The sequence below is a fragment of the Thamnophis elegans genome, chromosome 1, assembly GCF_009769535.1.
Source record: "Thamnophis elegans isolate rThaEle1 chromosome 1, rThaEle1.pri, whole genome shotgun sequence".
Classification (NCBI taxonomy): Eukaryota; Metazoa; Chordata; class Lepidosauria; order Squamata; family Colubridae; genus Thamnophis; species Thamnophis elegans.
The window spans coordinates 13,968,876-14,040,964 of NC_045541.1; the positions used below are offsets into that span (position 1 = coordinate 13,968,876).

At 41.9% G+C, this 72,089-nt stretch overlaps 1 protein-coding gene across 1 annotated transcript; it reads left to right on the forward strand.

Moving 5' to 3' along the window:
• Positions 1 to 29,771: 29,771 nt before the first annotated feature.
• On the forward strand, positions 29,772 to 59,500 carry CAVIN2 (caveolae associated protein 2). Its single transcript, XM_032226204.1, has 2 exons — positions 29,772 to 30,669; positions 57,035 to 59,500. The coding sequence occupies exons 1-2, from the start codon at positions 30,181 to 30,183 to the stop codon at positions 57,794 to 57,796; spliced, it is 1,251 nt and encodes a 416-aa protein (XP_032082095.1). The 5' UTR covers positions 29,772 to 30,180; the 3' UTR covers positions 57,797 to 59,500.
• The last annotated feature ends 12,589 nt before the right edge of the window (positions 59,501 to 72,089 follow it).

Here is a 72,089-nt window from a genome sequence, read left to right on the forward strand (position 1 = left end):
GGTCCAGAATGCAGCCGCGCAAGCGATATCGGGTGTACCTAGATACACCCCTGTTACACCTATCCTCCGCAAGCTGCACTGGCTTCCTATCAGTCTCCGGACGCGCTTCAAGATGCTGGTTATTACTTTTAAAGCCCTACAAGGCCTAGGACCTGGCTATCTGTGGGACCGCCTCCTGCCACATACCTCCCAACGGCCGATAAGATCTTATAGGCTGGGCTTCCTCCGGGTACCGTTGACCAGGCAATGCCTCCGGGTACCGTCGACCCCCCAGGGGAGGGCCTTCTCTGTAGCTGCTCCGGCCCTGTGGAACGATCTACCCGCAGAGATCTGGACCCTTCCCACTCTCTCGGCCTTCCAAAAAGCCACTAAAATCTGGCTGTTCCAGAAGGCCTGGGGCTGTTGACCTCATAAATGAGGTCCAGCCCCATCGAGGTTTGAGTGCATTGTGTGTTGTTTTTAAATCTGTTTTTCTTTCTCCTTCCCTATATTTTAGTTTTTTATTTTATTCTTGTATTTGTAAGCCTCCCGGAGTCCTACGGGATTGGGCAGCATATAAATTTATTAAATTACAATTACATTACATTACACTGATTTTGTTGTTGTCTTGGGTGACATCTGTGAAAAAAATTCAGGTGCTCAGGCATGAAAATGTGTTGCTCAAACACTATACTTTTCTGCGCACACTGAAAAAAAAAATTAGAGGGAACATTGCTGCTGACCTCCTTGTTTTGCCTTCATTTCAACCACTACCCCCCCCCCCACACACACACACAAACACACCCATGTTACACCCATCCTCCGCAAGCTGCACTGACTCCCGATCGGTCTCCGGATGTGCTTCAAGGTGCTGCTTATCACCTTTAAAGCCCTACATGGCTTAGGACCTGGATATCTACGGGACCGTCTTCTGCCACATACCTCCCAGCGTCCGATAAGATCTCACAGGGTGGGCCTTCTCCGGGTGCCGTCAACTAGACAATGTCGTTTGGTGGCTCCTCGGGGGAGGGCCTTCTCTGTAGCTGTTCCGGCCCTATGGAACGATCTACCCCCAGAGATCTGGACCCTCCCCACTCTTGCAGCCTTCAAAAAGTCTATTAAGACCTGGCTTTTCCAGCAGGCCTGGGGCTGTTGACCTCTTGAAAGCCCCACTAAGGTTGAGTGTATGTTGTGTCTTTTAATGTGGCTTTTTCTTCTATTTTTCAAACTTTTTAGCATTCTTTTAAATTGTTTTTATGTAAGCCGCCTGGAGTCCTTCGGGATTGGGCGGCATATAAATTTATTAAACTGAATTTATTAAACTGAAACTTTCTTTTTGCACTCCTGATAAAGGATCAGCCGAGTTATCCCCTTCCCTCCATGGTCCTACTTGCCTCAAGAGCAGAAATCAGCTTTTGCTCACTCTTTAATCTATGCAAGGGCATGTTCACCTTGACCTCTCTAACATATATCTGAGCAACAGGTTACACAGGGGAAATCTTTGCAAGTCTTAAGATTTGGAATTGCCACAAGCAAAGTAGGATGAGCGAGAGAGAAGATATTCCAAAAGTAGACAGCCAAGAGAAGAATTTATGAATGCCCTCCTGTACTCAAAAAGGGAAAGATAAGGAATGTTCGCTATGTAAAATATGAATGTTTAGGTCCATTAACTTGAAGTTTGGGAACATTCTTTAACTGGGCCAAGAAGAGAACTGGAATTATTTGGGCTTCCTCCCCTTTTCTTTTAAAAAAATGCCCATGGGTTTTGTTCTGAAAATCTCAGCATATTTTCCGTAAGTTTATAAAGTTTGGCAGACTCGGAGAATTCCTACCTTGACAAACAGTTTCCTAACCTCTTTTTATTGGGTTGCTGTATCTGAAAATTGTGCTTCAAGAATGCTCTAAGACAGAAATAGTTGTGTGTTTGTTTGTATCACTGAGCCTGCATATACATTAGTATATTGGTATATTTTTACTTAACAATGGAGGCAGTTACCTGAAAAAAGAATTAAGTTTTTTAAAGGCAAGGTACTTCCATTTAAATTTTTATAATATATTTTTGTCCTATTGGTCTATAATAGCATATCTTATCAGCTGCAGCTAGAATTTTAGTCTTAGTCTTATTTTAGAACAGTGTTAAACGCTGAGATGTTGGAATGGATTAACTACAATGAAGTAGTTATCTATAATGGATAACAGCAAGTAAAAAGTTTCCAAGCTGTATCTTTAAAATACAGTTATTTATTCAGTTATAGATGAACAGCTAACTCAGCTTAGAGGGGGGGAAAAACTAGTTCATCTCGTTACTATTTTTTCTCCTCTAGTTACACCACAAAAATAAGGCACAGTTTTCCTTTTTTGAAGGTCTGTAGAATTCATTTAAAACAATCTATGATGCCGTATTAATTTTCATGACATGAGCAACTAATCAGAGCACCAGATATTCTAACCCAGAACAGAGAGTCATTCCAATATTGTTTTAATATTTCCCTGAACCTCTCTAGATTAGGCAGGGGACTTCACAGTGGAAAGTTTAACACAGATCCATACTCATAAATAATTTTCCCCGGGCATCAACAAGAAGATATGATGCTCTGTGAATCATACTTTCCTAAAACAGCAGAAAGAGAGGTCCAGAGCTGGTTTGCAATTTCTAGCTGGATTCAGTGGTATCTCCTGCCATCTACTGAAAAATGCAAGAGCAAGCATATAAGCTACTTTTTAAAAAAACACATTTTTTTAAATCAGGCCAAGCAAGCAGAAAGCCACTTTTCTGCTATAAATAAGCTAGTTTTACATTATACATATTATATTGATTCATATGGATATTATTTTCATATCCTAGTAGTTCAGATGTTCGTAAGAATGGCAAACATCATGTTTTAACATTCAGAAGACTTAGTGCAAAAGCCAATCCTAAAATCTCTTTGTGTGGAATAAGTAGAGGTGAGAAGAAGAAGAAGAAGAAGAAGAAGAAGAAGAAGAAGAAGAGGAGGAGGAGGAGGAGGAGGAGGAGGAGGAGGAGGAGGAGGAGGAGGAGGAAAAGGAGGAGGACGAGGATGAGGACGAGAACGAGGAGGACGAGGACGAGAACGAGGAAGAGGAGGAAGACGAAGAGGAGGAGGAGGAAAAGACGGCAATTTTGTACTTTGCATCTGTTCTTCTCACTAAGAAGCTAATAAAACGTTCCAATCTAAATTGGACATCAGGAGTTCAGTTAAAAATGAACAGCCCCAACATGTTGCAAATGACTTTGGAGTTCCTGGTTTCCAGTCAGAGGTTCTTTAAATACAGTTGAAAAATTGTACTGACCTGGCTGATTTACACATTATGCTTAGCCAGCAAGATGGCAGCCGCATGTAATTGCCATATTAACCATGGTTTCATTTTAGCTATGTTTCTTTTTAATTCAGATAAAATTTGGGCAAATTCATTTTTGGCCAGGCCTCACCCACAGCCCCTTCATGCCATTTCAAGGTCAACTGCAAAGAACCCAGGAAAGTAGTGTATCACTAAAACTTATTTAACAACTCACAATGATTTGTTAAGTTCACCCAATATGCTATGATAAAAAAATATAAGACATGACTATTTATCCTTTGGAATGATCTTTTATCTTTAGCCCAGCTATTATGTTTATCATAACATGTTAGTCAGATTAAAAAAAATCTTTTTATGCTGAAGAAATGTCATTGGAGATCATAGTGTATAAGACACACTGCCTATTCCATCACTCAGTGGGAATGATTGCAATGTCTCTATGCTCATACATGCAGTGGTGGGTTTCAAAAATTGTTCGAACCTACTCTGTGGGTGTGGCCTCCTTTGTGGGAGTGGCTTGCCACCCATGTGACCGGATGGGAGTGGCTTGCCGCCCATGTGACCGGATATAAAGATCCGAGGTGGCACAGTGGTTAGGGTGCAGTACTGCAGGCCACTTCAGCTGACTGTTATCTGCAGTTCAGCGGTTCTAATCTCACCGGCTCAAGGTTAACTCAGCCTTCCATCCTTCCGAGGTGGGTGAAATGAGGACCCAGACTGTGGGGGCAATATGCTGACTCTGTAAATCGCTTAGAGAGGGCTGAAAGCCCTATGAAGCGGTATGTAAGTCTAACTGCTATTGCTATTGCTAAGATGCCGACGACACTTGTCAGAACCACCTTAAATTACCTCACACACAACACTGGCATGCATAAGAATATGATGTAAACTCGTTTTTTAAAAGGCATCTTTGGTTTGCGTTAAAACAACTTCAACACACGCAATGTTCTGATTGCACCACAAACGCAGTAGTCATCCTTACCTTTCACAGAGGCACTGAGTTTTATAAATAGGAGCATGATAGTGTAGAATAATCATATCCAAGGACCAGTGGTGGGTTTCAAAAAATTTTGGAACCTCTTCTGTAGGTGTGGCCTGCTTTCCGGGTCCACTGGTGGAACTTCTTCTAACCGGTTCGGTAGATTTGACGAACTGGTTCTACCAAATAGGTGCGAACTGGTAGGAACCCACCTCTGCATACATGCATGTATGCACCAAAATGGTATCCACAACAAAAACAGTCTACTTGTAAAAGACTTTAGCTGAACTTTACTAAAAGTGCCTTCATTTGGATTCCGTGTTCCGAAAAAGGGAGTGACAATTCTGAATAACTTGAACCTACATACAGTAGTATTCATCATTGTTTAGTTTTGGTTTTGTTTGGTTTGTGGCTTGGTCCAGGTGCTTTAATTTATTTTTGTTTTGCTACTGGCTTCTTTCAATGTTATCCCCTTTACCTACTTCCATTTCGAAAAGATGCTTCCCAAATCCCAATTATGATCCCAGATCATAAATGGCAAAAGGGCTCATGGAAAGCATTGTGAATACCACATTTTGATGGGAGTTGGAATAGTGACTTATCCAAAGCTGCAACTATAACTTCACTAAGAACAGCATTTAGGTTTACCGTGAAGGGCTATTTTGTACAATGGAGACAAAATATATGAAAGTGGGACTCTGCTTCCCACCTGCTCTGAAGATAGGCTCAGAATATTGCAGATTGTATCTGTCTGCCCCGTGCCAACTCAGCGAAGCAGTAGAAGTGATGTGCCAGTGCCTGGAGGCTGTTAGGGTCTGGATGGGAGCAAACAAGTTGGCACTCAATCTAGACAAGACCGAGTGGCTTCTGATGTTCCCTCCCAAAGATTGGCTAACTATTCCATCTCTCAGGCTGGGAGGTGAGATTATACGCCCCTCAGAGAGGGTTCGCAATTTGGGAGTCCTCCTGGACCCACAGCTGACTTTAGAACACCATCTGTCGGCTGTGACCAGGGGACCTTTGCCCAGGTTCGCCTGGTGCACCAATTGCGACCCTACCTGGATTGGGAGGCCCTTCAGACAGTCACTTATGCCCTTGTGACCTCAAGACTGGATTATTGTAATGCGCTCTACATGGGGCTGCCCTTGAAGAGTTTTCGAAGACTCCAGTTAGTCCAGAATGCAGCCGCGCGAGCAATTTGGGTGCACCAAGGTACACCCACGTTACACCTATCCTCCGCGAGCTGCACTGGCTACCCATTAGTCTCCGAATCCGCTTCAAGGTGCTGGTCGCTACCTATAAAGCCCTACATGGCATCGGACCTGGGTACCTGAGAGACCGCCTCCTGCCGATTACCTCTCTCAGACCAATTAGATCTCACAGGTTAGGTCTCCTCCGGATTCCATCTGCCAGCCAATGTCGGCTGGCGACTCCCCAGGGGAGAGCCTTCTCTGTTGCAGCTCCGGCCCTCTGGAACGAGCTCCCTGTCGAGATCCGGACCCTTACTACCCTCCCGGCCTAGCCACCAAGTGCTGGCTGTTCCAGCAGGCCGGGGGGTCTGAGAAACATCTACCCCCACGGAAATTGTGAATGTTGGCTTTGTTTTTAATATGTTGTCTTTGTCCAGTTTCCCCCTTTCCCTTGTCTTTTGTGAGCCGCCCGGAGTCCTCCGGGAGCGGGCGGCATACAAGACAAATAAATAAATAAATAAATAAATAAATAAATAAATAAATAAATAAATAAATAAATAAATAAATAAATAGATTGGGAAAAGAGCTCAGAGAAGAAACTACTGGGAAAAGGCAGGTATATATAGGAGAAGGAAAGGACAAATGACTGGAGATATTGATGAGTCCCAAGATGCTCCCCCCCCTCCATTTCTGATGCTTCTCTTGTTTTCACGGTATAAAAGGACCTTCACGGTAACTCAAATTCTGCCGTTTTCTTCCAGCAGAGGCAGGACATCTGAAATGAGGAGATATCAGCACTGTCCCTAAAGGCATGATCTTGTATCAGAGAGGACTTTAGTGCTTCTGGAAATAATATTCTGTAGCTGTCTCTTCATAAAGGACATTTTGGCTCAGGCATAAGGGTTTAGCTTGTAATGTCTAACAAATGAGGACATGTGGCAGCCCTACAAAAGTCTTGTCAGGGAGAGTTATTGTCAAAGGCAGCCAAGGTGGGTATGCTTTTAATGTAGTTGTCTACAGTTCCCTGTGGATGGGCTTATTTTGTGTCTTCTAGGCTGCTGTGATGTGTGCCTTAATCCATCTGGAAATCATGATCAGCGAGGTCTTGTGAACATGGTTAAATTGCAAAATAATAATAATAATAATAATAATAATATACAAACATATACAAATGGACAAAATACTGGCGCATAATACACCAGACATCACACTGGTTGAGAAAAATAAGGTCACAATCATAGACATCGCAATACCAGGTGATAGCAGGGTCGCCGAGAAGGAACATGAAAAAATCGCAAAATACCAGGACTTAAAAATCGAAATTCAACTACTATGTCACATACCAGCAGTGGTAATTCCAGTGGTAATTGGCACACTGGGTGCTATTCCAAAAGCACTGGAATTACATTTAAAACAGTTAAAAATTGACAAAATTACCATCAGTCAAATGCAAAAAGCCGCACTGCTTGGATCTGCACGCATATTACGAAAATACGTTACGACCTCCTAGGCCCCTGGGTGGGGCCCGACTAGTAACCAATGCCAAATCCGGCGAAACAACTGGCCGCTGTGATACAATTGTATAATAATAATACTAATATATCCTCTGACATTACCTTAACAGTTTCTAGGTCCTTGGTTAGGACTCAAGCTGTTGAGCTACCAACCAGCCCCAAAGGCAGTGAATCTCACCAAAGATTAACCACGCAATAATAATATGAACCAGCTTGATGTCATCTGTTCTACTCAGATAGACTATGATGGATGACATCTAATCCATGCTATTCTTTTTCTAGTTGATTTTAGATCTTGGGCAGAAAGAAAGAAGGAAGTTTCGCCTCCTGGCCAAAATGGAAAATTAGTTGGATGATATAAAACTCTTTCCTGGCAAAGAATATTATTTTTGACATTTGCCTGGCCAATATTTAGAATTTTAGGAATGTTACTTTCCATGTAGGGTGTTCCACAGATGAGTCATGCAAGAACTCACACAGGAAATTAGATTAAGGATTTGGGCAGGAGCAGAATATGTCCCACAATTGATACTGGTATATGGCAGACAGTCTCATTAGAGAAACCCACTCAGTAATCTGTTAATGTGAGAGGATCAATGTTCACTAATGTTAGGAGTGATGATAGGGCAGATGCTGGTCTTCAGCAGGTACTTAGTTGCAATCTATTGACTAGGTCAACCTGTAGAAAAGCAGGAATTGAGGGCTTCAGAAATTCCCTTCTTTTTACTACACAAAATTCATTTATGCAAACAGTGGAGACTCTGCAAAAAGCTAAGACGAACTGTATGGATTTGTTGTCCTATCCTGAGTAGCAAACTGATCCTGTTCAAAAGCCAGGTGTGGAGTTGTTAGCAGCTGACGTAAGGACTGCTGAATCCCCTTGGTACTGAAACCTGGCTATGCCGGCAGGCCTGGGGTTGATGAGCTCCCTTCCCCTTTCGACAGGTGTGGTTGTTGGCTATCTTAAATGCTTGTCTTGTATTTGTGTGTTCCCTTTCCCGCTTGAGTTGTTCGCCGCCCTGAGTCCCTGCAGGGAATAGGGCGGCATATAAATAAAACAAACCTCAACCTCAACCTGATGTCTGGTAAAGATAGGAAGCTCCATGATCAGCCTGCTTCCCAGTCCTGCACTAGCTGCCGGAGCTTGGAGATCACTAGAAATGGATAGGAAGGCTTGTAGTAGTGCTTTAGTCCCAAAGGTGCTTTTATAGGAGGCAATTAGACTTTCTGGTTTTTTCTTTGAAGTTGTTTCGCTTCTCATCCAAGAAGCTTCTTCAGCTCTGACAGGATAGTGGGGAATGGAAGGATTTATATTCCTTGCAGACAGCTGGTCATTTGCATTCTTTTAGAGTGTCTTTGAAGCACTTGGAGGTTTATCTGTTTCCTCAGGGTCACCTGGACAGTGCTCCTGGTTTCTGTGGTCTGTTTTCCCCCCCCTGGAAATCCATTCCTACTCCCACACCATTCAAAGGGTATACATCCCCAATTATATAGCTAAAAGTCTGTAGAGATTCTCAGCCATCCAGGTCGTGGTCAATTCTCAGTCATCCAGATTTTAAAAATGCAGACTACAGGAACCATTTGCACTACTCAGGTGACCCTGAGGACACAGATAAACCTCCAAGTGCTTCAACAACCCTTTAAAAAAAATGCAGATACATGTGAGTGTGTGTTATGAAAATGAAAATGGAAATAAAAAATTTAAATCAGGGGGGAAAAAATGCAGGTTTCCAGCTGTATGCAAAGAATGTAAATCCTTCCATTCCCCACTATCCTGTCAGAGCTGAAGAAGCTTCTTGGATGAGAAGCAAAATGTCTTCAAAGAAAAAAAACAAGAAAGTCCAATTGCATCCAGAAAAATCACCTTTGGGACAACCATGACCTGGATGACTGAGAACCTCTACAGATTTTTAGTAGTGCTTTAGGTGAGTTGGTGCTGAAAGCATTCCTTGTCTCTTTCCTTTTTGCTGGGACTTACGAGATAAAACATCCTGCTTGGCAAAAGGGTCTATTACCAGCTCTTTTTTCTCTCTAAAAAGGCAGGGCGGGGGTTATCATCAGGTTATTGGGTTGGTTTGAACTTAATTCAAAACAGTCAATTTTTTTTATCAGGTCAATCTGTACAATCCTGAATTTGACCAATGAAAATTCTCAGAACAATAATGGCCTTTCAGCACTTGATCCTTTTTGGAAACAGCCTCTCCCTGGCAATAACATGTAGCATTGTTATTCTAAGCGCGTGCACACACACACACACACACACACACACACACATATACACGAAGTTTCCTCCTTCAATCATTTCCAATCCCGTGGGCTGTGCATGCTTAGGAACAGGCAACTTCAGAGCACGATTTTGGCACAGCAGCAATTAAGAGACATGGACATAACACAGGAAGAAAAGTGGGGGGGGGGTGAAGGAAAGATGGGTAGGATCAATGTGTTAGGCAAGGCTTCTAATGACAGGCCCAGAGATAAACACCTACCCTGGAGGGATGGGTTTGGGGATTAGCCACTGCTCTTTAGGACCTGTAAGGACCTGTAAGCTCTTGTGGTTACAGAGCAAAATGACCTTCAAGGCATTTGTAAGATACAAGAGACATTCTTCGGTGTCAAAGGAGCTAACCAAGCCAAAGAAGATGGATAACGCACGCCTGTGAAACAGGTGAGATCAACCTGAAATCCCAGGGTCTCATCAGCCTCTCTCAAAGTTTTCAATGTGGTCACAGAAGGCTCCAAAAGTTACATGTTAATGCTTAGTGCAACAGGTGGAAATTACTAAATACATGGGGAATTTATCACTGCACTTTACTTTATTAAAAATCGTTACATTTAAATTAATTGGAGCTACTGCCGTAACCCTAGTGCTTTTTGCCATGTGGCTGTCAGCATGAAAGAAAGGCTGCATTCTCCATTCCCTAGGGAATGAAAAGCCAGAATATAGTGAGAAAAAGCAAGTTTCACCTGCTTTGGAATCACAGTGCCTGCACTATGGCTGCCATGAGCATTTGTTTGATTTCAGTTTGGCACATCAACGCTTATTTTCTGCCAATAAAGAAACAAGTGTAATCAAAACCTGTTGAGGACACACATTGCAATAGAGAGTGTAGCTATAAACACCAATGGGTGGGGCGGATGGTCAAAAAAAATGGGCAGAGTCTCAGGTTCGACTCTTACCATTGGTTCACTAGATGACCAAAAGGAAGTTTGCAATTAGGTATTTCCCTTCCCTAACAGTTGTAAAGTTCCCTCCAACAGCTTTATATTTAAGGAAAGAAGATCAAACATGATGGAGTTGCCACTTCCAATGCAGCTATGGAGTTCTGGGAGATGCAATCACTACATCACTACAAACCCAGAAGATTTCATGTTGGGCAGGATTGAAGTATACGGGAAGCCTTGCTAGCTGTTTTATTTTCTTAAAAATCATGGAAGAGATAAGAGTGGGCTCGGATTAGCCCAGCAACATTTGGCAGATGACCTGCTTATAAATTTCCCTGCTGTGATGAAATGATGAGGTCACTACAATTCTACAATTCTAGTTAATAGCAATAGCAGTTAGACTTATATACCGCTTCATGGGGCTTTCAGCCCTCTCTAAGCGGTTTACAGAGTCAGCATATTTCCCCCAACAACAATCCGGGTCCTCATTTCACCCACCTCGGAAGGATGGAAGGCTGAGTCAACCTTGAGCTGGTGAGATTTGAACCACCGAACTGTAACTAACAGTCAGCTGAAGTAGCCTGCAGTGCTGCACTCTAACCACTGTTATAGCTAGTTAAGCTATAACAAATCTATATCCAGGGGTGTCAAACTGGCGGCTCGCAGTCTGGATGCATCAAATGCAGGCCACGCCCACCACAGCTCCATGAATGGGGGGGGGGGGGGGAATCACAAAATGTTACATAACAGCAATGCGGAATTTGACACCTGTGCAAATCTATACAGTATAAATGTGCTGTATGTAGAAATGATCATGCATGGATTTTACGCAAAAAAAAATTCCCTTTTATCATTTCTGGGGGATGAAGTTCCTTTCTCTTGTTAATGTGCAGCTGGCCATCCTTGATGCCATAATGCTGATCTACCCATGGAGAAAGTTGAAGGCCAAAGGAATGTCTCCAGCAGTGGTGGGATTCAAAATATTTTACTACTGGTTCTGTGGGCATGGCTTGATGGGTGTGACATGGCTTGGTGGGTGTGTGTTGTTAGGCGTGGCAGCTGAAGGATACTGTAAAATCTCCATTCCCTCCCCACTCCAGGGGAAGGTTACTACAAAATCCCCATTCCCTCTGATCAACTGGGACTCGGGAGGCAGAGAATAGATGGGGGCGAGGCCAGCCAGAGGTGGCATTTACCGGTTCTCTGAACTACTAAAAATTTCCGCTGCTGGTTCTCCAGAACTGCAGAACCTGCTGAATACCACCTGTGGTCTCCAGGTTTATTCCTTTTTCTGCTCGTTCCTGTCTTCTCATTACTCTGACCTAATACTACCCTATACTTCCTTTGTTTAGCTGAATTCATTGCATGCTTACCTCTGTATTAAATGAAGCTTACACTAAAATACGCAACTTTGTAACCTCTCCCCAAAAACGCCTGCAACTGTATAAATAAGAGTAATATTTAAATAACAATTTAAAGACTGAAAATATTCAATTCTAGCAAGAATCTCATGTGAAGCTGTCACTATCCTATCTGAAACTTCCCAGAACCTTGGAGTCTGACCACCAATATCCTGTGAGATTTGCTAGCTTCCCATGCAAAATTGGAGGGGAGCTCAAGAAAACACAGTGGCGACCTGAACTGATAAATGTTATCGACCTATTCTTGCTAATGACTCTATAACAGCAGCTAAATCATGTAGATAATCCCCGTTACCAATATCGTCTGGATAATAAGGGATGTTGTTGTCTTTTAAAACACCAGCTTGATTGCTGGGATCATGTTAGGAACAAGGCAGCAAGTAAAGCATACCTATCTCTGTTGCAAAGGACAAAAACATCCCTTCCATGAGCCACTGTTTAGAAAGCAGAGGAAGTTACAGCAAATTCCATCACAATGCATACTTTCCAGGGCTGGTCTTCAAGAAGGCCTAACGCCCTTTCTAGGTTGGACGAAGCCCAAACAAATTAATTCCCATTACGCAGGATCTTGATTTTGCGATACCATTCTTCTAAGCAAAACACTCATCCTGAAAAGAGTTCAGGAAAAAGAAATGTATTCCCCCTGAGAGGAGAACACTCTCAAAGAGGTATGCAGGAACAATGAGGGAAGAGGTCAAGGAGAAGGTTCAGATTCTAGGAATTTATCAGGAATCTAGGGTATGCAAGTAGAAAAATAGGGACCACCTTTGGTGGGAAGGTAACAGTGTTCCATGCACCTTTTGAATGTAGTCATTGAATTGAATTGAATTGAATTTATTAGGTTTCTATGCCGCCCAATCCCAAAGGACTCCGGGCGGCTTACAGAATAAAAAGAAATTAAAAGAACTTAAAAACAATAGGACACACAAAGTTAAAAAAGAACACAACAAACACCAATCAGAAGGCCTGCTGGAAAAGCCAGGTTTTAATGGCTTTGCGAAAGGCCATGAGAGTGGGGATGGCCCGGATCTCTGGGGGCAGCTCATTCCATATGGCTGGAGCGGCAACAGAGAAGGCCCTACTCCTAGGCACCGCCAGCCAGCATTGTCCTGCTGAAGGCACCCGGAGAAGGCCCATCCTGTGTGATCTTATTGGTCTAAGGGAGGTATGTGGCAGGAGACGGTCCCGTAGGTACCCAGGTCCTAGGCCATGTAGGGCTTTAAAGGTAATAACCAACACCTTGAATCGTGTTCAGAGACCAATGGGCAGCCAGTGCAGCTCGCGGAGGATAGGTATGACGTGGGTGTACCTTGGCACACCCAGTATCGCTCGCGCGGCTGCATTCTGGACTAGTTGCAGTCTCTGAACACTTTTCAGGGTCAGCCCCAAGTAGAGTGTGTCATTCCGGCCACATGACCACAGAGACATCTTCGGACAGTGCTGGCTTTTGAAATGGAGATGAGCACCGCCCCCTAGAGTTGGGAACGACTAGCACATATGTGCAAGGGCAACCTTTACCTTTTAGGAGTGTTTTGTGCAACAGTTGGAAGGTGAATGAATCCCCAATCCATGATTGTTGAGGTAAGGGATGCAGTTGGGATTGGATGTACCTAGAATACAAACCAGTTCTACACAACGAACTAAGCTGCATGCACAGAGCGAGTTGAAAGAAGCCATTGTAAATTTAACCAGTACACAACTAATCTGGAGAACAGAACCGATGTTGCTTGGAGACCAATCCATCTGCAGTCTTATAAAGTGACTCCAGTGTGTTCATTTGAAGGTAATTTTTCTTCTCCCTTTGTTGCCTCACATACAATGAAGACTGTCATGTCTTCGGAGCAAACCCAACCAAATTTGGGCGTTTTTCCCCCCCCCCAGGTCCTTTAGAAAAGAGCCATGTATACTAATCACATGGTGTGAATCAACAAATTCTTAACACTAAGTATAAACAACAAGGAAAGTACTGGCATTTGTGGACAAGAGTGAGGTTGTCAGACACGTGCGAGAAAGGCTTCCCTGCAACGGGGGAGGAAGGGGCAAGAAACATGAACTACTGTGGAGATCCAACTATCCTCCTCTTCCTCGCATGCTGGTGATGATGGCGATTCTGTTGCTTCAAGACCTTGTTCCTACAAGATTAATGACCTGCAGTCCTGAGCTTCTCTCCACTTTCTCAGGTCATGAAGGGAAATGGCACAAGACCAACAGGAGTTCTGCCAAGGACGGCAGGACTTGGCCTGCGCTATGGAATCTTCCAAGGCAACATTTTCTGACCTCCTCTTCTCCCTCCCTGGACTAGCATGCGCTACACTCAGATCGGATGGTGGTATTGTTTCTGGGCTTGAAACAAATCCAATATTTGACCTTCATTTCCCAACAGCTCAGGAAACATTCTGTTCTCACACTCTAATGGCTTTCCTCTAATGAGCACATAAAAACAACAAGAGGGCTACGATCTTAAAACAATTCGAGGAGAGGGGATTTGTGCAGACAGGATGATTAAAAATGAAGGCCTCTATTCTCTGATCCCGCTTTTAAAAACTGTGGGGATTTTATTGTTGCTTTATTATTGTTTTTATTTTATTTTTAAAAAGAGCTCACCTTCTAAAAGGGCAACTGCTGCCGTCTGGTTCGGCAGGATAGTGATTTGCTTTTAATTAGATCCTTGTGGCACAGCTCACAGAATACAGGAGATGTACAGACCTGCTCTGGGAGGCAGATGTAGAGAAAGTGACAAGGGGCATGTGGAGCATCTCTCTGTTCCCAAAGAACGCTTCTGCTAAAATCTAGCTGCAGCTGGGGCTACTGCCCTTTTAAATTCACCTTTGCTTCGTCTTTCAACAGCAGCTAGTGATCTGTCTCCTCTATGCTAGATGAGCTTTCCCAGCTGATTTCTGGAGATGCAGCTAGAGTTAAAAACAGCCATCTTCTTTTGTTTCATTTCACAATCCATTGGCAACGTTGGTTAACTGCTTGTGTCAACCCCAAGTCTTCTTGTTGTAGCCTGACTGCCTTGAGATGAAGCCAATCTGTAAAGGCCCACAAAACAGAAGACAACAAGGAAAAGCCAAATCAGGATTCCAACACAGCCAGTATCATTATTGTGGGATCCTTAGGCAAACGGCCTCCAGATCTTGAGAGGACCCAAAATTACAACTAAGCTCTTTCTCTGGTCTATCAAGAATGTAAGTAAGAATGTAAGTAAAGTTCTGGTTCCACCACAAAACCGCGATCGACTAAACCGCGCTCGACTAAACCGCGTAGCTGACGTCAACAGGGCAACAACAGCGCGGAGACAGAAGCACGCTGTAAACGCTAAACCTAAAATTAACCCCTGAACCTAAACCTAACCCCCCTAAACCTAATCCTAAACCTAACCGTAAACCTAACCCTTAACCTAACCCTAACCCTAACCCTAACCCTTAACCTAACCCTAACCCTAACCCTAACCCTTAACCTAACCCTAACCCTAACCCTTAACCTAACCCTAAACCTAACCCTAAACCTAACCCTAAACCTAACCCTTACCTTAAGTTGAATCGGCTTGCTTTCAAAGCGCTATTTAAAGCGCCCTTCTTTCTCCGCGCTCGCTGTTGTCGCCCTGTTGATGACGTCAGCGACGCGGTTTAATCGGGCGCGGCTTAGTCGAGCATGGTTTTGTCGTGCCATGAAAGTTCTAAGTGTCTCACTAAAGGGAACATTCTGTCCCCATTGTTCCTAACCAGAACCCCAAGAGAAGTCTACTATCAGGACATGAGAAGAAATAGTGGTTTCTCCTCCATGTTACTATACATTGGGTGGGGAAAACTCAACCAGAGCTGCGTTTACTTTGTCTGTTCTGGAATAACCAGACATGTATCTGTTGCCTATAGGATAAATCACAGGAGTTCTAGCAGGAGTTCTCAATCAACAGGTCATTAATGTCCCTGTGGGTCATGATTAACGGTGGATCATCCAAATTACTCAGGATGCACAAACAAGTTTTTCTCTTTGTGTCAATCTGCTGACAAATTGTTGTTATGGATCCCAGTAGCTCTTCCAGGTTCCAAATCATGAATATTATACAGAGAGCACAGCGGGAATAATCCATGAAGGATTATTCTAGGATTGCCAGTTTAATATTTCAAACGCAGAAGGATATCATGACTCGAATTAAATGATCTCCCTACTGGATGACATGGTAAGGTTCTTAAACTAAGTGCATCTCATTAATTAGCAACCTGTGGCCACTGTGTTACAGAATTCTAGAAAAATCTGTGTGCTCAAAGAGATAAAGATTTTAATATAACCAAAATACAAATAAATATAAGGTCAGCTGGCTAGCATCCTTGATTAACCTTCATATGTTACACTGGAAAAATATGGAAGTTTTCATTTCTCTTCCTAGAACGATGCAATAAACATGTCAAACTGAATGGCCAAGTGCCAAATTTCCAGTGTTTCATAATTAAATAAGCTTTCATGTCAGGTATTTCATGTCAGAATCATATTTTTTTATAGTCAAAGATCTAACCTATAACACATTTTGAGGGTTATAAAGTATGGCCCTTAACTTAGCATGCTCGAGATTGAGTCAGTGTATACCAAGATTCAATGAAAGACTGAAGTTTCTTTAAGATTGGCTTTTACATCGGTTCAAACTCTTAATAGGTTAATTGTACAGATTCAGAACAGGATATTTACACAATTGAAAATTGTTGGGAGCATATGAGTTTAATAGATGATGATGATGATGATGATGATGATGATGATGATGATGATGATGATGATGATTTGGACAAAAACTTTGATAAAGAGAGGAAGTGTATATTTTTTTTAGACTGGGAAAAATACTTCCCTTGGGGGAAAGACAGTCTGTAATGTCCAAAAGTTACAGAAAAATGTATTCATTAAACATTTGGACAAATATGATTTCACAAGAGAAACAGTAACCTAAAGTAGATAGCAATCTCTTCTTGAAAATTTAAGCAGACGATGAACATACTTGTGTAGAAATATTGCAAGTGTAAATTTCTTGCACAGACCATGAACTTTTTTTAGATGGTTTACAAGTCCCTCTCCTCTCTGATAAAGGCTATCAGCTAATCCAGGGGTAGGTTTCAAAACTTTTTAGAACCTCTTCTGTAGGTATGGCCTGCTTTTTGGGAGTGGCTTGCCGGCCCTGTGACCGGGTGGGAGTGGCTTGCCAGCCATGTGTCTGGGTGGGCATGGCCAACTTGTAAAATGTGGTGAAACTCACTTAACAATGCTTTTGCTTAGCAACCAAAATGTTGGCTCAGAAACTCTGGCATTGAAGTGTGCAAGTCTTAAAGCTGTCAAGTTACAAGATCCTTGCACCCCTAACCCTTTAGAAAAAGAAAACCAGGGGTGTTCAAACTTGATAGCTTTAAGACTTGTGGACTTCAACTCCCAGAATTCTTCCTCCAGTCATGTTGGCTCAGGAACTCTGGCATTGAAGTGTGCAAGTCTTAAAGCTGTCAAGTTACAAGACCCTTGCACCCCTAACCCTTTAGAAAAAAAACCCAGGGGTGTTCAAACTTGACAGCTTTAACAGTTGTGAACTTCAACTCCCAGAATTCCTCCTCTCGCTCTTCATCTTGATGATGTGGGATGGGTGGGGGGAGGGAGGGAGCTGGAACCGGTTCTAAACGGCACTGTAGATTTGTGGAACCTCTTCTATAGAAGAGGTTAGAACTGGCAGGAACCCATCCCTGAGCTAATCCCATGGCTATCAGCCTTTAAGAGCACTAAATGCAAGGTATTAGGGTTCTAAAAGCCTTCATAGCTATGTAAAAGAGGGAGTTTCCTACCATTTCCAGAGATGAGAACTAATGTGTGCTAAAATCCATTCTAGATAGAGAGAGGTTCTACTATAAGCAATAGAAACTGGAGATTGAGTGGTACGAGCAGTAGCAACGACTTGCTGAGCTATGTGTTTTCCTAATAGATAGAGACAGACAAGCAGATTCCAAAAGTGGAGCCCTTGGTGAGCCCTCTGAACTCATTTGTTTGCAGACCTTTTATTACCCAAATAATAAGACAATCAGTGTAACTAGGTAACATGACTATCAGATGACATCGCCAAATTCCAAAACCACAGCCCCAATAAGTTCCTGGTTAACTAATCTCACAGCTTCCCCTTGTGCTATTGCTGCTGTTGTTCACAGATATAGCAGCGTCTGTATGAAAGACTAAAGAAGTCGACATGGTAGCTGCAACCATGTGAACCAAAGTCCTCCTTATTTACATGTGTCACCTATGATCATTGCTGTTCTCTTGATCTTTTTGACAACCCTCTCTGTGGATGCAAGGGATGGCTCAATGAATCTAGAATTCATGGCAAATAACCTTTCTGAGTTGCAACAGCATACCAGAGTCTTGTGTACAGATATGGGCTCAGCAATATTATTTCTAACTGTGTTTCCAACAATCCTAAACCTGGAATTTATTTTTGCCACACTAAAGGATCATCCATACATCCCCTAGGTATATCTGGAAGGTGCCTTGCTAACTTTTCTTCAAGGCATGATCCAATGGTGGGATTCAAACTTTTTTTACTACCAGTTCTGTGGGCGTGGTGGATTGGTGGGCGTGGCAGGGGAAGGACACTGCAAAATCCCCATTCCCTCCTGATCAGCTCGGACTCGGGAGGCAGAGAATAGATGGAGCAGGCTCCCCTGAGGTCTGCTAGGCCAAAAACGGGGGGTGGGAAGGTCAAAAATGGGGGGGGGGGGTACTGAGAAAGAATTGACATTGACAGAGAGAGAAAGAAAGAAGGGAGAAAGAAAGAAAAAGAAAGAAAGGGTGGGAGGGAGGGAGGGAAAAAGGAGAGGAAGGAAGGACTGCAAACCTGGCACTAGACGCAGCTTCAGAGGATAATCCAGGACTGGACGGGACCTGGAGGTCATCTAGTCCAACCCTGCTCCAGCAGGACCTTGTTAAAGTGAGTTTCGGTCTTTTGATCCCCCAGTAACATGGCTGCATAGCCAAATGACCCCACCAAGCCATGCCCACCAGGCCACACCCACAGAACCAATAGTAAAAATAATTTCGATTTCACCACTGCCCTAGTACATATGTACTAGTCATTCCCAACTCTAGGGGGACAGTGCTCATCTCCGTTTCAAAGCTGAAGAGCCAGCGCTGTCCGTGGTCACGTGGCCGCCATGACTAAATGCGGAAGGCACACGGAAGGCGCACGGAATGCTGTTACGAAAGGTGTTTCCTATTTTTCTACTTGCATTTTTTACATGCTTTCGAATTGCTAGGTTTGCAGAAACTGGGACAAGTAACGGGAGCTCACTCCATTACGCGGCGCTAGGGATTCAAACCACCAAACTGTCGACCTTTCTGATAACAATCTCAGCATCTTAGCCGCTGAGCCACCGCATATTGTTCTGTACATTCTGTCTTTATTGTTCTTTGGACTGATTTCCTAGCTTGCCTTGGGTAGTTTTTTTTTTTTTAAAACAGGCAAAGTAAAAATGTTTTAATAAATATAAATAGCCCTAAGCTCGTCTGTATTTTCAGCAAATAAACAGAAGAATAAAAACAATAAAGCCATAAAGCCTACAATGTATTGCAATGTACATGTCTTTTCCACCTCACCCCACCCCAAACTGGTGATACACTGATTAAGTAAGAGAAATGGATTAAGACATCTAAAAAGATATCATGACCCTGTGGGATGAGCTAGCCACTCCCAAGTTGGAACTCATGTCTAATGGAATTAGAAACATGTATGATTTCCATTCAAGATGTTCTTCCTTTAAACAGATCATCCCTTTTTTTTTCCAGAATGTTTAGGAAGATTTTAAATGTTACGTCCATGATTAATAATGTATCAAATTTTTGGCATGTTTATTCTTCAGTCTAATTAGGGCAGGAATGAATAGAATAACCTTTATTGCCTGATGAGAAATGTAAACATCCCCTTGTTCCACATTCCATGAGTTAAAACCTAGGGATTTACAGTTCGGTCTATAACTTATCCGTTTTAAATTTTTACATGATTTGTCATAAACTTTATACAGCATTATGCATTGTTTTAGGGGAAAAAAACCCTACAAATATTGTATCTACTTTAAGAGACATCTTGTCAATTTGTCAATTTTAATAGATTTGTATGCCGCCCAATCCTGGAGGACTCCGGGCAGCTTACATAAAAGACAGTTTAAAAAAGAAGATATTAAAAATTTAAAATATAAGACAAAACAAATTAAAACAGGAGACAACATGCGCTCGATCTTAATGGGGCTGAAGGTCAATCAAGATCAGCAGCCCCAGGACTGCCGGAACAGCCAGGTCTTAACAGACTTTCGGAAGGCCAAGAGAGTGGGGAGGGTCTGGATTTCAGGGGGCAGTTCATTCCAGAGGGCCGGGGCGGCTACAGAGAAGGCCCTCTTCCAAGGAGCCACCAGACGACATTGTGCAGTCGATGGTACCCGGAGAAGGCCCACCTTGTGCGATCTTATTGGGCGCTGGGAGGTATGTTGCAGGAGGCGGTCATAGAGATATCCAGGTCCTAGGCCATGTAGGGCTTTAAAGGTAATCTTCTCTAACATGCTCTCTATACATTTTTTTCCTAATGCAAGCATTTAAAAATGAATGTCCTAACATATACCATACTTTTTGGACTATAAGAAGCACTCCCCCCCCTCCTAAAAGTGGGTGAAAATTGTGGTGCGTCTTATACACTGAATGTTGCCGAAGCTCCACCAATTTGCCAGCCCCCCCTCCCCCCCTTCGGCCGTTTTTTACCTCTGCACGTCACATTTTCAGCCTCCGCACACCCAATTTTTGGCCTGCACACATCACATTTTCAGACAGTTCCAGGCGGCGGGGTTCAGCAGTGGCGAATGAGCCATGCTGAATGGGCCGCGGCAGTGAACAAGCTATGACAAATGGGTGGCAAAGGATGGATTGCGCCGAACAGGCCGCGGCGGCAGCAAATGGGCTGCAGCGAATTGATAGCGGTGGCAGATGGGCAGCTACAGCGCTGAATGGGGGCAGATGAATACCAGATGGATGCTGGGAGGCAAAGGCAGATTTTTTTTGCTTGTTTTCCTCCCCCAAAAAGGTAGGTGCATTTTATAGTTCGGAGCGTCTTATACTCCGAAAAATATGGTACTTTTTAAGACAGTTTTTTTTAACCAGAAACTGCTTCACAAAAGTTGGAACTTCAAAGAATCACTGTGTCCCAATCTGTACAGCAGCCTAGGAAGTTCAAACTAAGTCACTCTATTTTTAAACCCAGGAAAATAAAATCCCCCATGATCCTTAAACAAAACTCAAATATTATTTCTTTTGTGCTGATGATGGAACTGATTTGAGAGACCGCCTACTGCCAATTACCTCCACTAGGCCAATAAGATCTCATAGATTAGGCCTCCTCCGAATTCCATCAGCCGGCCAATGTCGGCTGGCAACTACCCGGAGGAGAGCCTTCTTGGTGGCTGCTCCGACCCTCTGGAACGAACTCCCCGTGGAGATTCGTACCCTCACCACCCTCCAGACCTTCCGCGTAGCCCTTAAGTCCTGGCTGTCCCGACAGGCCTGGGGTTAAAGATATTGACCCCACCCGAATTGTATGACTGTTGTGTTCTTTTAATGATGTATTGTTTTTGTGTTTGTACTTTGTTTGTCCTCCCTCCCCTTGACTTGTGAGCCGCCCTGAGTCGCCTCAGGGAAAAGGGCGGCATACAAATAAAGTATCTATCTATCTATCTATCTATCTATCTATCTATCTATCTATCTATCTATCTATCTATCTATCTATCTATTATCTTAGGTCTTTCTAGGAAGCTGAAGCTTTCTGGAATGCAAGTTTTCTGAAGTACATTTACTCAAGAGGAAGTTACTTTAGTTTGTACGTAGATATTTTCAACAAGAATTATTATGTATATCAGTGTCACTTTGAATCGGTTTGACATTTTTACCTCCTTGAATCCATTTCAGCTTGTTTCCACATCAGAAAAAAAAAAAATCCATGTGAAAACTTGTGCAATGTGTTGAAAAGCTTCCCATAATGTGTGGCCTAAAGTGTATTTTTTTTCTTAGTGTACCTATTTTGCAAGCAATTTTCCTTCCTTTTCTGCACTTCCCTTAATAATACACCTGTATGTGTCAGGGGTGGTATTCAGCCAGTTCTGACAGGTTCTGGAGAACCGGTAGTGGAAATTTTGAGTAGTTCGGAGAACCGGTAAATAGGCTGGCCCTGGCCCTGCTGCTTCCCAGCCTCCCAGCTGATCTTCTTTTGTTGCCCTGAATAGGAGAACGGAGCTGGAAAGCAGATTAGTGGGGTGGGGAGGAAATGGGGTTTTGCAGTATCCTTCCCCTGCCACACCCACAAAGCCATGCCCACAGAACCGATAGTAAAAAAAATTGAATCCCACCACTGGATGTGTGCATTTTACATACAGTAGGGCGGAGACTGAGCGAACTAGCTATGTATCACTTTTTGATAAGGTGTTCCTGGGAAGGATGGGTATGAACTGCATTTTTCAAGTGACTGAATAGCATCTCAGGAGATCAAGACTGGTTCTGCCCTTCAAAGAAGAACCAGGAACAGTGGTTTTTAATTATAGGAAAACAGATTTCCGATTCCATTTTGAGCACCTCGGAAATGTAGATGGCTTAATCTCTTTCTCTGAATGAGCAAAATAAAAGGCTGAACAGCACCCTGTTAAGGAATTTTAGCTCGGGAGAGGGTTGGACCTAACAGCTAATTAGTGTCTTCCAACCGCATGATTCATTAAAAAAAAAAAATCATTCTCAGCATGATTTTTTAATATCTTTTAAGACTCAAATTAATTGTTCTCTAATTGAAATAAGGGTTCTCGGGGCAAGGCCCAAAGGAGTGAACCTTCACAAATGAATCTTCACCCACCCAGGTGTCACCATGATGCCTTCCAAGCTAAACTTTGTTCAAAATGTCTATCACGATTGCAAAGAAGGAGAAGGAGAAGGAGAAGTTTTTTACCCTCTGGAACGAGCTCCCCGTGGAGATTCGAACCCTCACCACCCTCCAGGCCTTCCGCAAAGCCCTTAAAACCTGGCTGTTCCGACAGGCCTGGGGCTAAAGAGCTTTTGCCCCCCCTCCTCGAATGGTATGGTTGTTGTGTGTTTTAAATTGTGTATTGTTATGTTTGTCCTTTTATCCCCTGTCTGTACCCCTTCCCTGACTGAATTGTGAGCCGCCCTGAGTCCCCTTCGGGGAAAAGGGCGGCATATAAATGTAATAAATCCAATCCAATCCAAGAAGAAGAAGAAGAAGAAGAAGAAGAAGAAGAAGAAGAAGAAGAAGAAGAAGAAGAAGAAGAAATAATTAAAATAGTTTAAGCATAATTTTATAGTTTAAGGTTTAAGGTTTAAGGTTTATTGGGATTTATATGCCGCCCTTTTCCCTGAGGGGACTCAGGGCGGCTTACAACCACAGGGGAGGGGAAGTGCAAGGTCAAAACAAACAATTAGTGAACAAAAGAAAAATGATAAAACACAACTTTCATTCAGCAATCAAACACTCGGGCGGGTGATTGGAAACCTATTCCCAGGCCTGCTGGGAGAGCCAGATCTTGAGGGCTGCGCGGAAGGTCTGGATCGTGGTGAGGGTGCGGATCTCCATGGGGAGCTCGTTCCATAGGGTCGGGGCAGCAGCAGAGAAGGCTCTCCTCCGTGTGGTCGCCAGTCGGCATTGACCAGCTGATGGAATTCGGAGGAGGCCTAGTCTGTGCGATCTAATTGGTCGGTTTAGGGAGGTAATCGGCAGAAGGCGGTCTCTCAAGTACCCAGATCCACTACCATGGAGTGCTTTAAAGGTGGTCATTAGTATCCTGAAGCGCACCCGGAGACCAACAGGTAGCCAGTGCAGCTCGCGGAGGACAGGTGTAACGTGGGCGAACCGAGGTGCGCCCACTATCACTCGCGCGGCTGCATTTTGGACTAGCTGTAGTCGCCGGATGCACTTCAGGGGCAGCCCCATGTAGAGCCCATTGCAGTATTCCAGTCTGGAGATCACAAGGGCTCGAGTGACTGTTGTGAGGGCCCCCCGATCTAGGTAGGGCCGCAACTGGCGGACCAGGCGAACCTGGGCAAATGCCCCCCTGGTCACAGCTGACAGCTGGTGGTCAAAAGTCAGCTGTTGCGGACCCTATCTGAGGGGTATAAAATTTGACCCCCCAGCCTAAGCGTTGGTGTATTAGCCAAATTATTGGGGGGGAAACACAACAGCCACTCGGTTTTATCCGGGTTGAGCACCAGTTTGTTAGCACTCATCCAGTCCTTAACGGCCTCCAGACCCTGGTTCATCACGTCCACCGCTTCATTGAGTTGGCACGGGGCGGACAGATACAATTGCGTATCGTCCGCATATTGATGGTATTTTATCCCGTGCCTCCGAATGATCTCGCCCAGCGGTTTCATGTATATGTTAAATAGTAGGGGGGATAAGACCGAACCCTGGGGTACCCCACATGTTAGGGGCCTCAGGGACGATCTCTGCCCCCCGACTAACACCGACTGCGACCTGTCCGAGAGGTAGGAGGAGAACCACCGCAGAACAGTGCCTCCCACTCCCACCTCCCGCAGTCGTCGCAGAAGGATACCATGGTCGATGGTATCGAAAGCCGCTGAGAGGTCAAGGAGAACCAGGATGGACGCATAGCCTCCATCTCTGGCCCTCCAGAGATCATCGGTCAATGCGACCAAAGCGGTTTCTGTGCTGTAACCAGGTCTGAAGCCGGACTGGAAGGGGTCAAGATAGCTAGCTTCCTCCAAGGCCCGTCGAAGCTGAAAGGCCACCACCTTCTCAACAACCTTCCCGATAAAGGGAAGGTTGGAGACAGGACGAAAGTTGTTTAAGATGGCTGGATCTAACGATGGTTTCTTTAGGAGGGGTCTCACCACCGCCGTTTTGAGTACGGCGGGGAAGTGCCCCTCCCGAAGGGAGGCGGTGACAACCGCCTGGATCCAGCCATGTGTCACCTCCCTGCTGTTAGCCACCAGCCAGGAGGGACACGGGTCCAGAATACAAGTGGAGGCACTTACAGCTCGGATGGCCTTGTCCACATCCCCAGAGGCAACTTCCTGGAACTCAACCCAGAGTTGATGTGGCAGATGATCCTCCTGTGTCTCAGCTGGATCTACTGCGGTGGAGTCCAAGTCCGATCGAAACCGAGCTACTTTGTCCGCCAAGAATTGAGCATAATCCTCAGCCCTCAGCCCTACCCTGCTATAGTCACTGAAGGGAACTAACGAAGATTCTTTTCCTGCTGCAGATATACACTTGAGAAAATATTCAGGATGAACAACACTTTTTCATTAAGTTTCCATTTTAAAAAAGTTCCCTGGAGGAATTGCCAGGACAACTCGGAGGCCCCAAACACCAAACAAAACAACAAACAAAGCTAGACCTACATTCCTTTGTAGAAATCTGCAAAAACAAGCAGAACAGCTTTGACATGAAGAATGTCATCAACTTACTGCCTCATGCAAAGGAGCATTTGATGTTATAAAGATATGCATTACCATCTTCAAAAATGTTTTGGAGATTAGTCAAGTGAAACTAATATTAAGTTTTTTTTCAACTGTTTAAAAGGCACTCTTTAAGAAACACTTTTAATAATGTGCTTCTAAAAATAAGGAGGCAGATGCCAGATTTATCTCCATTAGCAGCAATAGTCATAGTCACAAAAGATGCAATCGTTTTGTAAAAGCTGTAGAAAAATACTATCAGTCAAAATTCCTAAAATATTCACACCATGCAAAAGTCAAGCATTTCGAATCTGTTTATCAACTAGTGTATTGACTAGATATAGTTCAACTACATGCACATTTCTGAAAGAAACAAAAACTCAGTATCTACAATTGCCAGAAGACAAAAGGGCTACATTCCTGCTTTGTGAATCATTTTAAAGGGCTTTCTACCCTATAAAGCAGCTCAAAATAATTTAAATGCACACCTTTTTTTAACCTAAGAGACCAGAGGGAATCTAGGTTATCTTCAAGAAGTAGTACAAGTTGTGCATAGGAAAACATAAAACACCTGCATGATTTCCCATGCACAAGACATACAGTATGGGGTTGTTATCAGAGGAAATACTAGCTAAGTATATTTATTTATTACAGTACTATCTGCCCTTCAACAGGTTCCCAGCAAGATAACGTATAAAAAGCTAAGCTAACTACAGGTAGTTCTTGATTTACAACTGGTTACTTAGTGGCCCTTCAAACATACACCCCCCCCCCAAAGGTACTTATAAACCAGATTCAAAGTTCTGATGGCCAGGGGGCATATGATCATATTTTGTGTGCTTAGCAACTGTCCTGCATTTACTGAGAAACAATATTTTTTGCCTCAAAAACCTTTGACCTTTACTTGCAACCAACATGACCTATAACCCTAATTCCAGCTTCAACTTCAGTTGTAAAATGAAGACTACCTCTATCGCTTGTAATCTACAGGACAATTCCCTCACCAAATAAGTTCAATAGCAAAATAGTTATACCAAATGCAACATATCTATCTGCAAAATGTCAACTGATCACCATGTGACAGCATAGAGTAGGAATTTTCTATCTAAAATGCCATAAAGTGGTGATTTGGACTTCTGAATCCCCAATTTGGTAACATTTATAGCTCTGTTGTTTCCTTCAAAGAAAATAAGCTTTCTAATAGGAATCCTGGAGATGCTGCAGTACATTCCTTTGGGTATCTACTTCCACCCATAACTTGCCAGTTACTCTGTTCGTTTATAAGAACTCAAGTAACTCTCAGTTAATTCCAACAAGCCTTTTCAAAGTATCTATTCTTTTCCAATTTGCCAACTGATTTATTCCAGAACACAAATCTACAGAAATTTGGAATAGGGATACTTCATGGTGCAGTCTACTTTCATTCAACTGATCAGGTAAAGACACCACACATTGAGTGTACCAGGAATTTATTGGACCGGATGAAATAGAGAATGTAGCAGATGCAATTCTACTCTATTTAGTGAGTGCCCTTGATGAAAGAAATGTCCTTCTGGGTTCAGCTCCAAGTGGGGAAAAAGACACTGGAGACATGGAGGATGCTTGGAAAGATGGTTTATTGTTGGACAGGGCCACATGGCTTGAGCCCTGAACAGAAAAGGTGATCACATGCTTCAATGTTGGTGGAGAAGAAGAGAAGGGCTGAGGGAGGGGCTTGCTAGGCTTTTTATAACCAGTTTAGTCCCACTTCTCTTTTTCCTGTTCCTGTGTAAGAAATGTATTCTGATTGGTTGTCAGAATCCCATGGGGCCATGCAGGGGCTACTCTCTAGGCTGTGTTTTGAATCCAGGTATGGATGAGTTCTCAGATGCCATGTGATCAGTTGAGTAAAGTTCCTTAATCCCTTCCCACTGCAGCTGCAGTGGAGAAGTCTTTATTATGTAAAAGTGGACTAGCTTGGCCTCAATGGCCCATTAACAGTGGGGATGGGCAGGAAGCTACAGGCAACTATTCTGGCTTTTAAAACATGTTTCTTTCTTTTCATATCCAGAGAAATATTCTGCCTTTTCAATATTTCCTAGGATATTTCATTTTTCTGGGAGAGGGCTGGGTGATAACTTCCCACACCCTCTTGTGAGTCCTCCAGTAGGCTAAACTGCATGAACTACAAAATCGTGAACTAAACTGCATGAACTACAAAATCGTGAACTAAACTGCATGAACTACAAAACCACTAAAATTGTGGCGGAAGATTAAGAATATGCAGTATCTCTTTACTGCAAGTTATCTGCACTGTTTCTATCCAGATCAACTTTAAACAGAAATCCCACTGACTCCTTGAATTCTTCAGGATTCTCAAACTTCACTGTATCCCTATCACATTTAAACACCTGCCTGTAACAAAGGCAATACTCCTGATTAAGTATGGTGGAGACTTCTAATAGGATGCTTGGATTAGCCAGGTGCAAAAGCAGGCCTCAGTCCTTTTTATGTTTGGGATGGTTTTTGCTTAACTACTGCATTTGACAAGTGGGGGGGGGGGTGCACTTGTCCAAATTGAAATGCCAGGCGTTGGTATTCCACTCCAAGGTTTTTTCTTTTCCCCTTTTGGTTTGTTGATGTTGATGTTTAATGAATTTATAGGCTGCCCAATCCCGAAGGACTCCGGGCGGCTTACAACAATACATTTAAAAAATAGAAGTTAAAAACACAGAGACATAGATTTAAAAGACCACAACATACACCCAGTCTAATCGGGGCTGGAACTCAATCATGAATTCAACAGCCCCGGGGCCTGCCGGAATAGCCAGGTCTTAAGTGGGTAGGGTCCGGATCTCTGGGGGCAGTTTATTCCAGAGGATCGGAGCGGCTACAGAGAAGGCCCTCCCCCGGGTAGTTGCCAGCCGACATTGTCTAGCTCAGTGTTTTTCAACCTTTTTTGTGCAAAGGCACACTTTTTTCATGAAACAAATCACGAGGCACACCACCATTAGAAAATGTTAAAAAAATTTAACTCTGTGCCTATATTGACTATATATAAAGTAATTTTCCCACGGCACACCTTACACTATGTCACGGCACACTAGTGTGCCGCGGCACAGTGGTTGAAAAACACTGGTCTAGCTGACGGCACCCAGAGAAGGCCCTCCCTGTGTGATCTTATTGGTCGTTGGGAAGTATGTGGCAGAAGACGGTCTCGCAGATATCCGGGTCCTAGGCCATGTAGGGCTTTAAAGGTGATGACCAGCACCTTGAATTGCGCTCGGAGACCAATAGGAAGCCAGTTTTCTTCACATACTTTCAAAATGTAATCAACCAGAGCAGGAAGATTTTTTATTTGTATTTATTAGTTTGTCAAACATGTACAAGATAGCAGGTATAAGTACAAACATGGACACGAATGAAGTGAATGCAAGTAAATGGGGACAGGAGGACAGAGAAGGTAGGCACGCTGGTGCCCTTATGCATGCCAGAGGTGGGTTGCTCCCAGTTCGGCCAGGATTGGGCGAACTGGTAGTGGCAGCAGCAGGAGGCTCCGCCTACCCACCCGGTTGTTCCTGCGCATGCACAGGAATGCACGCGTGCACGAGCAAACAAGTAGTAAAAAAAAAATGGAAACCCAGCACTGATGCAAGCCCCATTTATGGACCTCTTAGGAACGGGGTGAGGTCCAGGGTAGACAGTTTAAGGTTGAAACTGCGCGGGTTAGAGGATGTAATAACTGAGTCAGGTAGAGCATTCCAGGCATTGATCACTCTATTGCTGAAGTCTTATTTTCTGCTGTTGAAAGAAATGTCCTTCTGGGTTCGGCTCCAAGTGGGGAAAAAGACACTGGAGACATGGAGGCTGCTTGGAAAGATGGTTTATTGGTTGACAGGACACGGCTTGAGTCCTGAACAGGAAAGGTGATCACATGCTTCAATGTTGGTGAAGAAGAAGAGAAGGGCTGAGGGAGGAAGAGAAGCTGAGTCCCTATTTTTATGCCCTCTCTGGCCTTTGATCTCGATCTTGTATTCTGATTGGTTGTCAGACTCCCACGGGCCCATGCAGGGGCAACTCTCTAGGCTGTGTTTTGAATCCAGGTTTGGTTGAGCTCTCAGACGCCATGTGGCGAGTTGGGTAAAGGGCCAATATTATCATGCCTTAATCCCATCACTCCGGAGCTGAAGGGGAGAACTCTTTATTATGTAAAGTGGACTAGCTTGGCCTTCTTAATGGCCCATTGACAAAGTGGGGATGGGCAGGAAGCTGCAGGAAGCTATTCTGTCTTTTAAAACATGTTCCTTCCTTTTCCCATCCAGAGAATTATTCTGCCTTTTCAATATTTCCTAGGATATTTCTTTTTTTTTCTGGGAGAGGGCTGGGTGATAACTTCCTACACTGCAATAGAGTTTGGAGCGGTTTGTATCGATTGTTTTGCTCCTGTATTATTGAGGTTGAAGCTGAAGAAGACTGGTTGCAACGGACAACACGTTCCTTAGGCAAAGGGGCAGTTCTGATAGGATCAGGAATAGCAGGATCGCAGTTCGTGTTCCCATTCGAAATAAGTCCTCCTCTCCACCCCACATCAATAATATGTTCTCGGGTTGGACTTTCCCGCGGCCATTTCCTTGCTTTCTGCCAGAGAACGGGCAAACGCAAACAATCCTATTTAACAAACACACACACACACAATAAAAAAAAAAAAACCAGTAAGGGAACACTGGGAGGGGATCCCTTGCGCTGGAGCGGAGCAGCCCGCCCGAAAGCGTAGACGGCTGGCCCTAACCAATGGCAAGTTGCGGCGCCGAGCCAGGCTAGTGGGGATTTTCCCCCCTCCTTTTTTGCACCCGCCTTTGCCCGTGAACTCATGAGTGAAATATGACATTCCGCCCGTCAAGGAAAGAGGGCGAGGAGGAAAGAGCGAGGGAGGGACGGAGGGGGAAAATTTAAACCTGCAGGCGACGAACTCCGGGCTCGAACCCTTCCTGGTTTCGGAATCTGGGGATCAGAAAGGGCGGGGCTGCGCCGAGCTTTCCCCAAGTTTTCGGCTGCTGCATAGAAGTCCTTGGAGGAGCTCGACGCTGGGGCAGATTGCATTCCTGCAACACCCGAGAGAGGGGAGCTGATCGCAGCGGCCCAACGTCTCTAGCCTCGCCGCCATGGGGGAGGACGGAGTGCAAGCGGAGAAGAGCAGCGCCTACGTTTCCCCCAACTCCGATGGGCCTCTGGATGCCAGCAATCCCAGCCCGGTGCCCTCGGGCAGCCGCAGCCCCAGCTTGCTGCCGTCCGGGCCGGGCGAGGCGATTCGGGACAGCTCGCAAGTCAACGCCATCACGGTGCTGACTCTCCTGGACAAGCTGGTCAACATGCTGGACTCGGTGCAGGAGAAGCAGCAGAAGATGGAGCAGCGGCAGATCGACCTGGAGGGCTCGGTCAAGGGCATCCAGAGCGACCTGAGCAAGCTGTGCAAGAACCACACGTCCACCAGCAACACGGTGGCCAAGCTGCTGGAGAAGTCGCGCAAGGTCAGCGCCAACACGCGCGACGTGCGCGACCGCATGGACCGCCAGTGCGCCCAGGTGAAGCGCTTGGAGCACAACCACGCGCAGCTCTTGCGCCGCAACCACTTCAAGGTGCTCATCTTCCAGGTCGGTAAGCGCCAGAAGCGGGGCGGGGGGGATTGAAAGTTTTGGGAGTGGTGGGTTTGGGACGGGCCCAAAGAAATTCTCCTCCCCGTTGAGCTGCTGAAAAAGTAGGGTTGTTGGGAATTAAACGCAGCGCAAAGTGGGGACGGTGGGAGGCCCTCTTCTTCCTTGAAGGGAAAGTGGGCTATAAACTTAAGTACAAGTAGTCCTTTATTATTATTATTAATGATGTTGTTGTTGTTATCGCAACAACAGAATTGTATCACAGCGGCCAGCTGTTTCGCTGGATTTGGCATTGATTACTAGTCCGGCCCCACCCAGGGGCCTAGGATATCGTATTATTACTGTTGTTGTTGTTGTTGTTACTATTTATTATTATTATTATTATTATTATTATTATTATTATTATTATTATTATTATTGCGTGGTTAATCTTTGGTGGGATTCATAGCCTTTGGGGCTGGTTGGTAGCTCAACAGCTCGAGTCCTAACCAAGGACCTAGGAACTGTTAAGGTAAGTCGGAGGATATATGCTGTTCCAAGTAGGATGGTTTTTTGTAGAATCAGAATGTTCAAGTCTGATAAATTTAAAATTTCCAAATAGCGAGGTAGCCCTTTGGGTATTGCTCCAAGGGCTCCAAGTACAATCGGGACAACACACAATTTCTTTTTCCACAGTCGCTCAACTTCAATTTGCAAGTCCCGATTAATAATAATAATAATAATAATAATAATAATAATAATAATAATGCTTGGATCTGCATGCATATTACAAAAATACGTTACGACGTCCTAGGCCCCTGGGTGGGGCCCGACTAGTAATCAATGCCAAATCCGGCGAAACAACTGGCCGCTGTGATACAATTTTGTTGTTGTTGTTGTTAATAATAATAATAATAATTTGTCAGTGCACGACATATGTACAATGCGATTGGTTGAACTCCCTCAGTGCACCCACACACACAATTCAACTCACAACGAAGACAGAAAAAATCCCTAACCCAATAAATCTAACAAACACCCGGTCCTATTACACCAGTCCTTGATTTACAATTGAGCCCAAAATTTACTGAGAAACGTTGGTTAAGTGAATTTTGCCCCATTTTACAACCTTCCTTACCACAGTTAAGTGAATCACTACAGTTTCTAAGTTAGTAACATGGTTGTTAAGTGAATCTAGCTTTCCCATTGACTTTGCTTGCAAAAGCCCCCCGGGACATTGCAACCGTCATAAATATGAGTCAGTTGCCAAGTGTCTGAATTTTTATCAGGTGACTACGGGGATGCTACAGTGGTCGTAAGTGTGCAAAATGGTCACAAGACACTTTTTACAATGATGATGTAACTTTGAATGGTTACTAAACAAATGTTGCAAGTTGAGGATTACCTGTACTGCAATCAGTGCAGCTTTCACACTTTCCCCTCGTTGCATAGTAATAATCCTTTCATTTTTAGTATGTTTTGAGTATTATTTTTCCCCCTGCTGAAAACTTTACACATGCACAAAATAATAAATTGGAACAATTTGAAGCCTTGCTAAAATTCATTATCCCTAAACTGAAAAAAATATATCTGAATCAAGGTAAATCTAGGCTCCCAAATTTCATCAAGAGCTGCATTTATAGGCTCTGGAAAAAATTATTACTTACTGCTGCAGCTCCACCCAGCCTAGCTGTTGGCAAATACTTCCGGCTGGATTCTCCCTCTAAAATGATTCCTTTTTCCACATCCAGCAATTTCGACCGCAGGCAGCAACAACTGCCTAGTGTATTGAAGCCAAAGTATGTCTGTCTGGACTCAGTAGAGTTTTACTCCCAAGTTACTTTGCTGGGGATTGATATTTGACTAGCATCTTCTCAATTGCATAAATAAATGAATCACTGTCCCTGCATTTGTTTTCTAGTAAAAGTTTTTTTTTAAATCACTTCGTATTTTTCCTGCGTGGCAATGCAATTGGTATAGCTTCTCATCATATGAGTAACACAAAGTAAAGATAGACTTACTTCCTGAAGTATCTGTCCCACCTTCCATAGAAATAAGATCAGCAATCAAATCCAAGCTTTCAAGCTGTGCTAGGTTGCATTTTTTACGTGGAAAATAAGGCGATTGGCAGTGTTTTCTTCCTTGTTTTTAAAGATTTCCTTCCTTAACTCATGATCTGAGTTTAAATTTCACGCCTCCTTGTTTTACTGTTGACATTAATCTGTATACTTGGGGCTTAAAGCACACAGAAAGTTGTTCTTGAGAGAGAAATATTTGACGTCTTCGTTGCCCTGAGCAAATGATTCTAACTTCTGTTCTTCTAAATTGTTATTTTAAAAATGTTTTGTAATAGTATTTCTATGCATTATCCTTCCTTCTACAACTTCTATGTCTGTTGATGAAACCAAAAGTCTCCATCATATATATATATCTGAAGTAAAACATCTTGGATTTGTGTCTGCAATTTAATGTTGCTAATTATGTTAAGCAACATTATTTGATTAATTGAATAGTAGGTAAAGGCACTACAGGCGTGCCCCTCCTAAAAGTTTTCCTTGTCCTTACGGGACATTTCTTCTTATATTGTGATCCTGGCCATGATGATTTTTTAAAGGAGTGTTTGATTCTTTGCATGTTAAAAATATCTACTGAGCAGAGTGAGCCTTATTCCCTTTTTTAGCCATCGGAAACACAGTTTCATAGGCCAAAGAAAATTGTTGCTATTAAGGACTATCCAGTAAAATAAATCAGGATTGAGAGCCTGGTGGGCTTTCCAGGTATGCATAAGGTGCAATGCTCAGCATCCCTCAATATTGGACTGCAGTATTGATTGGGGTTGCATAGGGTGGCCAAAGCAATATAAGTAAGGGAGGAAGGATACAGGTATTATTATTATAATAATGGTGGGCAGAGGTGGGTTCCTACCAGTTCGCACCTATTCGGTAGAACCGCTTCGTCAAATCTACCAAACCGGTTAGAAGAGGTTCCACCAGTGGACCCAGAAAGCAGGCCACACCTACAGAAGAGGTTCCAAATTTTTTTGAAACCCACCACTGACACACACACACACACACACACACACACACAGACTCACACAGAGAGAGAAAGAGAAAGAAAGGAAGAAATAAATAAATAAAAAAAGAAAAAAGGAAAGAAAAAGTGAGAGAGAGATGAAAGGAAAAAGGGACAGAGAAAAAGGAAGGAGAGAGAGAGAGAAAGAGAGAGAAAATACATGGCTGGCAAGCCACTCCCACCAGGTCACATGGCCAGCAAGCCACTCCCACAAAGGAGGCCACACCCACAGAGTAGGTTCGAAAATTTTTTGAAACCCACCACTGATGGTGGGTGAGAGCAAAGCAGGCTGAGAAACATTTTGAAAAAGCTTGGGGACCTCGTCTAAACTTTTGATGGGTTACAGATGGGTTGCCTCTTTTATTTAACTTCGAGAATGAAAATGTTCCAAAAGCTTTGTTCCCACTCCCTTTACCCGCTCTATTATTCATCCTTGGACAAGAGCATCCTTATTTTATTTTATTTTTAAAGGCAAATTAATTATCCCATAAATAAGGAACGCGTACATTGGGTTTATATTAAAAAAAAATCTTCTGGGCAGAATGATATGGAGATCTATGTAGCATCTCTACATTTATATCAATCTCTTTTTCCCATTCCACGCAAAAGAAGCCAGCTGATGTAGCAATTGCATGTTTCAGTCCCAATGAAGTAATAGGATGGCACTTGAGGGCAGCAGACAGTGGTTGTGGTTAGGCCTTATGACACCCATGATCTTCTGTTGCCAGTCATCCCAGCAATCTGCCTGATCCTTGCTCACTACTTGTTTCAATTCATTTGGCAATTTGTGTTGCATAAACAAAGCGATGCTTTTTCACCTACTGTATATACTGGAGTCAAAGTCTATGAAAGACGCCTCTTTTCCTGGCAAGGGCTCCGTCTCTCCTAGCATCTGGCGTGTCTAATAAAGCAAGTTAGACAAAACGTAGTCAGGAGACAACAAGCAAATGTGGTATGAAGAACAGCTGCAGGGGTGGGATTGGCCAGGTGAGATCTCGGGCAGAACAGCTGGAACGAGGCTAGTATCATCCCAGGGTCCATCACCTCCACTTGCCTCCAGAGATTGTGGGTGCTCCCGCGCTGTGGAGATTTGCAAGAAGATGAATTGTAGGGTGGTGCATACCTTCAAAATATTTCAGATGACTCCTTCACAGAAGAATGAGCAGAGCACAGAGTACCACTGCTATTTATTCAAGAGGCCCCATATTTCTCCAGGTTCTGCAGGAGCCTGAAAAAACTGCAGCTGCTTTTGAGTACCTTCAAGTACTTGCAACTTGTTTTTTTCAGAGCCACATGAAAGCCTGAAAAAGTGGGGCTGGTTGGATAAAGAGAGCAATTACAGGGTCCAGAGCAATTCTTCTCAATACCTTCGGAAGTGGGGGCAGACCAAGGGTGGGTTTCAACCGGTTCGCGGCGGTCCCTGCGAACCAGTTGGTCGCCGAACCTGGAAGTAAGTAACTTCCGGGAACAGCGAAGGGCGTGCCCGCCCACCCCGTTCCAACCGAACCGGTTGGAACGGGGCGAGAAACCCACCCCTGGGGCAGACCTAATAAGCATCTATATGTCAGCCCCACCCTCTATTTTAGAATAGGATAGAAAGTTCAATATATGTCGCTCCTTCCGTCAGAAGTCATGCTGGAAAGCGTAAATCAATCCAAATGGTTGATTATGGATTTTCAAGGCGAGAAACTTTTTTTTCCCAATTGTTTGGAAAGTAGCCAAGTGCTTGAAACAAAGCAATTAATTAATTGAAGTCATTAAAATGGGAAGACAAGCCATTTTACAGTTGTCCTTTCATGTAATCTTTCCAGAAAAGGCAGGGATGGTGATTTCCAAATCTAGTTATATGGTACTTAAATGATAAGCAGCTTTCCTTCAGCTCGTGCATTGGGCACCAATTCTCATTTCAACCCAAGAAGGAGGGTGACTCACACTTTATTTTCTGATCACCCAGCAACAACACTCCAAGCAGGTTGCCAAAGAGATTGCAATGGGTGTCTTGCTCTCAGTGTGTTGGAGGGGCATGCTTAGGATTCTTGAAATTCTCCTAGAAGTGAGAAGTACCAGAGGGAAACTACAATCAAGAGTGTACTTGGAACATATTGACCTGGAGTCAATGGGCCTACTTCCAAAGAAGAATACATATGGTTTGGTGATTGGTTGACTCTAGAACAGTGGTTCCCAACCTTATGGGGCTCTACATGGGGCTGCCCTTGAAGAGTATTCGGCGACTTCAGCTGGTCCAGAATGCAGCCGCGCGAGCGATCGTGGGTGCCCCTTGATTCACCCACGTAACACCTATCCTCCGCGAGCTGCACTGGCTGCCTGTTGATCTCCGGGTACGCTTCAAGGTGCTAGTTGTCACCTACAAAGCCCTTCATGGTATTGGATCTGGGTACTTGAGAGACCGCCTACTGCCAATTACCTCCTCTAGACCAATAAGATCCCATAGATTAGGCCTCCTCCGAATTCCATCAGCCGGCCAATGTCGACTGGTAACTACCCGGAGGAGAGCCTTCTCGGTGGCTGCTCCGACCCTCTGGAACGAACTCCCCGTGGAGATTCGTACCCTCACCACCCTCCAGGCCTTCTGCATAGCCCTTAAAAGCTGGCTGTTCCAACAGGCCTGGGGCTAAAGACTTGTAACCCCACTCGAATGGTATGACTGTTGTGTTTTTAATGATGTATGGTTTCTATGTTTGTAACTTGTCTGTCTTTCCCCTCCCTTCAATTGTGAGCCGCCCTGAGTCCCCCCAGGGAAAAGGGCGGCATACAAATAAAGTATAAATTAAACTAAACTAATTATTTTGGACATGCCCCACCTAAGCATCCCTAAAATCCTGATGCTCCTCCCCTGTGACATATAATTCTTACTTTACTCAAAAAGTGAACTCTACTTACACAGAGGAAGCCTAAAAGGCCATTAACTTGGTTTAAACAAGGTTCAAATTGCCCCCATTAAAAATCAAATTGCCCCCCATGTGGGGCATGGACCTCACGTTGGGGACCACTGTTCTAGAATTACATCCAGCATTACGCATTTAAGAAACAGAATAAACCACAAAGGTCATTTTCATGGACGAAGAGCAATTTTGTCCCAAAGCATAATATATGCCACTATCTGTTCTATGTATACCCCAGTGAATTATAAATTTGAAAGGCTACACAGTTTATAGGCATTATCTTTGAAACAATCAAGATTAGTAGTCCTTCAGAGAATATATTTGTGGGTGTCTTTTCGTCATAAGATTAGTTAAACAGAACTTTATCCAACTAGCACTGAAGATGTTGCCTAGTTGGGTAATGAACTGTCTGCAAGAAAACAAACCAAGCCCAGACAGCACAAATGGTCCCACAGTACTTTATTCAACTTGGTGCCCTCCAACAACGTGGTGTTAAAACTACAACTCCCAAAAATTTCTAGCTTGCAGTTCTTCATTGACCAAGAACACGGACAGTTGTATTTTCAATGCATCTGAAGGACATCAGGTATAGGGTTCAAAAGATAGGATAGCAGTCCCTTAATGTCTCCACTTTGGCCCAGTTGTTTCATTTGTCATCAAAATAATCTATTACTGTCTATGTGTCCATTCTCTCCAGCGTCTCAAACTATCGCACTGTTGCTGAAGAAACTACAATACCGTGGAATATGTCAAACGCCCATTTTACAGAATCACTAAACAAGGTCTTAAGCTCCCATTTCTTATGGTGGTATCTGTGCTTTATTTGTTCATTCAAAGTATTTTTATCCCACTCTGAAAAGCCAAAGAGTAGGAAAGACTCAAAGGAAATAACTTATAAAGTTAAATCATAATCATTTTAATAACTAGCTTGATAGAACTAACTCAGTCATGGGGACAAGACTGAAATGAGTTTGTCTAACAGAGATTAGATATAATTATTTTATTTTCCAGGTTTATTTGCTGCAACCTAATGGAATGTGCTAACTTTTCTGTGTATATTTTTATCACTGTATACATTACGTAGCCTACCCAACTCTAGCTGATTGAGGGGGGGGGGAAACTAAGTGGGATGATCATACATGGAAAAAATATACGTGGTCCCTGCAAGCCTACAAACTTGATTTTAAAGAGATTTTACTACATTGCTAATCTCCAATTGTAGTTTTGAAGTCACCTGTAATGTCTGTTGTTATATTTATATAGCACTTTAAAATTGCAATCATTATTTATTTTTTCTATGGCAATACCCATTAATTTGTAAGAAGCAGTCCAGATCCAACTAAAGCAGTGGTTTTCAAACATTTTGTCTCAGGACATCTTTACATTCTTAAAAATATTGAGGACTTCAGAGAGCTGTGATTGGTGTGGGTTATACTTATTGATATTTGCTTTGTTGGAAATGAAAAGTGATACATTTTACAATACTTATTTAATTTTGTAGAACCCCCCCCCAAAAAAAAATGTCTCAAAAACCCCAAGGGCCCCAAAAGATAATGAGACCCAATGTTCTGTTAAAAAGTCCATTACATACACATAGGAATCCCAGAAGCAGGTTCTTAATGCAAGAATACTGTCCTGTTCATATTTGCCAGCAATAATATAATTGAGAAAGCTGACTGTTCTTGAAATTGAAGATTTCATACTAGTATTAAAGCTGCCACAGAGGAAGAAAGGGGTCCATGTATACTTTTTCCATGCCAGGTATAATTTTATGCAGCTCTGTCTGATCTCTCTTATTCTCCCCACCAAAAGGTAAACAACCCTGTTCACTGCAATGTGTCCTCATATAGGTAGTCCTTGCTGAACAATGTTAATTGGGACTAGAAGTTCTGTAAAGCACAATGATATATGACCATGCTGCTAAATGTTAGCAGTTCCAGCAGTACCAAGTTACCGTCGTTAGGCAAACCACAGCAGATTGTTAAGCCAGCACCTCATATGACTTCCTGCTGGCTTCCCCATTTACTTTGCTTGCAGGAAGCTGGGAGGGAAGATCTCAAATAGCTATTACAGTGGTTCCCAAACTTGGCAACTTTAAGACTTGTGGACTTCAACTCCCAGAATTCTCCACAAGTCCACAAGTCTTAAAGTTGCCAAGTTTGGGAACGACTGAGCTGTTACATGATCGCAGGGCACTGCAACAACCAGAACTTCAAGGAATGGTCACAAGTAACATTATTCAGTGTCATTGCAAGTTCTGACAGCCACTGAACTAATGGCCATTAACCAAAGATCATCTACGAGAATTGCTCCAGCCCCCTAGTTGATTTGGTTGCCCTTTTGTGTGATTTGTTGGCCACGTATCAGGAAATGGGAAGAATAACTTCATTGTCCACAAATCCCCCCTCTGAAAAACAACATTCTCCCCATCTATCTGGTGTTTAGTCAGCAAGGAAATGAATAAACAATCAATCACTTTTCACCTCCATCATAGAATTTTACCAAGCTTCCATCAAATAAAACTCCACATGCAACTCCAATTGTACCAACAGCATGAACATTGAAAGGCATGTTTGTGTTGAAAACGCTTCTTCCTCTACCCAGTGGATGTTGTTCAGTTTCTTCTACATCACTGCTCACACACAACGGCCACTCAACACTCAGTTTGTGTTAGAATGTAATCACATGGATACACATTTTCTAGCTCAGAGCTATGTCAGAATCTGTATTTCTTTCCTCCTGTGACATTTTCTTCTAGGGTGCATAGCTTTTAGAGGAGGTGCCTATTGCCAAGTTGCTTTATTGAACATGCAGAGTATAACTTCATCAGATAAACAGCATTTTGTTTTATCTGTCCCAGTGGGTGGAAAAGAGAGAGTATGCTGGGAGAATTCCTTTGAGCTGTTTTAAGTTCATTTAATTCTGGAGTAGGATTTAGCACATGGGAAATATCTTGCTTTAATTTTTTTTTTAAAATGTCCCTTTTTCTCTTAAAGGCTTTCTGGAAGTATGTACTCCGTAACTCTAGAAGGTAGGAGAGGTTGAGAGTTTATTGAAAAGGCTCTTTTCCTACCATCACATAGCTACTTTCCACTGCAACACAATCCTTAAGGAGCTTAAAGGCATTGAGGAAGGTACTACAGGTGCAGTCAGGTGCCGCCCACAGCACATTTACTCCTTCAAATGCAAACTGTTGTGTGGCCTTAATGATTTGGCATATTATGCAAGTGGGTGGGTGGCAGGCAAGCAAGTTTAATGTAGAGCACTGTCCATCTGGTTTCACTTTAAAACATTTGCAATCTGTTTCCCCCGAACACGCATTCCAAATGAGGTGCTTCTGATCTCCAGTAGGTGTGCAGCTTTACACCACTTTTTGGGTGTGGCTAAAGGGCCACCTCGGTTTCTGAAAGTATTTCAGGGATAGCCACTTTAAAAGCAGTTTGAAAAGAGAATGGAAATTTAAAAATGAAATGTTTTAATTAATTTTATTTTTATAAAATAGTTCATCGTCTATGTTATTTATAAACCATGATAAACTAATGTGTGTGTGTGTGTGTAACAAAGGCAACAGTATAAAAAAATATTGGGTTTCTGTCGTGATAGACTCTTGTGAGGAGCCAATTGACAGATGATGGAAGCAGTTAGCTTCCTCCCATAATTGGGGCATACCAGGGGTTGTGACACACAGACACACACAGACACACAGACACACACACACATATATATATATATATATATATATATATATATATATATATATATATATATATATATATATATATGTTATATTTATGCTGATAAATAAAGGGAGACTAGTATAGATCTATTTCAAGCTATTTAGCTCTCATCAGCTAGCCACACCCTTGTTGGGAATCGAACCTGTGCTCTATTGCCTCTTAGGCAGATGTGTTAACCATTGAGCTACAGAGCTCGACTCCTTATCAGCCAGCCAGGGTGAGAGGTATATATTTAAAGTCACAACCCCTGGTATGCCCAAATATGGGAGGAAGGTCACACTTCCACTCTCTGTCTTCGGCTCATCACAAGAGACCATCCAGACAGAAACCCAATATTTTTATACACACACACACACACACACACACACATATATATATATATATATATATAAATTTGTTTATTAAATCAATTTATATGGTGGCCTGTCTCATAAATGTAGTTCTGGCCAGCTTGATCGATTACATGCTATCAAGTCTTAGCTACCAACCACATATTAAAAACAATATAAACATAATAAAAGCAGAAGCATAAACATTCCTGTTAGTTAATAACTAACTAGGTTCATAACTTAACTAACTACTGCAGTGGTGTTTGTTATTACCGTAGTTAATTCAATAAGTTATTACGATGTACTAATACCAATCCACACCGTGTCATCTCACAATTGAGTTGCAGCTTTAAAATACATTTAGAAAATCACGATCAAAATGCAATTCCTTCCTGTGTGTACTCTTTTGTGTAAATACCAGTGCTCATGGAAACACCTGAGACTCTTAGAGAAAGGAAGCGGCAGACAGAACTGTTGCCATGGCGATATCTTGATAATTGGCAACCGAAGCTGGAAGGATCTAGAGGCTGAGGCTGACCCATTGTAGACTCCTGGACCCTCAGTTTTGTAGAATAAAGTTGATCTGCAGCCCTAGAGGAGGATAAGAGGTAGAGGAAAACCTTTCGTCTTTGCTGCCATCTAGTGAATGTTTGGATTTGTGCAGCCCCACTCTGGTACCTATACTGATATATCTATGGCCTGGAGAGTCATGTGTCTTTCAAACCTAATTACAAAAGTCCTACAGTACATAGGCATTAAATTCAGAACTTTGATCACTTTGATCTATCCCTGGAAACATGGATCTGGTGTTGGAGAAACAGAGGGGGGGAAAGAAAGAGAAAAAGAACAGCAGCTCAGAATAAAAAAAAGTTTTCCCATTTCTGCAGTAAAGTAAATGAATGGACTTATGCCCAGGCACTCTACTTTTTTACAAGTCTTTTGAGAAACTCAGCTGTGCTAAAAGACCTGCTTATAAAACCCAACTTGGTGTTGTTGTTGTTTTTTTTAAATAGGATCAGCAGTTTGCATACCATCCCCTTTTTTAGCAGTAGTCTGGATTATGCAGAATCTAAATTTGAATCGAGTTTATGAGACATTCGCTTAGCTCTGAAAAGGGGAGGGAATTTGGAAGGTTTTTGTGCAGATATGCTGGGCGCATAGCTTACATTTGTTTTCACATTTAACAACTTGTGTTCCGTTAGATGACAATTCTTTAAATATATCAAGTGGGCCCCGTGGAACAAGTTTGGTGTGGTGACATGCTAATCTCTTCTCCGTTCATCCTGGAAGGAAGAGCCTCCGCCTTGCTTTCTCATTGTTCTCCTCACCCTGTTTTTCTCATATAAACCCAAAGAAAGAGGAGAATCTTTTTTTTTTTTAAATTCATGGGCTTTTCCTAAGGGCAAGCTATAAATGTTCATATTTATAGTTCATATTTAAATATTCTATTTAAACTTTTTTAAAAAGGAAAGGGAGAACCAGCCAGAATGTTCACTTCTTTGTTTTGTTTTAAATGCAGAAAATTTTATTGATTGATAGGAGAAATAAGGAAAATTACTGTATTTGAATCAAAATTTCTGACAATTGGACAGCCGCTTGTCTGAAATGGTATGCGATCTCTTCCTTGAGCGGGGGGGGGGGTGGACTAGAAGACCTTCCAGGACCTTTCCAACTCTGTTATTCTATTATCTACTGTTACTTGGTTTTGCTTTAGGTTGTAGCCAGTGGTGGGATTCAAATAATTTAACAACTGGGTCACCCAGGGTCAGGTTGACTGTCGTGGGAGGAGTTGCCGAGGTGGCGCAGTGGTTAAATGCAGCACTGCAGGCTACTTCAGCTGACTGCAGTTCTGCAGTTCGGCTGTTCAAATCTCACCGGCTCAGGGTTGACTCAGCCTTCCATCCTTCCGAGGTGGGTAAAATGAGGACCTGGATTGTTGTTGGGGGCAATATGCTGACTCTGTGAACCATTTAGAGAGGGCTGAAAGCCCTATGAAGCGGTATATAAGTCTAACTGCTATTGCTATTACTATTGCCCATCCCCGCCCTCCAGCTCTGCCGCACATGCAGGACAATCCTCCCGCGACAGCCAACCTGACCCTGAGCAAACCAATTGTTAAATTACCACCTCCACCCCGCTATCAAAGTGGATCCTGGGCACTGTGGTGCAATGAAGAAACGAGCAACAGAATGGCCGGCACAAGGGGAGGAGGAGAAGCTGGGAGAATAAAGGAGGAAAATGACCTTCTCCTTCTCCCATGTTGGCGGCTCCATTGAACGTTTCTCCATTGCAGCGCAACACAGCATGCAGGATCCACTTTGATAGCGCGGGGGGGGGGCAATTTAATAACTGGTTCGCTTGAACCAGTGCGAACCGCCTGAATCCCACTACTGGACTTGTAACCTAGCCTAACCCCCTTGATTTTCCTGTGTGTTGATGAGAAATTGGATGTACTGTAGGTCTGAATATATGTCTGGAATAAAAAGGGCAGAGTAAAATTCTCATCAGTTGGCCAATTAAGAGAGTGCCTTTGGCTGGTTGCATAATGTGAGCTGAGACTGTATGAAAGTTCAGCATTTGGAATGAGCCTTATATGATAAGAAATACAGACTCACACCCCAGCTATTGCAGTCACTGTGGGGCATCTCATGACTTGTACTTTGAAACCTTTCTGGAAGGTGAAATGGCTCCATCGTGGTGGATGGAGATGCAAGAGAGAAGATCCTGCTGTTGCTCCCTTTCTTCGAAGCCTCTTCTGGATGAAGGGATATCCCTGCTTTATTACCATCTCAGGGCATTTTGTAAGAATAGGGTCAGGACCAGTGGTGGGTTTCAAAAATTGTTCGAACCTACTCTGTGGGTGTGGCCTCCTTTGTGGGAGTGGCTTGCTGCCCATGTGACCGGATGGGAGTGGCTTGCCCCCCATGTGACTGGATATGAAGCTGCTGACGACACTTGTCAGAACCACCTTAAATTACCCCACACACAGCACTGGCATTCTTACAGCATAAGAATATGATGTAAACTTGTTTTTTAAAAGGCATCTTTGGTTTGCGTTAAAACAACTTCCACACATGCAATGTTCTGATTGCACCACAAATGCAGGAGTCATCCTTACCTTTCACAGAGGCACTGAGTTTTATAAATATGAGCATGATAGTGTAGAATAATCATATCCAAGGACCAGTGGTGGGTTTCAAAAAATTTTGGAACCTCTTCTGTAGGTGTGGCCTGCTTTCCGGGTCCACTGGTAGAACCTCTTCTAACCGGTTCGGTAGATTTGACGAACCGGTTTTACCGAATAGGTGCGAACTGGTAGGAACCCACCTCTGGTCAGGACAGACCCATATAGCCGAGTCGGGGTCCAAGTGGCTAAGCACCTTTTAGATTCGCTCCTGTATGAGTAAAGCTTTTCCATATCAGAATTGTTGTGCATTTAAGCATACGCATGAGTGTGTTAGCATACAGTAGATAAGCCTTTTTTGGACATCTCATGATACATGCCAAAATTACGGGAGTGACTGATCTATTTGGTTCCCAGAGTTTACAGATTTCTCTTCTTAGTCTGTCCAAAGAACAGTCCTGCCACACCCCAGAAAAAAATGATAAACATTGCTATAATGTTCCAGGCCCTTCCCTTTCCTGTTCCCTTTGTCTAAAGGTCTTCCCCAGACCAAAATTCTTGCAATGATCTCTGTTACTCCGTTACATAAATCTAGTTTGAAAAGGCTATTAAGTTATTTAGACCATTGTCTGATATAAAGGAGGGTGGGAAACTAAGGGGAGGTGGAGAAGAAATGTTGAAAGCAAACACATCTAGTAGGTTGCAGTTTCATTTCGAAAACCTTTTGAAATATCTGAAAAATAACTGTCACTTTTCCTCCTCTCTAAACAGTTCTAAACTCTGCTGGTGAGGACAAAGAACCTGTGTCTGCTTAGCGTGCGGTTTCAATTTAGCTCTCTTTTTAAAAAAAGCTCATTAAATGCGAGACTGTGTGTTCCTCCAAGACCCTTGTTTAGCAACAAATGGATGTGGAAATAAATATGCATGCATTTCATGCTTGTAAGGAACCACTCCTTTAGTTAGTTCATGTGGTTAGAATTTACTGCTGGTGGTCGGTGAAATGTTGAGATTATGAGATATACAAAGGAGTGAATTAAAGCTTGCTATTTCCCACTTTTCTTACGCATGGATCTGGCTATATGCAAGCTTGTGTTATCTTTACCCCTTATACGGAGAACGATCCCTTCATGAGACACAGAATGAGTGATAAAATGATCCACATATTTTTGAAACAGCATACAGGGGAGGGATTGACTTACCTTCCCTACTAGTTTGCAAATGTGAGCTCGCATGCACCTTGTCTGCGCATGCACGCTGCCTTATGCACACGCGCAGTGCTCGTGCATTATGTTGGGGAGGGTGGACAGAATCTCCTGCAGCAGCCGCTACCAGTTCGCCTGAACCAGAGAGAACCAGCTGAATACCACCTCTGAACAGCAAGTGCTGTTCCTGAGTCCATGTGCAAAATTTTACTGTGGGGTGTCAGTGAAGCAGAGGTGGGCTCCTACCAGTTCGCACCAGTTCGGTAGAACCGGTTCGTCCAATCTACCGAACCGGTTAGAAGAGGTTCCACCAGTGGACCCGGAAAGCAGGCCATACCTACAGAAGAGGTTCCAAAATTTTTTGAAACCCACCACTCTCTCACACACACACATACACAGATAGAGAGACAGACAGACAGACAGACTCACACAGAGAAAGAAAGAGAAAGAAAGGAAGAAATAAATAAAAAGAAAGAAAAAGTGAGAGAGAGATGAAAGAAAAAAAGGAAAAAGGGACAGAGAGACAAAAGGAAGGAGAGAGAGAGAGAGAGAGAAGAAAAACACATGGCCGGCAAGCCACTCCCACCAGGTCACATGGCTGGCAAGCCACTCCCACAAAGGAGGCCACACCCACAGAGTAGATTCAAAAAAATTTTGAAACCCACCACTGCAGTGAAGACTCTTAGTGAAATCATCCCATTGACAAATTTTGATACGGTAAGGAAGTATGTGAGTCTTCCTCCTATTGACTGCATCCATATCTTGTTTTTGGCATTGTTACCTCGTCGTTGCTTTCTTCCCAGCAGTTTTCTGGATCTAACCAGTGTCCGCAGTGCTGGGATTCTCATGTAATCAGCTCTCCAAATTTTGAACAGAGCCAATCCTGTTTACTTTCAGAGATCAGTCAGGATTGCGAGGTGCCCCCACCTCCCCTTTTTCTTTTGGATTAATGTAACTCATTCTGAGAGCTCTTCAGAGCAATATATTAAAGGTAATTATTATGGCTCTTTTAATATAGGATGCAGAAGACTTGTCACAGTGACTTCCTTTTAGCTCTTCTGAGTGGGATATTAAACATAAGCTGTGAAAGGAGAACCCCTCCCACCACTTCAGTCTACGCCTTCAGAATGAGGGGAGGAGATAGTCAAACCCTTGTGGCAGGTGGGAGGGGTTGGATATAGTAGTGGGACATTGTCAGTGGTGGAATTTTGCAGAAATTGGAAATATAGGGCGGAATAGAGCAGGGGCAGGTGGGCAGAGCCAACTGATCGCCAGAACAACCGTGGCTTACCAGCTGAATCCCACCCCTGGACATTGTCCTAACCTGCTGTTAGGCTCCCTCCCTGGGCTAGCTCAACCTGGGCTGAAGCTTCCCAGAACCACTTCCTACAGTTGATTGTCCTCTGAAGAAGGAAACCACCACCCCTCTCTTCCTTCTTGTTTCTTCTTCAGTTTAAGCTTGACAACTTTCCTATCGTGCAGTGCGCACCCTTACTTTGAAGCCGAGGTGGCGCAGTGGTTAGGGTGCAGTACTGCAGGCCACTTCAGCTGACTGTTATCTGCAGTTCAGCGGTTCTAATCTCACCGGCTCAAGGTTGACTCAGCCTTCCATCCTTCCGAGGTGGGTGAAATGAGGAGCCAGACTGTGGGGGCGATATGCTGACTCTGTAAACCGCTTAGAGAGGGCTGAAAGCCCTATGAAGCGGTATATAAGTCTAACTGCTATTGCTATTGCTATTGCAGTTCTCAGGTTTTGAGCGAGGGAACAGCTGGCTGTTTTCCATTTTTGCATCTAGAGTTTCTCTTGCCCTTGTTTTCCTTCCCTCTCTACTGACTGAATTGGATGACTCACCATGTCTAGCGGTGGGATTAGTTGTCTCTACATATTTTATACAGTGCATGGACAGAAATGTTGTCAACTTACTGAAGGCAAAAACTCTTGTTATGCTGTGAAACTTTATACCACGAAAAAGATTTATTCTTTGTGCATTGGTTAATTATCTTAAACACCTAGATATCAATCACCATCACCTTAAAAATACACTAAAACGAAGAATTTTGCATTTAATGTGTTTGCACAGATAGATACATGTGGGCGTGTGTACACATATAATCATGCTTCAAAATCATTCTGTCATCAGTACAGTACATGTTATCGTGGTGATCTGTTCCATCTACTGCCCAGGTGTTTCATGATAGTCTCTGCTTTTCCTTCTTATGGTTCTTGACATGAATTGCCATCAAACAGAAAAATGCCCTCTGTATAATTGGACATCCAGGCCATTGTCTAAACCAGAAAGAGAGAATAAGTGTCAGGTGCTGCTTCATTTAATAACCAGGAAAGAAACCACTCAACTCCATTTTTAGAATTAAGTGTACTTTTACTAATTACAAACGATGAGTAGCAAAGCAAAGCTGAGTCTCAAGTAAAATGGTGCGAAAGCAATGGATATCATGTATAATTCAATCCCTTCCCCTTGGCACCCCATTTCATAGTCCAATAATAATTCACCCAAGTGTCAGGTGGGAGATATCTTCAAAAAGCATCATCAGGCTGGAATGCTGGACAGTTGGCCTTGGCGGGAAACTCCCTTCTTCCACATGCGCAGAGGGTTCCACCACAAAACCGCGGTAGACTAAAGCGCGCTCGACGAAAGCGCGTACCTGACGTCATCACAGCGCGACGAAAACATCATGCTGTGAGCGGTAAAGTTAAAATTAACACGAAAACCTTACCCTAATCCCCCCAAACCTAACCCTAAACCTAATCCTTAACCTAACCCTAAACCTAACACTAAACCTAACGCTAACCCTTAACCTAACCCTAAACCTAACCCTAACGCTTAACGTAACCCTAAACCTAACCCTAACCCTTAACCTAAACCTAAACCTAACCCTTACCTTTACGTGAATCGGCTTGCTTTAAAAGCGCTTTTTAAAGTGCCTTTTTTTCTCCGCGGTTGTATTTGTCGCGCTGCTGATGACGTCAGGTACGCGCTTTAATCGGGCGCGCTTTAGTGGACCGCGGTTTTGTCGTGCCACGGCGCAGAGAGATGGTCAGGACAGCTTCTAATAACAATCCTCCAGCACATAATGATTCCCCTCCCAAATATGCCCCCCCCTCCCCGTTTCAATGGCAGCCAAAGCAGCAACGAAACAGAGGCTGACAATAAGGATTTCAGAATGATGAAATGAGGGCACAAAGTCCCATTGTAGGGATTTATTGAATTTCACTGAATCCCATAACCCTCCCTGAGCCCTCACAATAGGACAGGATACAAAACAGTAAATAACTTGAGTCCCCTATTGGGGTGTGAAGTTCAGTACATCTAAAAGGCATTTGTGCTGTTGAGGCACCTTTAGGAGAAAATGTCTGTTTTAAATAGATAAAACCTCAAAGGCCTTTTCACTTTTCTTTTGTTTTGATTTTCCGGATTGTTTCCGCTTATCCTCTTTTCCTTTCGTCTGCGGCTGCGGGAGTTGTTAGAAATGCAAGCAGCTGAAAATTGACTGTTTGCAAAGCCTTTTTAAGCTTTGGCATCATTCCTTCCTGCTTTGAAGGGATCATGTAAGTGGCATGATTTTTTCCCCCCCATTTGGGATGCAGAAGAAACATTATTCTGCTCATTGTATATCACTCAGTGGATGAACAAATTTAGGAGGTGACCCACAATGGACAAGTATTGATGGGTGTATGAAAAAGTAGACTTTTCATAGGACACAGGGGAACAGAAATTTCCAAGTATGTTAGAGATAGTGGCGTCTAACCATAATCAGGACTATTCCAAACATGGCAATTTTTAAATGTTTGCTATTGGAATGAAACGCGCAAGAAGGGAAGAAAATAGCAGAAATTCAATTGTTTCACTGTATTTGGTGCTTGGAATTAGAATGGAACAAGGTTTGACAAAACACCTGCATGCTCAAAAATCAAGACAAAGTGAGTTAGGAAGGTAAAGTTGCAGAAAATTATAATGGACTCTGAAAGAAATTGATAACATAGCATACAAGACCATTAAATCTTCTCACAGTGCACCAATTTGCACATATTATTACAGCGGCTGCAACTGCAGAATTTTTTGACACATTGGCTTTTTTCCTCTGGGAGGTAGTAAGAAAGACGAACTCACAAATGCTTTCTGAACAAAGGTTCATTATGGGCAGGAACCATTAGGACCATTAAAACCTCTTTTTGTTTCCCCTTCTAAAATCAGTACTAATTCAAATGTACTTCCACTACTGAATTAGAAAATGAAAGCGTACCGTACTAAATCTGGAAATGGAAAATATATTTTCATCACTTTTCAATATGTGTAGCTTCCTTCTGATTTAATTACGGCTAACAATTTGGAACGTTTTGAAAAAGCCTTCACTGTGAATCACCCCCTACACACACATCTGCCTTTATATATTATTTATGTAAATGTATCCTAAGTAGTCACTAATATTTAATTCAACTAATTGGAATAACCTTTGTTTTCAGTCTGAATAAATAGGCAATTCATATTCTATTTTTTTTAATCTAAAGGTTTTCGTGTTGGTTTTTTTTTTTTAAATCCTCATTTAAAATCAGTTTGTTTTTAGTTTGCAGAATTTGCTCCCAAGGAACATGCCTTTTGATTAGAGGCAAACTCTTCTCTTGTAAAATACCTAAAGTTTGAGCAGAACAGCCATCATATTATGCTCTCTCTCTCTCTTCCAGGGTTTTTAGAGAATGCTTATCCTTGGTCATTTTTGACACTGCAGTATATTGTTTGTGGGTAATTATGTGGAAATTGCATGAAACGCCAGGAGAAGACTCGTATCATGGAGATGAATGAACCTCACGTCTATCATCTACTATTAGCCTGTTCATATCAGATGTCTGCTATGCCATGTTTTAAATGGAGTTAGCCTAATACTGATGATAATCATAATAGTTTATGGGAGAAACCATAGTTGGTTTTACATCCATACAAATGCATTATTTTTCCAGTGATTCAGAGGTGCAAACTATATTGTGGCATTCCAATATTTAGTAAGTGAGAATGCCTTGATACTAAATTTTACTTGCTTGTGTAATGGTTTGCTGAATTCGGCTTTCTGCTAAACAGTATTAAAGAAAAGATACGCCATGTTCTTTTTCTTTAGTTATCCGTTTATTTATTTATTATATTTTTAAATCACTGCAATTGTGCAACTTTAAGTGAAATATCCATAATACAATAGCCATAAAAATAATCATAACAGTATCAAAGTATCTTAAAACTAGAGTACACAGAAAATTCCACTGCAGTATCTTAAATCATTTTTTTTAAAAAAAAACTTTATTTCATATAAGATGTAGTATACAAGAAAAACTGAAATTCACATTCTGTAGTTTGTTCAGCTAATTCTAATAGTAGTTGTCTACTTTGACCAAGAATTGTTTTCCTGGATCACAAGTAACGGTTCCACCACAAAACCGCGGTAGACTAAAGCGCGCTCGACGAAAGCGCGTATGTGACGTCATCACAGCGCGACGGAAACAGCACGCTGTGAGCGGTAAAATTAAAATTAACGCGTAAATCTAAACCTAACCCCCCCAAACCTAAACCTAACCCTAAGCCTAACCCTTAACCTAACCCTAAACCTAACCCTATACCTAACCCTTAACCTAACGCTAAACCTAATGCTAACCCTTAACCTAAACCTAACCCTAAACCTAACCCTTACCTTTATGTGAATCGGCTTGCTTTAAAAGCGCTTTTTAAAGCGCCCTTTTTTCTCCGAGGTCGTATTTGTCGCGCTGCTGCTGATGTCACGTACGCGCTTTAATCGGGCGCGCTTTAGTCTGCCGCGGTTTTGACGGGTCACGCAAGTAACATATGATTCACGTTCGAATTAGAATTTATTCATCTGCTAGCTCATTTTAATGGCAGACCTCAGCGAACGGCAGAGAAGGGAGACATTTTAAGAATGACAGCCATTTTGAATTTTCTTAAATTCAAAACCACCTCAGGGCAAAACACAATGGCAAAATGTAGGAGGCAGATAAATCAGAGTCCACTTTCTAAGATGGATGTAATAACTGTCAGAATCCTTAAGGAATCAGGAAGATCCTTGATTCTTTTCCCTTCCCTACTTTTCTCTCTTTTATACTGATGCCATTGTAGGGAGAAGTTTTTAAAAAAGAACCAATATTATTTCTTACTTTCCCAAATTGCAGGGCAGATGAGGGAAACATGGAAGAGATGCCAAATTGTACAGATGCTTGGATGAGGCATGTGAAAGCAGGAGAAAATCCTGCTAATTGCTTGTTTCCCCAAATCTGTCCCAAAGTGAAACAGGTTTTTCTCAAACAGAAAAAAAAAAGGCAATCATTTTGCTGTTCCATAATTTAAGTAAGGAAATAAAGTGAAAGAGAAAACCCCATGTTTTCCCTTCTCTAAACATAAAACAAATGGGTGCTCGGGGTTCCGTTTCACAAGAAGATCAGGTGTTCACGGCTGGAGAGCTGACAGGAAAATTAAAAATACGCTTTTAGCACTTATTTTTGACTCGTATAGTTAACAAACATAATTCACGGCCACAGTATGTTTTAAAACGGGGTTGAAAATTTTGTGGAAGACATTTCCCTTAACAGCTGTTCCTGATGACTGCCAAGTGAAATAAGTATGCTTAGAAGAGCCCGTAGACTTCCAAATATTAAGCGATAGGAGCAAACCAAAGATATATAATATTTGGATCCCAAGTGGGAAAAGTGGTTTGGCTCCAGGATCAACATGATCATTGTACCAGGCTGTGACACCCCAGAGAAATACTATGAAGTCCCAGGAAAACGTGACCCGACAAATGCGCGCCTGACAAATGTGTGCCGACAAATCGCCGTGACAAAATAGCGAAGTCGAAAGTGCGCCCACAACAGCATGATTAGGGTTTTTAGGTTAGGGCTAGGGTTGTTAACGTTGTTACTGTTGTTTTCGTGTTGTTTTCGATGGCGCGCTTTTGTCGACGCACTTTAGTGGGCGTGCTTTCGAATTTGCGTTTTGTCGTGGCGGTTTTGTCAGCACGCATTTGTCGGGTGCGCATTTGTCAGTGAACCCCAGGAAAATACACGTGTGTTTGTGTATGTGGCTTCAAGGCATTACAGACGTAATAGGCTGCATCCCCTTGTTTCCTCCTCCTGTGCACACAAGCATTTTCCTGAGATTGCGGAGTAAGCGCCAGCTTTACAATAAATTCCAAATAAAAAGTGTAAATATGTCAGACTGTTCAACACATTCCAGAAAGATCTGGAGTTTCTATGAAGAAAATTTTCCAGGCATGTTTCCTTTCTGATATCCTGGACATAAAGCCCCATCGGTCACCAGAGTTGTTATTCATCTTCTCTAGAAGGCGTCTCTTAGTTCTTCATTGATGTCAAGAGGCATTCTTCACACATGGGCATACTAGGCATGCTTTCAACTCACCTGGCATGACAAGCAAGGAGCACGGGTTTAACTATAGTACTCGAGTGAGCATCCTAGAATAATTTTCTCCAAATTCCTTGCAATCCACTGTGACTGGTGGAAGAGCAGGGATTCCTCAGGAGAGGGGTTTATATAGCTCTGAATTCATGAATATAAATAGACAAACAAATACAGTGCCAGGGCTGTCCGAATGGCTGTGTTCTGGGTCCTCTGCTTCTTTATTAACCCTTGCTTCTGAAAGCAGAACTCAACATTCCTGTTTCCCAGCAAGTTGCTTAAGAAACAAGCAGATGATGGGAAAAGCAGCTGATGGGAACAATAGGTGATGTTTCTTTACTTGGGGAAAAAAACGCGCTTCATGAAAGAAGTTCCAAAACTTTTACAGTGTATCGCATATATTTGAAATTCTGACCTGGCATTTTCATCGGCTTTATCTGAAAAGGCCCAACTGCTTAACCAAGCACAAGATGCAATAAATTCAAGATGCTCACCCTGAGATAGCTGAGGCAGTGACCTTTCTTCCTAGAAACTATTTTTGGCAAGGGAACCAACACTATCTAACAGGCAAATGCAACATTATAACTTGCTGCATTTTGCGATTAGTTTCTCCCAGGGAACAGAATAAAGTAATTGCAACATTTTGCTTGGCATACCTATCTTGTTCTAGGTCAAAAGATACTCTCTCTTTCTCTCCCTGCTGTTCTTTCCCTAACAACATGAAGGGGGGAGTTTTATCTGGTGAGCATTATCTGGCTGGAAATGAGCAGAAGCCAAGAGAGTGACAGACGTGTATAAGAATGAGTAGATAATGCAGGTAGCAACTTCAAAAATAGCCCTGAACTTGCTGGAAAATTCTAGGCTCCAAAGCTATGCAAGTCTACCATTATTAGTTCATTGATGATTTCTGTAATATGCCATGCACAACTAGGTTTATATAAAGGCAGGTGGGCAAGGTGAGAGCTTTGCTCCTTTGTAGCCTATTCATTTGGTGGAGAATCCTTCCAGCATATTTTTCTTTCCTGGCATGTCCTTCCTTGGACTGCAGAAATTATACAGGTAGTCCTCTACTTATAACAGTTCATTTAGTGACTGTTCAAAGTTACAACGGCACTGAAAAAGTGACTTATGACCATTTTTCACTTGTGACCGTGGCAGCATCCCCATGGTCACCTGATTTACAGTCAGCTGATTTACATTTAGGATGGTTGCAATATCCCAGGGCCATGCGATCCCCTTCTGACCTAAGCAAAAGTTAATAAGGAAACCAGATTCACTTAGCAACCATGTTACTAATTTAACAGCTGCAGTCATTCACTTAACGAATGGGGCAAGAAAAATTGTAAAATGGGGCACAACTCACTTTCTCAACAAATTTCTTACTTAGCAACATAAATTTTGGGCTCAATTGTGGTTATAAGTTGAAGACCACCTCTAGTTGCTTTTCATGCCACACTAGTGAAGCATTACTCTGTTGCTGAATAACAGAGTTGGAAGGGACCTTTGAGGTCTTCTAGTCCAACCCCCTGCTCAAGCAGGAAACCCTATACCATTAAAGACAACTGGCTGCCAAGTCTCTTCTTATTAAAAGCCTCCAGTAATGGAGCACCCACAGCTTCTGGAGACAAGTCGTTCCACTGATTGGTTGTTCTTTCAGGAAATTTCTCCTTAGTTCTAGATTGTTCTCTCCTTGATTGGTTTCCATCCATTGCTGCTTGTTCTGCCTTCAGGGGCTTTGGGGAAAGTACATTTCCTCTTCACATTTGTCATCTCTTTTCATCTATAGCTTTGTTTCTGCTTAAAAGTAGCAGGATTTTCTCCAAATCAGTGTCATGGTTTTAATGTATCTGGTCCTTCGTAAAAGCCAGCTCTCTCTTGAACCTGCCTTGTGGCAGGGAGATTCCAAATACTGCATACTTTGTTATTTTATATTAATTTAATAAAAAAAATGTGATTGCTCTGCTTGAATTCCTAAGTGGAAGTGGACGCCATTATACACCTTTTATTTCCTATATTCTATTTTGCCACAACTCCTCCCAAACATATCAAGGCTCAAAATAGCTTCCTCCCATTTTGATTCTGTATCATCTTTCATTTTCAACATTTTATGAGTTCTACCTGTACTGCAAAACTGGTTTAATAATTATTTTGTTGCTTGGTGGGCTTTGTTTCTATATTATTCAATTTAAAGCAAAATAGATGATGTTAAACTGTCCTGTGGACAACTTTATTAGATAGGTCTTCCCCCCCCCCCCCATAAACATGCCAAGGATATTCTCATAGAAATATTGAGCCTTTGGAATGATGTTAATCTCCACTTAAGATGCAATTTAATAAAGATCCTCATAAACTCAACTCTTTATGTATGAGAACAGTATAAAAGAGGAGGACATTTGAGGATGCTGATTAATGAAAGCTTGCAATTTAACCATCCTCTATCATTATTCAGTGATCGCACTTAAGTTTTATATTTGTCTTTTTTTCTGGTTCTGCATTATTCCACATGCCCAACCCATATTCACATCTTGGTACAAGTATCCATGACCCACCCAAAATATGTAGTTTGTAAGCATTCTAAGTAGGTCAAGGTTCCATTATTGTTAAGCCTAAATTGATTCCATTGTTTTCTGCCACAAAATTTTTCAATAGTGATTGGCTAATTTATAATCTTCAAGTGGCTGATAGTAACAGTGTCACTCACCTTTTTTCCATCTTGAAACTATTTAAAAAAGCATGAAACAAAGAATAAATTTACGTGCCCAGTTTTATTGTATCAAGTGTAGCAGAAATTAGAAGAGAATGCAAATGTTTCAAGGTCAAATTCATATGGTGTTTATCTTCCTTCCTCTTTAAATCATTGGGGATAGACTCTTTAAGTTCTAATAATAAGTAAAGGAAAACCTGTTTATGGCCATTGATTAGCCACATATAGAATTGCAAAATACAAAAAAGCACCGCCAATAATAATACGACAAATGGGTAGGTGAGAAATATACCCCTATGTTTTCTGCCAACCCCTGGGCCACAAACTGGTACCAGTATGCAGCCTGTTAGGAACTGGGCCGTGTAAGTGTGTCAGAGGTGGGTTGCTAATTTTTTTTTATTACTGGTTCAGACGTGCTCTTGCGCGCACTCCCATGCACGTGTGACATTTCTGTGCATGCGCAGAAGCTTCCGGGCAGGTGGGCAGAGCCTCCTGCCGCCGCTACTACCAGTTTGGCCGATCCAGGCTGAACTGGCAGCAACCTACCTCGGATGTGAGTGAAGCTTTATCTGTGCCTGCACGGAATCTAGGTAGCATAAGAAATCATTGTCCCCACGCAGCCCCCGCTAGTCTGAGGAAAAATTGTTTTCCCCAAAACCGGTCCCCTGGTACAAAAAAGGTTGGAACCTCTCTCCTAGAGATCTACACATATTCAAAAATGATGTTGGTATTCAGTATTATGTTCGGTGGTTGTTCAACAGGGATATTTAGATGATGGATGGATATAGAAAGATGGTACCTTCCACTTGTGTATAGACAGTACTATTCTGGAAGGGCAATCTCAGTCTTGATGGCTGTCACCCATCAATACCACATGTTGATGCAGCCCATGCTAGATAGAAGGTTATAGTTCAAAATAACTAAAGAGCCAGAATTTGAGAAAGTTCCATGCATAACATTGATGTTCTGATAGGTCAATGATTTGTCTTTGTAAAAATCAGATGCATAAGTTCTTATAATTAGTTTTGAGGTCAAAGTTCTGTTTGCAACCTATTTTGAACAATGCAGCCATGGGGAGGGAAATCCAGTTAATCTGAAAAGGTATATAAGGAAATTCACTTGTCACACGCCCACATATCTCAAAGTAAAGGTTGTACTTCTCAGGAGAGAAAAAAAATGCTCTTATTTTAGCAAGTTCAAAGTTCTGACACTCAGTTTGGCAAGTCAGTCCTACAGCTGTTGCAGAAGCAAAAATCAAGGGCAATTTGTACCATTCTGAATTATTTCTTTGGGGAGTAAAGCCATGATAGAAAAGTAATCCTGAATCCATATCAGAAGAGTAAGTTGGATCCAGTACTAAGAGAATAAATTATGGCCAGGGGAAACAATGTTCCCAAGTGTTTAACTGATGTCCATCAACCACATCTGTTCATTTCATATCCTGCACTAAGCAAGGAATTTTGGGTAACTGTTTAACATTTATATTGACATATTGTTAATTGAAGTTCAACCTAACAGGAGAGGATTTCTGTTCCAGAAGAGAAGGGATGATAGGGAAATTGGAAGTGATCCTACATCCTGTTTTTAATGGTGTTAAGATATTGGCACGATTACAGCTGCACTATTCTCTGATAGCAATGTTGACTAAAATGTATTTTATTCTAATAGTAGATCACAGCTCATAAACTCATTACTTTTACGCAGTCTAAAAGAACAATTCCATAGGAAGTAAGTGATTGTTACTGGTTGAATATACTGTGGCACAAAAACCACTTCCTTTACCTCATTATCCCAAAGGAAAAAAATATTGATGTTATTCAGGGCTGTGCCTTGTTTATCAAGTCTGTGTCTTGTGAAGCTTGAATAAACACATATCAACTCTTTACAGGAAGAAAATGAAATCCCTGCCAGCGTATTTGTGAAAGAACCTGTTCCCAGTATTACTGATGGGAAGGAAGAGCCTGTCGATGAGAACAAAACCTTGGAAGAAACCTTGCACACCGTGGAGTTATCCTCAGAGGATGAGCTGCCCCACGATGACCTTGCAGAAGACAGCATGGATGAGAAAATGGAGGAGACCAGAGCTGAGAAAATCAAGAGATCGAGCCTTAAAAAGGTCGACAGCCTGAAGAAAGCATTTTCCCGCCAAAACTTTGAAAAGAAGATGAACAAGATTGTCTCGCCTGAACGGAGAGAGAAGATCAAGAAGTCTTTTACCCCTAACCATCAGAAGTCTTCTTCATCCAAAAGCTCGTCTTTCAAGGTCTCTCCCCTGACATTCAACGTGAAGAAAGTCCGTGATGGAGACACATCTATAGAAGTAGAAGATAAGCTAGTGGAAGCGACTGGCAGTGAGCACGCAGCCGGTGAAGAGATCCCCTTCACTTCAGATCCAGTCCCTTCTTCTTCTCCAGTGGAAGAAGGAAAAGCCTTTGCTGATTCCTTGGAAAAAGAGTCAGGAAGTGAAGGAGAGGTGGTGATCAACAACAACATTGAGCTTGCAATTGTTGAAGAAAATGATGACTATAGAGCTTCATTAGAAATCAGACAAGAACTTTATGAGGAAAGAAACAAGCCAACCAGTGAAGAAGTTGAATATTCTGAAGAATCCAATCAAGCAGCTGTCCTTCACGTAAACCAAACCGCGTAAATTGCCTGTGTCCTTTCTACGAATGATATTTTTTAATTATATCAGTCACCAGAATATGTCTGGTATACTATCAATGTGGGGTCTAATAGTGCATCACAGTGGAATTGTTGGTTTTAAAGCGTAGATTTCCTTACAAAAACTGTTCACTCAATTAGAATTGACTCCCACAGTCAAAAGTAGGACTGTTCTCCAAATAACACAAAAGCAAATTTCTTGGCCGCTTTAGCCTCTTTCCATCACCACTTCAAGCCTCTTCTTACTTTCTAAAAGTTTCTTCACTCTACCTAGAATGGGTTTAAAAGAAGTGTTCAAGACAGTTAGGCCGTTTGATAAAAGGCGTTACCTACACAGTCTCTTTTAAATTGTAGTTAAGAATATAAGCAGTTCCCTGCTAGATCTGATCCCTTTGCCCCGTCTAGTCCAGCCGAATGTCTGGCCAACCTACTTCACAAGGAAGCTCATTTGTCTGTTCTTCTCCCAACAGATTCAGGGAGGTCACACTGCCATCAATTCTTTGATCCCCAAGACTTCCATGAATTGATCCACCCTTTTTGTTTAAAGCCAGTACCACATCTCATGGTACTGAATTCCAAAGTGTAATTACGGGTTGTGTTAAAAAAAAAAAAAGTCATTCGGTCAATCCTGATTCTTCCAATGTATTCAATTTTGTTCTAGTGTTTTGGGAAGAGGAAAATAGCTGGTCCACTTTATCTATGCCATGCATAATTTCATTGTTAAAGATTTATTGAAGATTTGGATAGATCCATGACCCTCATCCCCATCTGCAATCAGCTGTCAGTGGGGAAGGCATGGCTATTAAATGGTGCAAACATGGTCTTATTTTTTCAAATACAGATCCCATGTTTTCTTAAATCTAGACTGTGGGCCTGCATTGAAAAGACAGTTTCTCTCTCTTTCGGAGGGAACTGTAAAATCCATTACAGTATCCTCTTTGCCTGCTAACTTTCCCCTATTAACTGCTTTTTAAGTTACAATCCAATTATAAGCTAAACTCTTTCGCATCTATGCAATTCATCGCCTTTTCCTAACCTATGGAATCCTCAAAGTTTGTAATTTCCCTTCTTGATGTGCTGTGACTATCCTAGCACAAAGTAAGAGTGAACTTCCTGTCACAAGAGCTGATACTGAAAATGCAGGCGTGAATTACTGAGAAGTACAGCTTTTGACAGTATACTTATACACATTTTGTGCAGATGCACTGGAAAAGATATTTTTAGCATATACAATTGATTTGAGAAACAAATTACTGTGAGGAGGCTGCACCTCAACAAAAATGAAAATGGGATTTTTGCTTCCTTATCGCTGTTCGGTCCCTTAGTTAATTAATAACTGTTGATACAGAACAATTAGGCAGTTGAGTTTTCTGTCTCATAGTGCCTGCATCATTTTGTTTTATTGATGTTGAGAATATTCCTTCATCCACCAGCTCCTTGCAAAACGAGCTTTATTTTTGTTTTGTCCTTTCAAATAAAAGGAAATCAAGTTCTTGTGAAACTACAGGTAGTCCCCGAGTTAACAACAGTTCATTTAGTGACCATCCAAAGTTACAACAGCTTTTAAAAAAGTGACTTACGACCGTGTTTCACACTTCCAATCATTGCAAGGATCCCCGTGATCAAAATTCAAATGCCTTGCGACTGATTCTTAGTTATGACGGTTGCCATGTCCTGGGGTCATGTGACCACTTTTTGCAACCTTCTGACGAGCAAAGTCAATGGGGAAGCCAGATTCACCTACCAGCAACTGTGGTACTAACTTAACAACTGCAGTGAATCACTTAACAATTGTGGCAAGAAAGGTGTTCAGTAGGGCAAAACTCACTTAACAACTCTCGTTTAGCAACTTAAATTTTGGGTTCAATGATGGTCGTAGGTCGAGGACTATCTGTACCATACAGTCGTATAGCTTATGTTCTGAAGTCAATCATATCAAGTCTTTTTGGATTTATTTTCAGATGACTACATGTAGGATTACTGTCATAGTGTAGTAATGAAGTAATAGTAGTAATCAAAGGTAATATATGTTAAGATCTATTGTAGATTTTTTTTCACCATGTGTACCTTCCAATCATGGAACAGCATTCCCCCCACATACACACACACACAATTGGTGGAGTGATAAGATACATGTCTAGACATAAAACTATGAGATCAGTAAGATGCATATCTTGTCTTAGTGTCTAGATTGAAAATAATATGGTATGATTAGGGAGTGTCTGCGCACTGCAGAAGCTGATGGTCTACAACTCTCATTAGACCCAGCCAGAATAGTCAGTGATGGGGGTTGATGGGAGAATACCTTCTTTGTTCTCCCCAACTGACATAGGGCAAAATATGTTGAGGAACACACACAGGCAAATAGGATCTCTGACTTCCTTATCTAGTTCCAACATAATATTCAAAGCAAGGAGGGGGTACTATTCTTTCCTAGCCGAGAAAGTTGCATGTACTATTTTGATCATGTGCCAAGACTGGCATGCCGCGTGAGCAAAATAGCAAGGAGCAGTCCTCCTTCCACACATACACCCTATGGCCCAGGTCAGGTTGCATCATATCCTAAGTCAGCAAAGATATTCTGACACAAAAGAATCCCCTCATGTAGTTCTCCACAACCTTGGCAAGTTGCTTCCATTTCAGGAAAGACCAGATTTGCTTCCTGAGGCAGACATGCCATCTCTTGAAAGGCCGGACTGTTCCTGTGAGGTGACATGTTGCTTCACAACTATTACGGAAGGCCACATAGGTGATTGGTGGGGTAGCAGATCAAGCAAACTTATAATGGAATGTCTGTATAGCTGCTTAGGATAAGTTGCTTGTTTCTATTCCATACAGCCTTAAGTTGATCATTAATGTATATAGATATATATGTTTTATGTTAGATTTATTTTAAGAGAGAATACATTTAAAAGAATAAAGAAAATATTATTTGCTTAATAAAAACAATTATTGTTTTAAATGGCCAAAGGGAGATATAGGGTTATATATATATATATATATATATATATATATATATATATATATATATATATATATATATATATATATATATATATATATATAATAATCTAAGTAGTTCATAGAAATAGATTATCAAATAGTGATCTATGCACCAAACTACTGTATTTAAGAGTGTAGGGTGAGAGATGGCATCTTGGCATAGTGCAAGATGATCAAATGAAAGTTCAAAGAATATATAATAAAATAAGAGAGGGGCTAGGATAGTAAGATACGTACATAAGTAGCCCAAATATATTATCCAGGGAAAATATATTTTTATTCTGGGTCTGCACAATGTTAAAGAGAAGACTGTTTTGAAAAGTATATCCAGGTAAGCATATTTTACAAAAAAAAACAAAACATCACAGTTCCCATCAGCAATATGAATCTTATCTTTCTTGTTTGTTATGGGTGTTTTAAGTGTGCTTAGCCACACAGATCAATGCCCAAATGTGGAATATATATATAGATCACCTAGGAATTGTCCAAGAGTATGAAATAATGCTACTGAATATTGACAGTGTCCATCAGACTATGATTTTAATAATCTCTCTTTTATTTTTAACATTCATCAGATGCACAAAGGATTATTAACATCACCTGGTCATTTCTGTGTGATTTGAATGTTCCATGTAATGTGTAGAATACGTGCTTGGATTAGACATATGAGAACAGTTCTAAAAGTGGAACACATTATTCCATTTTTAGCTGGTGATGTCAGATGATTTGATGCCATGTTGGAATTTTTGTTTGAGATTTTTTAAAAATACTGACTTGAGTGATAAAAGGCAAGGAATGCAATTCTGAATGGATTTCTTCTGTGTAAAACAAATATCAGCTCTGCCTATGGGCAATTATGTTTAATTTCAGGAGGGTTTTGTACATGGAAATTTCCTACTGAACGGGATGGGGATGTTGCATCCACCACCTTGAGCACCCTGTAATACATAGTAAATTTCACAGCCATGTAGAAGCTGGAATTTCTGCATATGAGAGGCATTTTTGTGACCAAACTATTCAGAAGTGAATGTGCATTCCTACAGCATGTATTCATTCTATTTGAATTCTTCATTCCTCTTAATCAGAAGTGTAATCCAGCAATATATAAATGCTTGACAATCTTATATCAATATATATATACATATACAGTATATAATTCCCCTTTTAATATACTTAACTTTTGCATAAATTGCACTAGAAATTTGAGGGTTCCCCCCCAATATATTTAACACTGCAATTTTGTTTCAAAAAGTTTTTTAAGAGGCTATATGTTAGTAAACAATTCTAGATGGAGTATCTCATACAGTCATTTAATGTGTCTCTGGATGTTGATCAGAGTTTATTTCCAAGGAAGATTTTTTGACAGTTAAACTTTTTTTTTAATAATTACAATGTTATGAGAGAGTTACAATCAATAGAAATAACTGCAATATAATCACACATTTGCCTTCATTTGATTTAATATCAGTGCCTGTTACTAACTACAGATGTGTTCAGCTAAATAAAAAGTAAACTGAGTCACATTGTATTTGTCTGAACAAAATTATTGCAAAACAAGAGAAGAAAAACATCCAAAGCAAAATTAGACATGAAACACATTTCTGCTTTCTATGCTGTTTTTAAAAACAACAACATGCAAATAACATCAACTTTGGTTGTCAAGACAACCCCAATTTCTTCGGGATTTTGAGGCGTCTAGTGTGCTGCTGTTTTCCAGATGCATATTTTATTCTGAGATTTATTATTTTCATTCAAGCTTCTCCGGATTTGTAGAGTGTCAAAAGCACATGAATGGAAGTGACATTATATACTTTAAAAAAAACAAAAAACCCTGTTGATAAGGTGTCTTGTGCAAAGCTCTTAAGCAAACTGAGCAATCAGGGAACAAAATTGTCAGCCTTTTATAAATAGCTGATTGGTTAAACAAAAAGCAAAGAGTGAGAATAAATGAGCAATTTTGGAAGGAAGAAGTGGAGTCCCTCAGGAACCTGTGTTAGGGATCTTTAAAATTATCTTGCTTTGAAAGCAAGCAGTGCGCTAGCCAAGTTTGTGGACAATGCCAAATGAATCAAGAATAGTTTTTTAAAAATATTGTGAAGAACTCCTGAAGAATTTTTGAACTGGAGGCATGGTCAATTTGGCAATTTTTGAAAAGATGCACAGTGGAGAGAGAAAAAAGCCCCCTACTTTCACATATCTACTGATGGGGTCTGAGTTACTTTTTAACATCTCGGAAAGTATTACATGGATTTTGTAGAGAGGTCAGTGAAGATGTTTACTAAGAGGGCTGATTTGCAAAACTGGCCTGTCATGGCGTTTGTATAGGCTGCAAGTATTTTTCAAAAGTGGCAGACGTCACATTGTCCAGACAACATCACTATAGACAAAAGTAAAGCACAGGGTTGAACTTCAGACAGAGATTTCTTAATTCTTAAGGGATATCCAATGCAGTCAGCTGACAAATTCCATGCTCTGCAAATTCCATGCTAAGAAATACTAGGAAATGGATTGATCCAACAAAGTAGGCATGCTTCTGATCTCCTCTATGAAACAGTGTCATTTTAAGGTACCTTCTCTATTGCAGTGGTTCCCCAATGGAACAGCATTCCCCCTCCCACCCACCCCAGAATGATCTTGACACTGGCTAACCTTTTACAAAGCTTTGAAAACCTGGCTCTTTCTCCAAGCATTGGGCCAAAATGTTAGTCTGTTCCATCAAGTTAGGAGAATGATTGTGATGTCCTCTGGTGTATTACATTTCCCATCTGGGTATTTTTGTATTTGTTTTTAATTCAATGTTAGCCATCGAGAATCCCCAATGTGAGTGGCTGGAGAGGAGGAGAAGGAGAAAAATTTCCAATATCTGGAATATTCTGATCCAAATTTCCATATCTTTAATGCCGCATAGCAATAGCAATAGCAGTTAGACTTATATACCGCTTCATAGGGCTTCCAGCCCTCTCTAAGCGGTTTACAGAGTCAGCATATCGCCCCCACAGTCTGGGTCCTCATTTCACCCACCTCGGAAGGATGGAAGGCTGAGTCAACCCTGAGCCGGTGAGATTTGAACCGCTGAAATGCAGATAGCAGTCAGCTGAAGTGGCCTGCAGTGCTGCACTCTACCCACTACGCCACCTCGGCATACAGTTCTAGTTGTCATATTTGAAGAAAATGTAATGGAATTGGAAAATGTGTATAAAAAGACAAAGCAATTGGCTGGCTCAAACTCTTTTATGAAAAAAGGCCAGAATATTTGGAACCTTTTATCTTAGAAAAGACATCTGAGAATTAGATATGATTAGGGATTATAGAATCATGAGTGGTATAGAGTAAATGGATTAATGAAGAAATATTTATCCTTATTTCAAAACATCAGAACTAGTTATCATCTAAGGGAACTTACAGAGAATGAGATAAAAATACTTCATATGTTTTATAATTGATCTATGGAATTCAAATATAAGGAGGGAGACAGGAAGGGAGGGAGGGAAGAGAAGGGAGGGAGGAAGGAGTCAGAAGAATGACTTTTAGACAAAAAATAACAGAGGAGGTGCACTCTCAATTTTGTCTTTAAAGTTTCCTTAAGGGGTTTTTCTCATGATATTTAAAAGATTAATGGGGAAAATAAGACAAGTAAGAAAGGAGTTAAGCTTCCTCTAATTCCCCACCCCCAGCTCTATCACTGTTAAAAATATTTCTCTAGCTCCTTTTCACAGAAGGAAAAACAAAGCCTCAAGAGACACAGAGCAGTGCAAGTCATCTGCTCAATCATGATTCTGACAATGTGCCAATCACTGCTTTCTCAGTTTAAACTACTCCGGAGAATTGTTTTGTGGCTAAAACGCAGGGTTCCATTTACCCTCCTGCATTCTCTTAAAAGCCATGTTTCTCAACCTTGGGCAATTCTAAGATATGTGGACTTCAACTGCATGCTGGCTGGGGAATTCTGGAAGTTGAAGTCCACATATCTTACAATTGCCAAGATTGAGAAACACGGCTTTAAAGCAAGGCAGTAAGACTCCATTACGCATTTTCCTATTACAATGCAGCCTTAGCGGAGACTTTAATGCCTCTCTTCTCCCCTTTGCCTCTTCACCAAGAAAGAAAAAGAGAGAAAAATGATCTTGCTTTAGCAATCACAGCCCTGCTTCTCAAAGGGAACTCTCCGAAGCACTTTGCCAGCTCTGATACATGTGATTGTTCAATCCGCATTTTTTATTATGTTGCACTAGCCTTCTAAATACGGTACCTTATGGAGATCTTCGGGCAGAAATGTATTGAAGTGGATGTTCTGTTTATTCTCACAGACGCACTTGTGTCGTAGAGAGTACCACATAGTCTTTAGAAGACTTAATTTTACTGACAGGGCAAAGCACATATGTTTAACCTTCATGGGATAGCTGTCAACATCTAGCAGCCCTTGCTGGGGAATTGAAAATCATGTTTGCATTTCACTCTCAGCTATGCCTGCATTGTTTATGTACTTGCAAGCTTTAAGTCAAACAATACCGCCGTTGTAGAAATGGCAGTCAACCGACCTATTTTATCGGGCATTTCATAGACACTTGAATGAAACACTCTCTTTCAAGCCGATAATAATTCCTTACATTTCATGAAAGAACAATAACTGCGAAATGCTACCTGGTGTTCTGCCCATTTAAAATTAAAAATGTCAGCGTCAAACTAGAGCCAAGTTGCCAAATTGGTCTCTCAGGTTGGCAGTCCAAAACAACATTTCTATACATGGGTGGCAGGGGAAATTCTTTCTCCTGCACAGAGAACATGTTCAGCGTTTCATAAATGGAGAAACAACATTAAGAAACAAGCAATAATCCCTTTCTTTCATAGCTCGACCTTCTTCCAATGACTACCCAGACTCACGTCCCTTGATCATAACCATATCTGCAGGCATTTTTAATTCATCACTTTTTTTCCCCTTTACTATGGCCTTTTTTTTTCCAGATTTTTTCTTCTTTGCTTTTATTCTTTTTAGTACCGTGTTTCCCCGAAAATAAGACAAAGTCTTATTTTCTTTTGACCCCCCCAAAATAAGTGCTTGGCCTTATTTTCAGGGAGGTCTTATTATTTTTGAGGTTCAGGAGGCTTGCGGCCCACGGATCAGAGGATCAACTTCCGATGGAAGTTCTGTCTCCGTTTCTGGCACACTCTTGCCAGCCCTAGCGTTGCTGGGCCTGCTGCTTCTTTTACAGCAGCCACTAAGAGAAGGGGCATGGGAGCTAGGGTTTATAGGAGCGGCCTCCGCAAGGCCGTTCCGGGTGGATGGCAGGTGCATGCGAGGCATGTGGGCCATGTCCCCCTCCCCCAAAAAATGGTGGGGACCAGCTGCGCATGAGTTTAAATATTTTAGGGCAGGGCTTATTTTCAGGGTAGGGCTTATTTTAGCGCAGACGCTCAAAAGCCCAATTGGGTTCATTATCCAGGAAGTTCTTATTTTCAGGGAAATGGTATTTCTCTTAGTTTGTATTGGTTTTTTATCTGCGTCGGTTCACTTTAACAAATATAATTATACAGAAAGAGATGCAGATTCTTAAGCCTTCTGATTCCAGCCAGACTAAATGGACCTTATCCTAAAGCTGAGTTATAGCTTATGACTTCAAGATAAGGTAGGTACAGATCAATACTGAACTCTTCTCGATCATACAGAATGGGAACGTCACCAAGAGAATTTCTATGTTTTCATTAAGTAGCAAAGAGATGAAAGTAGCGACATACTATATCTAGGGAGCAAGGGGTGACCAATCACTAGATTCGAGGAAAGAAGGCAAAAATAAGCCTTTCTGCGTTCATTCTTAAGAATTTGAGGCAACTGGACATATTGATTTTTTTTTCCTGATGCACTGGCATTACAGTTACAGAATCGATATAAAGTTTGGTAGGTTGTGACCTCTTACTGGGTTATCAGCACCTTCTCTGTAATATTTTTATAGAGATAAGGAACAAAAAGAGGACACTTTGGACAAGTGCGCATCCAACAACGTATTTCCTTGGGATTCACAGGTCTGCGACTAAAAAGCTGTTTGATTATTTTCATCTAATTTCCATGTACTTTGGTGTGCTGAAAACAAATAAAATGTTGAAAAAACTCCTAGACGTCATGATTTGCCACAACATGCAAAATTGTCTTCAAATTTATCAATTTTTTTTTAATTTTTGGTATTTTTTTATATTATGGGTTTTTAACCAAATTTAAAGCCCAAATTACTGTTAATTAATTCACATAAGTGCATTTAAGATATAAAATGCCAAAAAAACCTTAAAGGGTTTGTCCGAGTTATGTAAAAAAAAGATAGCACTGTAAATCTGATGGTCAGCAATATATACATAAGCTAAGCAAGTTTTAAGTCTGTGCTTCTAATGGTAGAAGGGGTTAATCTTTCCTGAAGAATCCAGTGGGAGGGAGACACAGGGCAGATAGCAGCATCTCTGGTCAGTGCAGGGGGCGTGGCCAGCACTGTAACGTCTCTTGTACAGACACAGCTGCTCTCTCCTGCATGCCACACTTGTGCACAAATCATCATCAGGTTCTTGGTTCTAGGCTGTTCACACTTTTTCATCGCAATTCAGGTTAGCTCGTCATTCTTCAACCATTATGTTATGGCTCCGCGAAAGTGTATTAATTTGCCAGACAGTCTGTTTCATCTGTGGTGAATATACAGTGTTGAAGCAACAGCAGAATATTACAGACTTTGTGAAAAAAGTATACTTTGCATACTTTGGAGTAAAAATTGGAGATCAAGATAAAGTTTGGGCGCCTCATAAAGTGTGCAAATGGTGTGTTGAGGATCTCCATAACTGGTTCAAGGGTAAGAAAAAATCTTTCCGTTATGGGATTCCTATGGTATGGCGAGAACAAAAGAATCATAGTGATGATTGTTGCTTTTTTTATGCGATGTGAAAAGGTTTAATTCCAAATGGAAGCATTCCATTTCATACCCCAATCTTCACTCAGCAATTCGTCCCATCCCCCATGGCACAGATATACCAGTACCCAAGCCCCCTGCTACCTTGGAAGAGATACCTAGCTCTGATGAAGGTGAAGTCATACCTGAACCAGATGACAAATCAAGTTCTGACTTTGAAGATGATACAAGACCAAAATTGTTTTCTCAGGAGGAGATGAATGATTTGGTAAGAGACTTGAATCTTCCCAAAGATGCCGCTGAGTTACTCGGATCAAGACTGAAAAGCAGGAATTTATTGTTGCCAGGAGTGTCATCTTCATGGTTCAGACATCATGAAAAGGAGTTCGTTCCTCACTTCACCCGGGAAGACAAGTTGGTTTATTGCATCGATGTCGAAGGTCTGATGGGTCAGTTTAAAATCCAATATGTTTCAGAGCAATGGCGTCTTTTTATAGATTCTTCAAAAAGAAGTCTCAAAGCAGTTTTACTCAACAATGGTTTTTATGATTCCATACCTGTAGGTCATTCCTTACACTTGAAGGAAACCTACGAGAACTTGGTTCTTCATAAACTTAAATATGAAGACCATGATGGCCAGAAGTGGTATTTGATCTCCGGGTGCGCTTCAAGGTGCTACTTACCACCCATAAAGCCCTCCATGGTAGTGGATCTGAGTACTTGAGAGACCGCCTCCTGCCAATTACCTCCCTACGACCTATTAGATCGCACAGATTAGGCCTCCTCCGAGTTCCATCCGCCAGTCAGTGTCGACTGGCAACTACGCGGAGGAGAGCCTTTTCAGTAGTAGCTCCGACCCTTTGGAACGATCTCCCCGTGGAGATTCGTACCCTCACCACCGTCCAGACCTTCCGCACAGCCCTTAAGACCTGGCTATCCCGTCAGGCCTGGGGATAAAGATTGCAATCCGTCCCCACCCGAATGATGAATGAATGTTGTGTTCTATTTTTACTTATGTATTGTTTTATGTCATACTGTCTTGTATTCCCCTCCCCATAAATTGTAAGCCGCCCTGAGTCCCCTTAGGGAAAAGGGCGGCCTATAAATAATAAACCATAAACCATAAACCATGATTGGCAAGTGTGTGGGGACTTGAAGGTCTTGTGCATGTTGCTTGGGCAACACGCTGGGTATACCAAATACCCTTGTTTTCTGTGTCTATGGGACAGTCAAGACTGACAAAATCACTGGACCAAGAAGAGTTGGCAGCCGAGGGTGCTAACAGTCGATGAAAAAAATGTCCTCCAAGAAACTTTGGTACCTTCCCATAAAGTTCTTCTACCACCTCTCCACATAAAATTGGGATTGATGAAGCAATTCGTAAAATCACTTCCACGAGATGGAGAATGCTTCAAATACTTGGTCACCAAGTTTCCATGCCTGTCGGAGGCAAATTTGAAGGAAGGTGTGTTCCTCGGACCAGACATTAGAAGGCTTATAGTTGATCAAGAGTTTGTCAATACCATGACGGATCCTCAAAAAGAAGGGTGGATTGCATTTAAAGAAGTTGTACAGAAATTTTTAGGCAATAACAAAGATCCTCACTACAAAAAGATCGTCGGAAGAATGCTGAAAGCATTTTAAGCTTTAGGTTACCTGATGAGTTTGAAAGTGCATTTCCTCCAGTCCCACCTTGACTACTTTCCTGAAAATTTGGGAACTGTGAGTGAGGAACAAGGTGAACGATTCCACCAAGACATTAAAGAGATGGAAAGGAGATACCAGGGAAAATGGAGCATTACAATGATGGCAGACTACTGTTGGATGCTTCAGAGAGACATTCCAGATGCTACTCACAAGCATAAATGCACCAAGAGGAGCCTCACAAGGGAGAAGAATCGAGTTTAGTGTGTGTAGGTGAGCTCATTTCAGTTCAAAAGAGGATTTTCATGAAAATATTGTAATGAAACTTTAATTTTATACGTCTATTTCCATTTATTTTGACGTATTGCCTTATTTAACATAGTTACCTAAATTGTCAGGAAATGTGATGTCCTATGGCAAAATGGAGGTCATTTTCGGATTCAGCGCACCAAAAAACATAAAGATTACATGGAATAACCAAAACAGCTCTCGAAAAAAAAATTTTTTGCAGACCTGTGTTACCTTTCTTTTGTTTTCTTTTTGTTGCTAGGCATCAAAAGAATTAAAGAAAATAATTCAAAGCCCAACAGTGCAGACAGATGCATCAACTGAAGGTACCTGCAGAGAGCAGAACAGCATGAGCAAGCTGAGAATCAAACAATGCATAGTATTAAGTACTGTAGATATAACAAAATAGAAAAAAGCATATATCACACTTGCTCAATTAAACTGCCCTTTCCAGTGTAACCAATATATATTTACCGGTGTCAGAGGTGAAACCTCTGGTAAGGACACAAAATTAGCTCCAATTAGAGCAGCTTTAGTTCTTATTGGCTTCCGTATCACCAAAATCTACCCCTCTCTAATCCTTATGTATATTTCACGAACAGAATAAAAAGTTTAGTTATGTCGGCAAAACATAGCTGATTGTGGTGCAGAAGTAAGATCCCAGTCTGCACTACTAAAAATCTCGGTCCTGGAGCTTCTTCTTCTTTCTTTCTTTTTAATCCTAGCACTAATTTAATTACAAGAAAGGATGAGCAGCAATTGCAGTTTTTAAAAATACATTTGTGCATTCAAGTTTCAGGCATACATAGAAACTTCATTTTAGACCTATGACCTGGATGAAAAAGGGTGCATAAAATGGAAGGGTGTCATATTTTAAACCAATTTTCTGATAACAATGCATCCTGAAGGACAGGAAAGATTGCCTTGGCTCTCTTCACTAACATCACTACAAAGGCTGCATACATTTTCATCTCCCTCCTTAAATTGCTTACTCAAGTATGAAGAAGGTAGATGATTTCTGAATAGGCCATACTCAGATTATCCTTTTGCCTTTGGCTTTCCAGAACCATGTGATTGGTCACACTGAGAAAGAAAGGCTGGACTGAAGAAGTGATGGTTTGGAGTAGCAGGGATCTTTTAAAGATTCAACCAGAGGCAGCACAGATCATCACGAATATCAATGATATGAGAGTGGATTTTTCCTTAACCCATGAAAGTAAAAGATATGAATTCAGTCACCAAAAAATGCTTTTTTTTTCCAGTGCTCATCTGCCCTTTCCCATTCAACAGCCCTCAAATTACAGACTAAGGGACAAAATCTTTTACAAAGTCCTTCCTAAGAAGATTTTTGGCAATGCATTTATTTCTGTATTAATTCTCAAGACCACTCAAAGATTAGGTCAGTGGTGGGTTTCAAAAATTGTTCGAACCTACTCTGTGGGTGTGGCCTACTTTGTGGGAGTGGCTTGCCGCCCATGTGACTGGATGGAAGTGGCTTGCCGCCCATGTGACCGGATATGAAGATGCCGACGACACTTGTCAGAACCACCTTAAATTACCTCACACACAGCACTGGCATACATAAGAATATGATGCAAACTTGTTTTTTAAAAGGCATCTTTGGTTTGCGTTAAAACAACTTCAACACACGCAATGTTCTGATTGCCCCACAAACGCAGTAGTCATCCTTACCTTTCACAGAGGCACTGAGTTTTATAAATATGAGCATGATACTGTAGAATAATCATATCCAAGGACCAGTGGTGGGTTTCAAAAAAATTTGGAACCTCTTCTGTAGGTGTGGCCTGCTTTCCGGGTCCACTGGTGGAGCCTCTTCTAACCGGTTCGGTAGATTTGACGAACCGGTTCTACCGAATAGGTGCGAACTGGTAGGAACCCACCTCTGGTCTTGCTCCCAGATAAGTGCCTCTAGAACATGGTTTCCCAAACTGTGAAGTGTGTCTCCCAGAGGAGGTGTGAGGGACCTTCTAGTTGCAGGTTGTTACAATAAATCTACCTTTCCAAAAGTTTCATTGTATTGTTTTCATTGTTCATTTTTGTTTATTTTGGTGTTTGGATATTTAGAGGAAATGTTAAAGGGTACACTAAGGGAAGGTGTGTGATGCCATAAAAGTTAGGAAGCCCTGCTCTAGAATCTCAGTGTAAAGCTCCAGAGTGTGTGGACACCTTAAAAGTGTGAGCAATGGGTGAAGAGTTTTGCAGCAGTAGTCATACTGATCCTTCTGTCCATCTTCTCCTGTATTCTTACATCATCACTGTTACTTCTGCTGTTACTGAAATCTGTCCTGGCAAAAGGTAAGTTATTGTTCTAAGAGTCCCTATGAAGAAATTCATCGGACCTTTTCTCGCTGCTTAAATGGACAGTCTTCCATCTGTCCTTGAGTTCCAGAACTTAGACTCACATGGAATATGTAATCCTCGTGGCCAATTCCTTCCTTGCCT

Bases quoted from the DNA above. Each gene is read 5' to 3' on its own strand.
- CAVIN2 (XM_032226204.1), top strand. From the start codon at position 30,181: ATGGGGGAGGACGGAGTGCAAGCGGAGAAGAGCAGCGCCTACGTTTCC. The intron at 30,670-57,034 runs GTCGGTAAGCGC...AACTCTTTACAG, and splicing joins TCAAGGTGCTCATCTTCCAG to GAAGAAAATGAAATCCCTGC.